At 38.8% G+C, this 63,063-nt stretch overlaps 1 protein-coding gene across 1 annotated transcript; it reads left to right on the forward strand.

The window, feature by feature from the left end:
- The first annotated feature begins 10,669 nt into the window (after positions 1-10,669).
- Positions 10,670-43,200, forward strand: TMPRSS11A (transmembrane serine protease 11A). The gene is made up of 10 exons (XM_054722206.1): positions 10,670-10,715; positions 10,781-10,933; positions 13,536-13,654; positions 23,653-23,720; positions 24,755-24,915; positions 28,705-28,743; positions 30,682-30,853; positions 36,004-36,263; positions 40,417-40,559; positions 43,039-43,200. Exons 1-10 carry the CDS (start codon positions 10,670-10,672, stop codon positions 43,198-43,200), a joined length of 1,323 nt encoding a protein of 440 aa, XP_054578181.1.
- Positions 43,201-63,063: the final 19,863 nt, after the last annotated feature.

Below are 63,063 nucleotides of genomic sequence, written 5' to 3' on the forward strand. Positions count from 1 at the left end.
GCTGAGAGCTACCAGGCCCTATAGAACACCTACTACACAACGCCACTCTATCAACTCAAGGAGGCTTAGCAGCTACCCAGTACATTGAAACAAACACAGGGAAGCAGCCAAAATGTGGAGACAAAGAAACAAGTCACAAATGAAAGAAATGGAAGAAAGCAAACTACTGGATATAGAGTTCAAACCCACAGTTGTAAGGTTACTCAAGAATCTTCTAGAAATCTGTGAGGGACTTAGGGAGACTTTCAATGATCTTAATGAGAAGAAATTAAGCATACACTGACTGAAATAAAGAATAATATACAGGTATTCAACAGTAGAGTAGAGGGTTCTGAGAATCAAATCAATGATTTGAAATATGAGGAAGAAAAAAAACATCCAACCAGAAAAACAAAAGAAATAAGAATCCAAAAATATGAAGATAGTGTAAGGAGCCTCTGGGACAACTTCAAATGTACCAACATTCACATTATGGGGATGCCAGAAGAAGAGAAAGAGCAAGATATTGAAAACCTATTTGAAGAAATAATGATAGAAAACTTCCCCTACCTGGTGAAAAAAATAGACTTACAAGTCCAGGAAGCACAGAGAGTCCCAAACAAGAGGAACCCCAAGACACATCATAATTAGAATACCAAGGGCTAAAGACAAAGAGAGAATATTAAAAGCAGCAAGAGAAAAACAGTTACCGTATTTTCCGGTGTATAAGATGACTTTTTAACCCAGGAAAATCTTCTATACACCCAGTTGTCTTATATGCCAGAAAATATGGTAGTTACCTACAAGGGAGTACCAATACGACTGTCAGCTGATTTCTCAACACAAACTATGCAGGCCAGAAGGGATTGGCAAGAAATATTCAAAGTGATAAATAGCAAGAACCTACAACCAAGATTACTCTACCCAGCAAAGCTATCATTTAGAATTGAAGGTCAGATAAAGAGCTTCACAGACAAGGCAAAGCTAAAGGAGTTCATCACCACCAAACCAGTATTATATGAAATATTGAAGGGTATTCTTTAAGAAGAGGAAGAAGAAAAAGATAAAAAATATGAACAACAAAATAGCAACAAATACATACCTATCATTGATTGAATCTAAAAATCAAAATAAATGAATAAGAAATCTAGTGAACAGAATAAACTGTAGAATAAAATAGAATCAGAGGCATGGAAATGGAACAGACTGACAGTTCTCAGAGAGAAGGGGAATGAAAGGACCGGAAGAGATTAAACAAATATCTTATATGCATATATGCATTACTTATGGACACAGACAATAGGGTGCTGAAGGCCTGGGGTGGGGCAGGAACTGGGTGGAGGGAGGCAATGGGGGGGGAGGGAGAAGGACATCCTATATAATAAAAGGGTAATATGCAAATTGACCCTAATGGTGGAATGACCACAACGCCTTCTCAACCAGTCACTATGAGGCACACTGACCACCTCTCAGTTCTTTTCCACAGCCGGCAGGCTCTAACCACCCAATGGGGAATGCGGAACTGAGGGTGGGTGGCAGGGGACCCGGGTGGCACCAGGCCTAGGCCCCCGAACCACCAGTCGCCCCACACATATAGGGCAACCAGCGGCAGGGGCGGGGCTGGTGAGCGGGCGGGAACGGCTGACCTCTTGGTCCCTTCTCTGGTCGTCAGGCTCAGATCGCCCAATGGCAAATGGGGAGCCGGGGTGGGTAGCGGTGGGCAACAGGGAAAGATGGCCCTGATCACAGGCCAGGCCTAGGGACCATACCCAAGCACAAATTTCGTGTATTGGGCCTCTAGTCTGTAATAATCTCAATAATAAAGATATTTTTAAAAAAGGAGAAGATAGATTTGTGTTTCCTAACATAGGAAGATCTTCAAAATACTAAGTGGAGGGAAAAACTCCAAAAAAAATGGGTACAATATGATGCTTTTTAATTTATTTTCATGTGTTTTTTTACAGATATAAGTGTGTGTGGGTAAATACTTAATATGTTCTCTAAAAAGAGAGGCCTTTTTAGGACAAGATCAAACAGGACTTTAGGCTCATTTCTAATGTTTCACTGTTCACAAAGAGCAGGTATTTATGTTATTTATCTAATGCTCTAATTAAAAATTATCAAAAATATTATTTGGCCAAAACCGGTTTGGCTCAGTGGATAGAGCGTCGGCCTGCGGACTGAAGGGTCCCAGGTTCGATTCCGGTCAAGGGCATGTACCTTAGTTGCGGGCACATCCCCAGTAGGGGGTGTGCAAGAGGCAGCTGATCGATGTTTCTCTCTCATCGATGTTTCTAACTCTCTATCCCTCTCTCTTCCTCTCTGTAAAAATGATCAATAAAATATATTTTAAAAAAATATATATATATTATTTGTTTCTCTTATTTCTTTTTTGTTTTCTTTATGCTGATAAATCTCTCTCCATATATAGAAAGACATATATGTGTAATATATACTAGTACAACATAAATGTAAATTATAATATATATTTATTATGTAAAATCATTTTGGGGAAAATCTGATTTGATATAAATTTATTTAAAAACTCTCAGAAGTAGATATTTTAAAAGAAAAATAATTATGTATTAATAAATTCACTATGTCCCTGTGACACATGGAGATAGCTCTTTTCAACAAAAAATTTAAGGAGTATTTCTTGAGTTATTTTATGAATATAAGTTTTAAGAATATCTGGTTGTTTTTATTGAGAGCTTTTATGTGAAGGCTTCTTTAAGATATCTGTATACCTACCAATAATCTTCTTTAAACTCTTAATCCTAGTGCATTCCTTAGGTGTTTCTCATTCAAATCCTTGCAACCAGTTTCTTCTCCTTTGATGAAATTAGTCAATACTAAAAAAAAAAAAAAAAAAAAAAGATACTGCTTTCTTGTTGGGACTATGCTGTCTCTGAGCTCTTCAAGCTGTTCTATGGGTTGAGACTTCTCTGTTCAGACTTGTCAAACTAGTTTCATTTCAACTACTTGTAATTTGTTTCCTTATTTCTTGTAGCTGTAGACCTTGAATATACTAGAGATGTCATATAGTTGATTAGGAAGTCGAGTTCAGCGGGTGCATGATTCCAAGCGCATGTTTTTCTCCTGTAGATGATGTTGCGGTAAGTTCAGCTTTGTTTTGTAAATGGCTTGTTTGCTCTGCTGTGTGTCAGTGGCTAGATTCTTGGTGTGTCAGAGGTTCCTGAGAGGTATCCTCAGTGGATTGAATCTCCATTGGATTTTGTGAGATGTCTGAAATTGTTATAACAGCTGGATTAATTAATTTCTGTATTTGAAATTAGTGTTTTTGTGTTTGAAGATCATTGTTAGCATTACTGCACATTGTCAATTTCAAATAGTTGGGATTTTAGAAGTTAATGAAAACTAAATTACATTGCATCCTGATTGATTCTGATTTTGGGGTTAGGGGAAAGGTGTTCATTTGTTTTTGAAAAGCCTGTTAGCAATCTAAAAAATTTTAGCTTCTCTGGCACTTTCCCTTTAGTTGCTTTTCCTTGTACCTTAAAGTCAGTCCCTGGGAACTAATGCAGATTGGGAGGCCAGTAACTATAGAGGCACCTGCCTTCATCATAGAACTGTCAGGACTTCTTGGGGGAAGAAAGACAACAGGAGACCCGGATTGGGGAAACATGTCTATTCTCTTAAAATTTTTCTATTAAATATTAAGAAAAAAGAAGACTATGATTTCAAGGGGTTTTTTTTGTTTGTTTGTTTTTCAAATAGGGTTTGCTACATGCAAAGGAGAGAAAAAATAAGATTTCTTGATATAACTATAAACAATTAAAATAGTGACTTTAAACATCCATGATGACAATAATACTTCACCGTTTATGCCCTTTCAAAACATTCATATTTATGTTATTTCATTTAATAGCCAGGACACTCTTGTGAGATCAGTAAAACAGGTGGTGTTAACTCTGACTTTAAAGTGAGAAATCTGAGGGAACCAGAAGTGAAGGGGCCTCCCAGGTCTACGGAGCTGTGTAATGACAGAGCCCGAGAGCTGCAATGCGCAGCTCCTCAAGTCCAATCTTCCCGGACTCCTGCAGATGCTCCAGGTGGCCAGGGTTCTACTGGGGAAATTTCAGAGATGAGAACTTGACTCTAGATTGGCCACTAAGTTAATGAACTTCCCTGGGCTTCCTTCCCCACTAATAAAATCCAGATTTGTATCAGCACTTTAGTGAGCACATTGCAATTGTCAAAGGTTCTCTGAGATCCTGAGGACAGGTCTAGAATGCTTCACACATAATCGGCACTCTGTAAATATTTGGTGAACACATGAACGAGTAAACACATGTAACTGTTTAGCATTAATGTTTTGCTTATTAAAATTTATTGATTTTGAAACTTTATATCCCATGTTCATTGAAAGCATGATGTTGTAAAGCAATAGTTCCAACCTTTCATATTCACATTCCCCAAATTATTCTTTTAAGAATATGAAGTCTCATGATTATAGATAGCCAAAATCGTGGTTTTTTTTTTTCTAATGAATATCTGTGTTTATAGGAATGTGTTCAGTTTTAGGGAAGTAAATTACAGGAATAATTTTGGAAATCAATGCTCTTGTTTAGGGCACCCATGACACTTGTTAAAGAAAGGGGACAGTAGGAATCATCAAAGGTTTATGGTTCCTTTAAGATAAATTCAAGGAACACTAATCCAGGATTTAGAGGATTTGCAGGAGGTGGCAGGTCACACTAAGAGGTGAATCTAAGGACTGAGGCAAAGCAAAAGCTTAATAATTTCTGGTATCCCCACTTTTCAAAAGTTCATGTTACACCACTTCACTTTAAAAAAAATCTACATTAGTATCTGCTTTTGTTAACTGAAAGAAACCCAAAGAGGACTTTCGCTTTTATAAAAAAACAAAAGAAAAACATGAAAAGCAAAAATAGCACTCAGTGTTTGTTTTGCAGTGAGCTGTTACAGAGGCAGCAAGCACCGTGAGTGTGGAAAGCAGCAATCTAGTTTATACCGGCCATGTATTTACCACTATTATTTCTGTTCTTACTACATGTTAATGTTACTTTAAGTTGTATTATTTGGTATGATCTGGTGAGTTATTTTTGGGGGCCTGAGAATGCATGAAAAATTTTCCATAGAAATTAATGATAAATGTTTCTTCCCTTTTTGCCATTTATGCTTACCAGAGGTTTCATAGGAATGCTCCACTTCCAGAGAGTGGGGGAAAACAGTGGCATGACACCCTATATCTCACCTACATTCAATCTACAACACGTTCTACAATCACACTCACCATTCCTACTTCTCAATGAACAAGAAATACAATGGGAACCCTTGTCAAATATATTTGACCCATATCTTCACTGTTTCTGCTCTATGGAACCTTAGGTCTCTTCTCTGTGGGTTTAGTGACCCTCTTCTCTACATCTCAGAGATATCTTTAGTGTTTGAACCTTGCTGTGAATATTCAGTTGCATTTGCCTTTAGTAATATCCAAACCCCTACTCTTCTTTAAAAAATGTATTAATTGGGAGAATTACTCACTTAAAATCTCAGTTATTTCCCTTTTATAAATAAAATACTAAATGACTTCATCTGAGATTGTTGTCCTTTTCTCATAAGTCTGCATATCCCTCTCTTCCTATAGCACATTATTTTTGGCATTGCTAACGAAATGCAAAAATTAGATTCCTCCTCTCCATTTTTATTCTTTAGAGGAAAAGATCGTCCTGGGAAAGTCTTTGCAAACATTTACATTTTACATTTTAATTTTATTCTGAATACTTATTTTAAACAATTTGTTAATTTGCCAAGCTCATTCTCTAATATATTCAAAAACCAGAATTAAAATCAAAATAGCAAAGTGAAACCTTCATGTTTCTTACTGATTACTAAGCTTTGTAAAAATTACCAATTTTACTGTTTTATAATTTTTTCAGCAATCTCATAGTGTTTAGATACTGTTAGATACTATTATTATCTCCATTTCATAGGTGAAAAAGTAACTGGCTGTACATCATACCAGGTAGTAAAGTGAAGAGTTGGGATTTGTGGAAATCTGGAATCAGAGCTTAACTATTAAGATATTCTGTTTTTCCTTTTTTTGTTTGTGTTCTTTGGTTTGTTTGTTTATAATTTTCAAGCCAAAATAACTTTTGTTTTGTTTTTTAATTTAAAATTTGAATAAAGGATCCATATTGTTAGTCACTCAAAACTCCACAAAGCTGTGGCAACAACTACATGAGATAACCCTTATGAAAACTCCTGATCCACAGAATAAATTTAATATGTGCTAAAGTCCTTCATTACTCACTTCATTGCTTCACACCTCTGGGCAGTATTTATTGTCACTGTTTTAAGGTGGGACAATTGAAATTCAGAGAAGTCATATAAATTTCTCATGATACATGTTAAAGAGTTACAAGCAGGGACTGAGGCCAAATTATTCTACTCTAAAAGATGGGGCAATATCTGCACATATCTGCAATACAGGATGCCTTCTGAACATTTGGCCAGGCAGGTGAAGACTTAAAGGAATTTTTAAAACCTTTGTCTCAGTAAAACTCTGTTCTTCTTCACTTTCACACTACTACCACACTCACAACACTTTGACACCAGCTGTGTGGGGCTTTTCCCCAAACAATTCTGGAGCACCAGCTGTCCTACAATTCAGTTCAGTTCTGACAGTAATCAGAATTAGCACAGATCCCTTGAGTGAAGGGCTCATCCCCTTCAGACTATCCTGGCCCCACTTCAGATGCCAACTCCTCTTCTGGGTTTCTATTCACTTTTTTTTTTTTTATGTTGCTTGAAATTTCACACATTATTCATTTGGGTTAACAGGAAGCCTACTCTGGGGGGGGGGGGAAAATCACTCTCAAAGGGAAGTTTGATATATTAGAGAAAGATGGGCTTCTGAGTACTAGTAGCCAAAATTAGATTATCATTCTGCGTACTCACTGTATTAATTGAGCAAACTATTTGCCTGTAAAATGAAGATAAATAACTCTACTGACAAGAGTGTTTAGAGGATGAAAGATTACAAGATATCAACAACTCCTACAAAGTCAGCCCTTAATAAATAGTAGCTCTTGTCCTTATTACTTTTAGTATTCAATGCTCATTCTAAAATAGTCATGTATTAGGTCCCCACAAAAGGATGCTTTTCTGTAACAAATGCCTGATATTAGTGGCTCAGAGGGAATGATGATTTTCACTGGTGAAAGGAGAGTTCGGCACCTTGGTTCTATGAGAATTTTTCTCCAGAGGTGGGAACCAGGCTGGAGAAAGAGGAGCAGTTTTCTGCACCAAATGGCTCCCAGGAAGTTAGTGCATTTAGCACCTTTGTTCAGTTACATCAGGAGTTAAATAGATATCTAAGTTGGCCCGGGAAACTAACAGATAATTTCTTTTAAAATCAGATAGTATATTTTACACTTCAAAAACTGTCTTTATGAAGAGTAATGAGACCATAACCTATCTATAAATTGGTGCTTATAAAACAATCACATGTCTCTACCTGCATTTGTGTAAAGATACCATGTATCTACAAGGAAGCAAAAAGCCCTAGCTGGTTTTGCTCAGTGAATAGAGCGTCGGCCTGCAGACTGAAGGGTCCTGGGTTCAATTCTGGTCAAGGGCACATGCCCAGGTTGTGGTCTCGATCCCCAGTAGAGGGCGTGAAGGAGGCAGTCAATCAATGACTCTCTCATCATTGTTGTTTCTCTCTCTCTCTCTCTCTCCTTTCCTCTCTAAAATCAATAAAAATATAAAGCAGAAAAATAATCTTGAAAAAGGAAATATTTGGAGCTTGTAGATAAAATTATAAAGGGCATGTGGTTGACTCTGGAGTGAGCCAAAGTTGCTGCCTTCAAGGAAGGCCTTTCTAGAAAATGGTAGATCCATGTGGAGTGGAGGGGCCTTTTGCTAACTCAAATATATAGAACTCACATATATAGAAGCCCTCAGGTTAGAGCATGGTTACTGAGGAAATGAATATTGCAACTCTGATCATTAACAATTCATACTGTTCTATGTATTCTTCAAGACACATGTCTTTCAATCTGAAAGATTGCAGAAAGAAAAATTACTAAATTATTCAAATTATCACATGTTTTCATTGACAACATCTTTGGAAAAATCATGCCATGAATATACTGAATAATTAAGCTTAATGAAGGTATAATGGATATGAAAAACTGGATTTCATGGAATGCAGATTGCCTCATCCCAATGCATATGAGGGATTAATTTTAGCTTTCTTTCCATTTTAATTTCCAAGGGTTCACATTGCATTCCCCAAATTATTGCTTGGAAAAATATCCCTTAATCTTCTAATTGCATGCTTAACATAGAATTCCATTGTAATGAAATAGTTCTTCACCATCCTCACAATTAGAGATTTAAATCTCACATGCTTTTTTATGAAGTCTATAGATTTCTGTCCATTTTTATCTAAGTCATAATATTTTGTGATAAATTTGTAAGATTCTTAATCCTTCATGCACATATTCCTTCTCCTATTTATTCAAATAAATATAGGTGTTGCTGTGAAGGAATTTTGCAAATATAATTAAGGTCTGAATCAGTTGATTTTAAGATGGGGAAATTATTCTTGTGGGCCTAACCTAATCAGGCAATTCCTTAAAAAAGGACAAAGCTCGCCCTGACCAGGTGGCTCAATTGTTTGGAGCATCGTCCCATACACCAAAAAGTTGTGGGTTTGATTCCTGGCAATTACCTAGTTTGTGGGTTCCATCCCCGGTCATAATACATACGGAAGGCAACTGATAGATGTTTCTCTCTCACATCCATGTTTCCCTCTCTCTCCTTCTCTCTCCCTCATTTTCTCTCTCTCTCTCAAATCAATAAAAACATATCCTCAGCTGAGGATTAAAAAAAGGACAAGGCTCTAAATGAAGAGAAACTCAGAATATGAGAGAGATTTAAAGAGAGAGAGATTCACCATCACTGGCTTTGAAAATGGAGTGGGCCAAATGGCAGAAAGATAGATTTCAAAATTCATAAAACTCCTTGAGTTCTAGACTTATTTCTTTGGTTCTTTTGTGTGTGTGTGTGTGTATTTTAATGACTTGGAGACATACTGATAAGATTCTCTGAGAAAATGAATGGTCAAATATATAAAGAATAAATGAATGAGTGACTAAATAACTATATAAATAATAAACATATTTAAAAATTAAAATGCAACCAATGGAGAAGCTGTCTGGCACTGGGGAAAAAAAAAGGGTTGAAGGAGTGTGAATTCATGAGTTTAAGATTACTGATGGTTCTATTATATTGGAGAAATTACTTTTTCTTCTCTGGGCCTCAGTTTCCTCATCTAGAAAATGCATTAAACTATACTAAGTAGTCTCTAAGTTCTCCCTCATTTTTGAATTTTTAAATTTTAAACCATTTAAGAGATTAAGTAATGTTACTCCCCATGGACCTTCTGCTCCTAGCTTCTATCACCTTAGTTCTTGTCCATCAGAGGACACACTGCCTTTCCACAGCCAGTTAAAAATAAAAGATAAAAAGTAAATGGAGTAAGATATCCTTCTTTTTTACACTGTATAAATGTACCACAGTTTTTAATCCACTCATTTACTGATGGGCACTTGGGTTGTTTCCAGATCTTAGCTATTGTAAATAACACCGCTATGAACATAGGGGTGTATATATTCTTTCTGATTGGTGTTTCTGGCTTCTTAGGATAGATTCCTAGAAGTGGGATCACTGGGTCAAATGGCAATTCCATTTTTTTTTGGGGGGGTGGAAAACTTCACACTGTTTTCCACAGTGGTTATACCCGTCTGCATTCCCACCAGCAGTGTACTAAGTAGAGTTCCTTTTTCTCCATATCCTCACCAGCACTTGTTTGTTGATTTGTTGATGGTAGCCATTCTGGCAGGTGTGAGGTGGTACCTCATCATCATTTTAATTTGCATCACTCTGATGATTAGTAATGTTGAATATTTTTTCATATGTCTCTTGGCCATTTGTATGTCTTCTTTGGAGAAGTGTCTGTTCAGGTCCTCTGCCCATTTTTTAATTAGGTTGTTTGTTGAGATGGATGAGTACTATATTACCCTTTGAGAAATCATGGAGGGACATGAGAGTATTATGCTAGGTGAAGTCAGCCAGTCAGAAAAAGACAAGTATCACATGACCTCACTTATATGTGGAATCTAATGAACAAAATAAACTGATGAACAAAAAAGATCCAGAGACATTAAAGCAAGTAACAGACTGATGTATTTCAGTGGGAAGGGGGAGAGAAATGGAAGAGATTAATCAATGAACTTACCAGTATATGCATAGCCCATGGACCCACAATATTGTGGGGAAGACCTGGGGAGGAGGTAGAAGTGGGATAGAGTGGGTCAAAGGGGGGGAGGAAAGGGAGACATCTGTAATACTTTCAACAGTAAAGATAAATTTAAAAAATGTAAAAGGGATAATAGATTTGAAATCACTTTGTAAACTCTAAAAGGGTAGACAAATAAAATAGATAATTTTTAAAGTACTGGAGAACAAAGAAATAGTCCTTTTTCAAGCATGCATGCTACTTTGGACCACACTGTTAAGGGAAATCAGATCTGGCCACCACAGAGAACCATCAATAGCCTCTAGAAATAGAAAACAGAAGCAATATTATGGATTCCCAAATTTTGATCTTTTCCACACCGCCCCTCACACCAAGATGACCTTGACCAAAATGGAAGACAAATATCTTCTTGCTGGGAAAGGTAAGCTAAAGCAACTTGCACTTATTCAAGGAGTATCAGAAAGCCTGTAACCATGACTATGTGAGAGTTACTGGTGAGTTTTCCTTTATGCAGAGCAGTAGGATTTGGCACCCGAAGCCGAGGTTGTTTGAAACCATGGATGATTGCCCTTCTCATTGTGTTATTGCTGATTGTGGTGGCAGTGACCATTGGTCTTCTGGCTCACTTCTTAGTCTCTGGTAGGTAAAATTATGGATTTCACTCCATTTGAGTTCATTTTTCTGTAAAGCTTCATTCGCATACTATGTAAATGTAGTTTTATCCAAAAGACATTTGTACTTTTACCCATAAATGCCCACATTCTAAATATTTTTATTTATTCAATTATTTCATCAACAACTAATAACTGAATGCCTATTATATGCAACTACTTTTCTGAGTATTCAAGATAGAGCATTAAGCAAAGCAGACCAATTTCCTATATCCTTGGAGCTCACAATCTAGTATTCTTTTGAGAAATACACAAAAGATCAAAGATAGTAATCATAATATATTCTAATCATCATTGTACATTCAAGGGAAAAACTATGATAAATTACTTACTAAATTAGTAACTAAAATTGGCTCTTTTACTCATCATTTTTTCTGTCCACCAACATTTCAAAGCTAAAAGCAAAGCACATGTCCAAGAAAATAATTAATTTTGAAATGACTGGTAAACTATAAATATGACACAATGTTTTTACTAATTTTTAGAAAAAAATTTGCACTCTACAAAATAATATTCAGGGATTTTTGTATTGCCTGATATATTTGTAATCACACAAACAATGCATTTTAGAATTGTCTCTTCTAACATTACATTTTTCTCCACACAGAGTAAAATCCATTTACGTTTTTTGACAAATCTCTACAATGTGACTCTGACCCAGATTATGTGATAAAACAACTAGTTCAGGCTGTTAACTTGAATAGTCTTATCTGCTGTCACTTTCCTCAGACTTGATGAGAGACTGAAGACTCTGTTATGAGCTTTAAAGGGCTTAAGAACATAGTTCTGGCTCCAATATAACAATCCAACCTGTAGTTTACACGATGGCAAAAGAGTTTTAGGTCAGTTAATTCGATTGCACAAAAACTCCTTTGCTATGATTAAAAAGATTGATAATTGTGGATTGTATAGATAAGTATCAGGGGCACTAAAAAAGCATTCCATATCCAGAGATGTCCCACTTAGGAGAGAGACTATCCCGAGACCCCTGTTTCTGTCCAAGTTCCATGGGAAACCCTCATTGTGTCCTCTATGCCAGGCTCCCCGAGGAGAAAGGTTGTTTTGTGGTTGCTCTGTTCCCAATTTCTAACTCTCTCATAGCTTTCTTGCCCACCCACCCTCCACCTGGAGGCTTTGGTCCTGAGATTACCAAATGCTTCAGTACTTTCCACAGTTCTCTGTGTTCTCTCCTTTCTTACTGATTCATCCAGTTACACACTGTTCTCACTACCAACCTATAGTGTTCCCCTGCCTTTCTTTTCATGTATTTCTTAGTGTCCCTGGTTCTCACATTACAAATTAAAATGTATAAAGATTTTTATTTAAAAAATTAATAAAAAAATAAGTGAAAACACACAAAAAAAGATTTTTATTTATGTCTACTTCCAGTTGAGTATAAGATGACATACACTTCACCTCAGCAAGGGGTAATAAGGTAATTAAACATTCCAGGACTACAGCCAGACTGTCTGGGTTTAAAACCCAGGTAGATCACTTACCACTTCCATAGCGCAGAGCAAGTTTCTTAACACCTCTGAGCCTCACTTTTCTTATTGGTGAAATGGAGGTGATTATAATCTTAGAGAGCTGGAGTGAGGAAATACTATAGGTAGAGTGCCCAGAACGGGGCTTGGCACATAATAGGCATTCAATAAATATAAGCTGCTGTTATTAATCAGCAGCATTAATCATTATTTTCACTATACTTTTTATTAAACTAAATTATAAAGGCTCTCAGCAATATATTCAAGACCATATTAGCCTCATTATAGTTGGACTAGAGGCCCAGTGCACTAAATTCGTCCACGGGGGTCCCTCAGCCCAACCTGCACCCTCTACAATCCAGGAGCTCTCAGGGGATGTCCAACTGATGGCTTAGGCCCACTCCCGTGGTTCTCTGCTCTCTGCAGGGCCTGGGGGTTTCACTGCAGCCATGGAGATGAAGCTCTCATGCCCTGCTGTCCACTCTCTGCCGGCCTCCCCATGCGCCATGTGAAGGAAGCCCCAATGCCCTGCAGTGTGCTCTGTCTGCCAGGCCTGGGGGCTTTGCCAACACTGACACACTAAGGAAGCCCCCATGCCCTGCTGTCTGGGCTCTGTCTGCCATGTCTGGGGACTTCCCCACCACTGCCATGCTAAGGAAGCCCCCAAGCCCTGCTGTCTGGGTTCTGTCTGCTGGCCTTGGGGCTTCCCTGCTGCTGCCGCACTAAGGAAGCCCCCAACCCCTGCTGTCCTGGCTCTGTCTGCCGTGTCTGGGGGTGGATCCAGCCTCGCTGCTTGGTCCTCGTGAACCCCCGAGGGGCTGACGGGCCCAGACTCTGCAGCACCAGTGGAGCAGGGAGGCTGGATTCGCCCCCTCCGGCAGTGGATCTAGCTCGCTGCTCCGGCGGACAAGCCTGGACACTCCAGCAGTGGGGCTGAGGGGACTGGGCGCCGCCATCTTGTGGCTATGAGGGCTGCCGTTTTTGTCATGGAGTGATGGTTAATTTGCATATTGCTCTTTTATTAGATAGGATTCTGAATTTTTTTGCCAAAACCACTTTATTTTCTGCTTTTTCTTTTCACCACAGGCCAGAAAACGGAGTATTATCATGGTATCTTTAAAATTTTAGATGTACGAACCAATAGTAATTCTGGAGACAATGGCGTATACCAACTTAAGGACTTAAAAGAGATCATCGAAAACTTGGTAAGTCAGATACAATTATTTCTATCATAGGATAATGCAGGTAGAAAGGGTTTTGTAGATCATTTCACTCAATATTTTTCAAAATGTAAATTTCAGACTACTTGTACCAGAATCATGTTGCAGATCCCGAGGTCCCACTCCAGACCCACTGAATCAGTGTCTGATGGGAAGGGAAGGGCATGATAGGGGAGCAAGGGCGTCAGCATGTCTAACAAATGGGTCGTTCTGATAAACCACTCTTTCTGACTCAACTACTTCATTTAAATGTGAGAGAACTGAGGCCACAATATGATCTGAATGGGAAAGCTTAACCATATCAGAAGTGGTTATTTGTAAGACCACATGCTTGTTTTTGGAGACCACATTTTAAAATTTTAAAGATTTTTAAATATATGAGGAAAGATGATAATAAATATTCATTTTCTCTTACAAACATAGTAATAAAGATAAAACACTCAGACTTATTACAATTTAGTTCAATGAAATGCTAACACATTTTTTAAACTAAAATTAAAGAATGCTCCTAAAAGGAAAAAAAAAAGTAAACTTAGCTGTACAATAATTCTGCTCAGGACACCTGTGAATGCTCACTTTGTGTTATAACTCACTTGGCTTAGTCAGGTCTGGCTGCTTCCCAAAGTACCACAGACTGAGTGGCTTATAAACAGCAGAAAGTCATCTCTCACAGTTCCAAAGGCTGGAAGCCTAAAATCATGGCACCAGCATATTCAGGTTCTGTGAGGGCCCTCTTTCAGGCCAGACCATAGACTTCTTGGGTTATCTCACAGGATGGAGAGCAGGGAGCTAAACAGCCCTTGGAGTCTCTTTTGTAAGGGCACCAATCCATTTATGACCTAACTAGAGGCCCGGTACATGAAAATTCATGCACTGGAGGGGGTTCCCTCAGCCCAACCTGCCCCCTCTCACAGTCCGGGCGCCCTCAGGGTGGGAGGCGACACAGCAATCAGGGGAAGGCAATGCTCCCATCACACCTCTGCTGCTGCCACTGCCAGCAGTGCAAGCCTCAGCCGGCCCTAGTTACCTGAGCCTCAGGCGGCCCTGGGCAGCTGGGCAGTTGCCATCCAAGGCTTGCCTGCACCTCAGGCTGGCCCTGGGTGGCTTGGGGGCTGAGGGTGGATCCAGCCACACCATGCACCTGCTAGCCCCCCCGGTGGGGCTGAAAGGACTGGGGGACTCCAGCGGGACTGAGGGGACTGGGCACCCCCATCTTGTAGCTATGGGTGCTGCCTTCTGTGTGACAGCATGATGGTCAATTTGCATATTCCCTCTTTATTAAATAGGATTACCTCCCAGTATATGCCCACTTCCTGATATCTTTACCTTGGGGGTTTTGGGTTAAACAAATATTCAGTCCACTGTATCACTTTTTGTTTCATACATTTTTACTCAGATTTGTTAAGATCTATGTTGTTAAATGTGCATCTAATTAATTGCTCTTAGCAGCTACATGATGATTCATAGTATATACCTACCATGTTTTACTTCCTCCCATTATTCCAAGAAATGCTGCACTAAACAGCCTCCTCCTTATCCCCTTATGAACCCATGCAAGTTCTTCCGAAAGCAGAATTACTGGGTCATTAGGTGTGCATACACTTAATTTAACTAATTGGTGTTAGCTTGCTCTTTAGAGTGACTGCATCAGTGTGCACTCCCATCTGCAGTGCATGAGGATCCCCATGTCCCAACATCTTTGCTAACACCTGGTATTAGTTAGCTTTTTAATTTCTGCCAACAATTAAGTTGTATCTTACCAGTCTTTGTGATTTAGTTTGCATTTTTCTAATTGCTAATGAGTTTGAGCATTGTTAAATCTACTTGTTAGCCTTTTGAGCTTTCATTTCCATAAACTGCTTGTACCTTTCCTTTGCCTATTTTTCTGTTAAGGCTGTTTTGTTTTATTAGCATTGCTTTGCTGGAGTTCCTTATGTTGTGATGTAAACAACCCATTGGCTACAGACATTGTACTTATGCATTCTGTCTGCTATTAATTTGGACCATGCTTCCTAAAAATAGAGATTTGTAATTTTGAAATAATCATATTCATCAATTTTCTTTGCCTTACTGTTGTGTTTTTAAAGGTTTTTATGAAGTCATTCCCTCTCTCTAATTCTATATTAAAACATTCTAGTATAATTTTTTCTATTAACTTTATAGGTTGGTCTTTTACATTAGGTCTTTAATGTATCTGGAGTCTGCCTTTGAGTGTGATGTTAAGTAGGGACCCAGGTATTATTCTCCATATAGTGAGCTAGTTTTCCCAATTGAACTAAACAATCTGTTTTCCCAAATTTCCCAACACATGGTATGGTTATTCAGCTCTTTACATTTTCGGCATCTGAGTCTTACAAGATGGAAACATGATCTGTTCCCTAAAGCTGCTCCCAATCTCTTTGGAGTGATGAGAGTAACACACATGAAATTGAATAGCATGACACAATATAATTAAGGATTAAATTGTATGTTGAGGAAACAAGTACAGAAGGACTTCAAAGAAGAGGAAGATCAACTAGGGTTCCCATGGTCAGGAAAGGCTTTGTATTGTTTTAGCCCTCTTTAAATAAGACAGGTGTCCCTTTCCCTCCACTCCCCACTAAGTTACCTTTAGGAGAATTACAAGAAGGGTTCATGCCTCATTCTGAGCCACTCCTATTATTTGTTGTTAAATTCCAATGAATAAAACCAGATTCTTCTCTCTGCCCCATGGGGTGCTCACTAGACAGCCAGGAAAAACAGGCTGCAATCTTGTTCTTCCTCATGATTTGGGATTTAATTGTTTGGATGTAAAAGTAAAATGAATTCATGCTCAGATACTGGATGAAATTCATGCATCCCAGGTCCCTGAGATAGTGGCACAGACATATCTCATCTTTCATACAATTCTTCAGAGAAGACACCAGTAACCAGAAACCAGTAATACTTGGCACTCCCAAGTGGATAGGTCACTTTCATCATTAGTATAAGTTTGAGTAGTGTCACTGACAGAGGGAGTACTTCATTTGGAAAAATATATTTCAGAAATATCAAGAAATATTTTTAAATTATAAGGTCATTACAAATAACACCATGACAATAACATAGCTAACATGTATTGAATGCTAAACATCACATTAAGCATGCTATGTGTCATTTTAACTAATCCTCAAAAAACAGCCTTATAAGGTAGGTACAATTACTATCACAGTTTTACAGATGAGAAAACTAAGGTACAGAAAAGTTAACTTACTCAAGATCACACAACCAGTAAGTGATATAGTTGGGACTTGAGGTTACATGTTCTTAATAAACTATCATCCATAAAATCATCTATGTGATTTTCTTTCCCACCAACCATCCCATAAAATACCAGAAATCAAGTAATTATTCCTGGTACATTCGTCTCTCTCAACTATACAATTAACATGGGCTAGTGATCATCATTTGCATTAGCAAAGGCAACAGTCAGGAATTTTCTTATTGGGGTTGTCTCCCACCAAAAAACAAAAACAACACTCTACTCCTATGCCCAGAACATTTCTAAATTTTATCTTCTTTATATCCAGGGACACCAAGAACAGGGCCTGAAATGATCCTCAAAGTATCCTTGAGCTTATGTGTCTAGAGTTGTAGTGACAAAAAAAAATAAAAAATTGGAAACAGAAAGTGATGCAAGGAGACGAATGTAATTAGGAACACTCGGTAAATGAATTAGAAGGCAAAAGTGAGATTTGGCTCAGATTAACACTGAAGCAGGAAGTTCTACTGAGAAAAAACTATCAAGGTATACCTAAACTTAACAAAGGTATTAAACTATTTAAAGTTTGGGGTTGAATAGGGTAAGAAAGGTAAAAGATACCTCATGCTTGGAGAAGGGCTACAGCCCTATGCCTAGAGAGAACAGATTGTATTGGAAGTTTTCAGAAAAAAATAAGCAGATGTTACCAAGAACCTTGTGTTCAGAGGTTAGAAAAATTGGATGTAGAGAATGGCTGAGTCCTTACTTGAGAGCTAAGACTTACTTTGTTTTGTAATTAAAGATTAGGCATGATGAAAAGAGGAAGATGTGTAACACTACGTCTGCTTTCTATGTCTTTAATTTGAATCCTGAAAGAAAAGGCTAGTTGTTGTATATTTCATGTCAAATCTTCAATATAACACCGCCAAGGAGGCATTATTATCCACACTTTACAGATAAGAGAATTAAGCCTCTGAAGTTAAGGTGTACAACTAGGAAATGATAGAGGGGAGATCTGAAGAAATCTAGGTTACTCAAACATAAGCTCATTTCTCTAAATTGCTCTACTAGTCAAGAAAAAACTCAGCTAAGATAGGAAACTCGGTTCTATATAAATTTTTTTCTCATAATATTTAAGCCCATCCTATCTAATAATAGAGTAACATGTAAATTACCATCACTCCGCTACACCCACGATTGGGCGGCGGGAGGCTGGGGGGCGGGACTCGGGGTGTCCTATCCGGCCATTGAGAGGCACGGATCCGCTGCCACTGAGGGGGGGCTACCCTGCGCCTCTCAACGGCCAGATCCGCGGCCGCTGAGGGGGCCTGCCGCGGACACCCAGCTGCGCCTCTCAACGGCAGGGTAGCCAGGTGTCCGCGGCAGCCCCCCTCAGCGGCCGTTGAGAGGACTCCTGCCCCTTGCGCCTGTTTAAATATCTTCAGTACAACTTTAAACAGTGACTAATTATATATTTTCCTCTTTTAAAAAATATAATTCAGAGATCTAGGCTTTTGTAGTATACTTAAATGTACTATACTTAATAATGTCTTTATCACCCATAATTGCAAAAAAATTAATTTGACTTTATTTTGCCTGTCAATCTCAGGAATATAAACAAATTTGAGATAAGTTTATCCAATGCATTGCTACTTGTGATATATGGTTAGTTAGTCACAGATGTCTGTTTCCTTCTGGCATTTTACAAAGAAACACTGAGGAAGTAGTAGTACAATAAAAGAAACAACTTTGGTAACATCACATAACAATACAACCCATTGGGTGCTATCATTACTTCCTGGTTTAGAGTAATCAGAATGTCACACTTCCATGGAAATTGCTCGCACACCCACAGATCCCATATGACAATGGATACAGCTTCCTTCTCCAAAAAACACCGCACTGGGTGCAAAGCTGTGGGAGTTATAAAGAGGACTTTTGTGAAAATGAAGTGACTTGATTCCCAGAAGGTCAACAAGCCCCCAAATCCTGGGAGCCCCACCAATGCTCAGGTTAGCCATGCTCTATACAGGCTTAGAATAATGATTCACATCTCACTTATTGACTCTTGGGTTTCACCAAAAATCTGGATACAATAACTTTAAAGGATTGTAATAGAACTATTGAGATTATGACCTTTATTTTGGGGAGCAAAGAAAACAGGCTGCCTTCGGAGAGGAGTATAACAGTTTCTGGTCCCCCTAACATGCTGCTTGCTACATGTAAATGGGTAGGAACCCTTAGTGAGAGCCCACCTGTTTGCTCACACTGAGGTCAGCTGGCTCACTGCTGTGTCACCTTGGGCAATTCACTTACTTACCTATATGACAGTATTTACATCAGAGGTTGGTGTGAAAAGCAAATGAGCTCAGATACAATGGAGTCTATGCCTGGTGCACAGGTAGAAGGCAGCAGTCATACTAGTCTTCTATCATAACTAGTGTAGTCTCATTATGGAGGAGTTTTCCATAAGGAATCAAATTACCTGAAAATGTCAACAAGGAGGAAAATGTTTCAAATAATTCATGGGCAATTTTTTTCTCTAGGAGCATTAATCACAATTTGACATAAAGCTCATTAAAAACTCTTATAAATGTCCTGATAAATGCAAGACTTTCTGATAAATAAATTTCTCTTTTATTAATTCACTCAACAAAAACATGCTGCATTCCTATATATTGTAGAGCATGAAAAGATGAATCACAGTTCCTATTGAGAAAGGGTTTGCCATTTAGTAGAGGAAATAACATATTTGCGTAAGTAACTATATTAAGGAGTGGAAGGCTTAAGAGGGATAAGAAAAATTAGACAAGAGGAAAAATGATTACTCTGAGGTTCAAGGAATAACCCCAATGAAGGTATTATCTGACATAGACCTTGAAGGAGAGCTGTGCTTCAGAAACACAGAGGTAGCAGAATGGGGGAGGGGGCTTCTGACCCAAAGAATAGCTTGAGAAGGGCAAGAGCATAGCCAAGCCTGAAAGGTAGTGGTGGTGCTGAAGGGGGTCGGGGGCATTGGCACATGGTGAGGCCCTTGAATGTCTGACTTTATGACTGGAGGCTCAGATTCAATTGTGTTCTGTTCTCTGTTTCTACCTTGAGTTCAACCCTTGCAGCAAGCAACATTCATTAAGCCGTACTAAGGCTTAGTGGCGTATTTTTAAAAAGCATCCTTTATACGTCCTTTATGTGGTATTCTTGTTATAATTATGAGAAATCAACAGACTCTGAAGTTTTCTTCATGGCATATTTTGGTTCATTGGGGCGCATCTGGTGTGATGGTGGAAGGAACTGCTTTTATATCTCACTGGGCAATCGTCAATGGCTTAACTATCTGAAGTTTGCATTCTCAGCCCTGAAACTCCCCCTATGTGAATACAAAGACTGCTGAGAGAGGATTCATTTGGGAGCATCTGACAGTGAAAAGAGTTAGTTTGGGAATGATCATTGAATGGTTGGGTGAGGTCTGTTTGTTTGAGTTGACAGCCTCTCCCTAACTCTTTCATTAAACACCCAACTAACCTCCAATTGCCCTCTTAGAACTTAATCTCAGTGCAATTACTAGCATTTCAAAATCATCCAACACAAAGAGGTACTACCCTGAAAGGGGGTCTTTATTCAATGTTAGGAGAGTAACTCCAACTACAAAATTCGACAAGTGCCCCAGATGAGAAGTAGGATAGATTTAGAAACCACTTACTCTATTAGGTGGTATAAATAATAAATTTATAACAAGCTGGCACACAACTTAAGTGTCCTCCAACATTTCTGGGAATTTAGAATGCCAAAGAGTGTTGGTGGAGTGTTTCTGATAAGGTAGGCCTCCACCTACCAGGGAAACATGATTTCGGGTCTCTAGAAAGCTAATTCATACATACTAGTAAATGCCAGTCAGCAATAAAGTTTAGGTTCGTGTTTGCTCTAATTTTTCCCATCATAAATTTAGTTAGTGCAACACTCCTAGCCAGTCTGTGCCCTAGCATTTCTCAAAGTGTTTTCCTCAGGCTACCTGATCACCTGGAAATCCGGGCCTCACCCCAGACCTAATCAATGAGGCAAGGTCCTGGGATTTGAGTTATAAGGAAGAAAGTCCTTTATTTCTATAATTACTGAAGTTACTTCTACCCAGTTTCTTCTTATGTTATTATTTCAGCTCCTATCTTCCCAGACAGTTGAGTCATTCAAAGGTGAAGCTGATGCTGGGTGTAGATAGTCTTCTCAGCAGGCATGTTGCCATATGGATGATGTCATCCAGAGTCAAAAACTTACTCCGATACCTTCACTAACAAGTTACAAAGGGCCAGGGAATCAACTGTGGTTGGGATTTCAGAGAATCGTTACAAACCAAATTTTGAAAGATATCCAACTGCTATTAAGTTTTCTTCTTTTTAATATTTTTCACTTTTATATCTGTTGTTTTTTTGTTTGTCTTTGCTTTTCTTTTGGATTTCCCCCAGAAAACTGAGTAATAGAACTGGTTGTGGATTATAAGAAAGAAGTGATTATAATAATATCACTCTTGCAAAAACATATCTTCCAAAAACAGTTTTGTTACTAGTAAATAAACCCCTTTCCTCCTCAGTCCCTTTAAGCTTTTATTTAAACACAAATAAAATCATACTTTGGACCCTAGCAATTGCTCTGTTTTCCAAGTGCCGCTTTTGATCTTAAATGAACAGCTATTACCAAATGCATATCTTTACATCTTTTATACTTTGTCTTTTAAAGTCAACCAACTAGTTATTTTATAATTTACTATTATGTGTTCTATAAAAAAATTGAAGTAAGGTGTATATCACATTTAACAGGGAGGTTGTGTGTTTGATGAGAAGAGACCTACAGACAGAAGACCTAGATTTAAGTCCAAGTTTATTATTCACGTGATTCCAGAGAAATTCATATGATGTCTCTGAGTCTTAGTTTCATATTTAAATACTAGAGGCCCAATGCACAAAATTTGTGCAAGAGTAGGTCTTCCTTCCCCCCAGCTGACGGCACCGGCTTCCCTCTGGCACCCAGGACCCGGGCTTCCCTCATAGCCCTGGCTTTCTCTGGAAGGACGTATGGAAGGATATCTGGTCTAATTAGCATATTATGATTTTATTATTATAGAAAATAAGAATCGATATAATTCTTAGTTCACATAGTTATTGTAGGGATGCCTAATGATGTTAAGGAAGTCATAACGTATTCCTTGATCCCTAAAACAGCCTTCCATTCATTTCTATCTTTTGTGTTTTCAAAATGATAGTTGGTCTTCTTGCTCCTTCCATAAGGATGTAGGACATGGTTTTTTGCACCTGTGGCTGATCTACCAAATGTGAAATGCAGTGCCAGCATTCTGATGACACTGTTGCCACCAAGTGGTCATTATGGGTACTGCAAGCCAAATCTAGGCGTGATAAACCACAACGTAATAGTGCTATGACAAGCAATTCAAACTGTGCATATTGACTAAAACAGTAGCTTTTCTTCTCCTTCTTTAGTGACATAAACTGAGTAACACAATTTTTATCTGACCTGAAACACCATCTTACTCTTTCTTCCTCCTTGATTTACCCTAGAGCCCACAATCCACAACAACAATTTAAAAATCATTGTCTCTCTCTTAAATTCCTAATCCCTCTTTCTTAGAAGTATACATACAGCCAAAGACCTGCAAAGAAATCTGAGATGTGAAATGCCCAGAGGGAGACTAGGGAGCCACCTAGTAGTTGACTACCATAATATATCCAGCATCTTACATGTGTTTAATCTTGAAACCCTAGGAGCAGCATACAATATCTTTGTCTTACAGGTTAAGAAAGTAAGGCTCAAATGGAATCAGTTCGTGAGCAGCAGGATAAGCTTCAAACCCAGGAAAGAGCCAAGTTCTCTCCAGCACCTCTCAAGGCCTCCCTTCAAGCCCGGTGGCTGCTCTGTCATTTTCTGCTTTACCTTCTATGGCGTTTAGGCATCCTCTACCCAAGATACCTACACCAGCACATTCAGAATCACCTGGTCAAAGTCTTACAATATGAATGTCTAGGTCCCTTCCAGACTAATTTTAACTAAAACTCTGGAAGATAAACCCCAGCATCTGTAATTTTTTAAAATTCTGCAAATTACTCTGTTGTACTGTGAGGGTAGAGAACCACTGGTTTAAATAACGATATTACTCATGTTAAATTGTTTTTCTACTGCTTTAGTATTTAATCAGGGGTATATTCTTATTATGAAACTGGAGGCCCGTTGCACGAAATTCATGCACGGGGGAGGGGAAGGAGGGGTGTCTCTCAGCCCAGCCTACACCCTCTCCAATCTGGGACCCCTCGAGGGATGTCCGACTGCCCGTTTAGGCCAGATCCTAGGATCTGGCCTAAACGGGCAGTGGACATCCCTCTCACAATCCAGGATTGCTGGCTCCCAACTGCTCACCTGCCTGCCTTCCTGATTGCCCCTAACCGCTTCTGCCTGCCAGCCTGATCACCCCCTAACCACTCCCCTGCCAGCCTGATTGCCCCCAACTTCCCTCCTCTGCCAGACTGGTCACCCCTAACTGCCCTCCCCTGAAGGCTTGGTCACCCCCAACTGCCCTCCCTTGCAGGCCTGGTCCCTCCCAGTTGGCCATCTTATGGCAGCCATCTTGTGTCCACATGGGGGCAGCCATCTTTGACCACATGGGGGCAGCCATCTTGTGTGTTGGAGTGATGGTTAATTTGCATATTACTCTTTTATTAGATAGGATACTTTATTAACACAAATTTCTCTCTTGTGATAACAGGTGGATGAGATATTTATCGATTCAGCCTTGAATAACCATTATATCAAGAACCGAGTAGTCAGACTGACGTATGTATATTTGGGCAAAGGTGGAGTCACAGCTTAATGGGACAAAGGACAAAGGGAACAGGGACCCTCATATATTCTGCATCTCCAGGAGCCAAGCTTTGGCTATGGTTTCTCATAAACATAATCTCTACAACAGTCTCAAGACATAGCACTGATCACCATTTTGTAAAGGAGAAAATAAAAACTTAGGGCGGAAGTAGGTTAAGTGATATGTTCAAAGTTCCCCAAGTGACAGTTTCCCAAGTGAAACAGAACCAGGATTCAATATCTGGAACTACCAGAATCTGTGTCAGGGGAAAACCCAGCAGCATGCCACTGCAGGCACCACGTTGTATTTTTTTACAAATATGTCATTTCAAAAATATTAAGAAGGAAAAGTTGACTACAGTTTGGGACAATTAGTTTTACCTGTAATAAAGCCCCAGTGTCAGCAGGCACACCTAAACAAAAAGAGGTTTCTGTTTTAATAAATGTTCTGTTTGTTGTAGTGGAGGGGGAAGACTCATATCAGTTGCAGGAATTGCTCACAGGTTTCTATTGTGTTATTTGGAAAGCACATAGCTGAACATATACATAATAGGTGCAAATGTATGGGCCTGTATGACTCATCTTCTTAAAAAAATGAATATATTTAGACAGATTTATTTGAAGGAAATAATCATTTTTCTCACCCATAAACTAATGCCTAGTAACAGAGTTACTCCAAGTTCCTTACAACTTTTCTGACTAACAAGTGACCACCAGAAGAATTTTATAAAATGGGTAAATTCTATAATACTTAGGAGATAAAAGGAACATATTTGCTGAAACTTTCTGGACTTCATGCCTTCTATTTTGAAATTCTGATTTGCCATAATATTCAAGCAACATTATCATAATCTTACAAACTCCTTTAAAATTTGTAGCCATTGTCAATGAATCTTTGTGTGAATCCAACAATTGAGGCATAATTCCAGGGAAGAAAATACAGGAAAGAGTGTAAGTTGATACCAGATTATTATTTCGAATAATCACCTTTCTCTTATGTCTCAAAGTCCAGAGGACAGTGGTATGAAAGCAGATATCATTATGGTGTTCCAGTTCCCCTTTGCTGAGCAAAGGGCAGTAAGGAAGAAGAAAATCCATAGCATCTTAAACCGGAAGATAAGGAACACAAGAGCCTTGTCAATAAATGCCTCATCAGTGCAAGTGAATGGTAAGTAGGCACCTTTCCGTGTGATGTGAAATTCTCTATTAGGTTCATTTTGTGTCTCATCTTAAACTTATATGCCATATTTCTATTCCAAATAATAGCTAGAATCAAGATTAATTTTTTTCAGTTAAAAAGGTAAAATTTCAAGGTTTTATTATTCACTGATGAAAGCATGTCTGCAGTTAGTTGTCAAGTGGTTTTTCCTGTAGTAAGTGACTGGTGCTCATCCCAAAATAAAGGCCAACCTTTACCATTAATAGAAAATTAATCTGACCTACTACTTCCTCCATGATTAAGTAAGTGAAAATACTAAGCATTTAGCAACAACTGCTTTTCTGGGTGGGACCTTTCTAAACATAAACTCATGTGTTGCCTCTCAAAAATATGGATGATTTCTGTATATAGTGAAATTATTACATTTTTAAAAAAATATATTTTATTGATTTCAGAGAGGAAGGGAGAGGGATAGAGAAATAGAAACATCAATGATGAGGGAGAATCATTGATTGGCTGCCTCATGCATGCCCCCTACTAGGGATCAAGCCCGCAACCCAGGCATGTGCTCTTGACCAGAATCGAACCCAGGACCCTTCAGTCCACAGGCCAACATTGTATCAACTGAGCCAATCTGGCTAGGGCAATTATGAAATTTTTGTTAACTTTTTTCCTATGGGCATTTGGAAAATTGGAAAAACCAAATTTGGAGCCACTAAAGCAATCTTATAATTAATAAGTAAAAATCACTAACCTAGAAAAAAATTTATTGAAACAATTGTACCATTATCATTTCTCTGAAATAGAGAATCAACCTTTACCAAGGCCCTGCCTATGCCCTTTATATGCTGCATCTAATTTCTAGATCCCTATGAAGTAGGCAAATGTTATAGATGTGAACGAAGGCCTCAAAAGATTAAGGACTCTAATTGTTAAAAGGAGGTAAAGTTCAAATCTAGATCTCTAATTTCTTGAGAGGCTCTATTTAAAATGGCTCTGTGGTCAAACACATTCTAGAAATTCTGTTTTTTAATATTCATCTCTTAGAAATCCATTCCTTATTAGCATACCCTGATGAGTCCAGCTAGACAAAAACCTGTCTACCCTTGTATATTAAGCTGCATCTACTTCCGGCAGACAAATGCAGACTTCCCTACAAATTCCAATGGACACCATCCTTAGCGTCACAGAGAGAATCAGAGTGATTAATATCAGATGGGAAACAGGATGCCCTGCCCTTGTAAGGGTCTGACTGACTCTTCAAGAGGAAACCTGACCAGGAAGCAAAAATCTGAGAGAATGGGATGGGCAAGAGTTTGCTGATGTGGCAAAGAGTCAGCTACTCAAGGAATAAATCTGTGGACCTCTCCCAACCCAAGGGGGAAGAAACTGTCAAGCGCTTAATCCACCTTCTTTGTCAGGTGGGAAAGCAAATGAATTGAGGTTATGAAATAGTGGCAATCCTGATAAGTTACATGATATGTTTATTTAATTCCCAATAACCAGTTAACTTAGCAAGAATTTAAAAGCCTGACCTATCTGAAACTTGAAATGAGGTGTGAAATGGTCATGGATTGCTTGATCTTTTTGTTTCTTACAGACTCAGATTGTACACTGCAGTTTATTTTAATGACTGGAGTAGATTAAGGGTAGGATGTGCTGATGGAGAACCTGATTTAAGTGTTACCTGACTAATTCTAACCCCATTGAGTCACTGCAGGACCAACCAAGTAATTGGCCCAGGACTTTGCTTCATTTTCTCATCTATAAAATTGTAATGATAATGTTTGTTCTTCCTGAAATCATAGAAATACCATGAGGATATAGGGGAAAACACACACTCACACACACACACACACACATAATATGGAACATATAGACTATTACCACGTAGAAAACTAGTAAATTGTGCATATACTTTGGAAACTGAAAGCATTAATGTGAGTGACTGGTAATAGAAAAAGCTAGAAACTTGAAGGTTTCCAAATTTAGAAATGTAAAAAGAGCAGTGTTTGTTAGCACTTAGGAAAGGCCCATTTAATGGAAAGCTCATTAAGAAACCTCAAGGCTGTTCTTACAGGCAAAAACATTGCTCTAAACACTTAATTTGGGGGACTCCCAAGGAATAAAAAACTGCAGCCCAAGATTTATCCATAAATTTGTCAAAATACGTGTTTTGTTTTGACAAATAACTGTAGGGTATGGGTCCTTCATGTGATGCAGTGTGTGAAAGCAAAGCCAAAGTCGACATCTTTGCATCGCAAATGCCGTGGCTGTGGCAGAGCAGCTCACTGCCTACCTGCAGTGGGAGTGCTCCCACTCCCATCATGTTACTTGTAGGCTGTAGAGCCCTGAATACTAACTACATTACTCCCGACTCAGGGTTACTTTCAAGACTAGAGTGTTCATGTTTCTTTGTGCTCCTAGATGTGGAAAGTCAAAATATTGATACAAATTAGAAACCTTCCACAGCTAGTGACTTGTATATAGGAAGTTTATTTCTAGGTGTAATCACACCCCCTAAAAAGTCAACCCTTAAAAATCCAATTACACTTACAACCATTACACTTAACCTGGTATCATTCCTGGAAAAGAGATATTTTCATCGTGCTCAAACTAAGCTGAATAAGTTTTAACGGAAGAATTCTAACATTATACTATTTTCCATTTTAGTGCATTACTACTGTGCGGCATTTTAAATTGTTTTTTTAAGTGAAATAAGAAATTTACTAAAAACAATATTTGACAGAAAATTGAGTTCCTTCCATAGAGTAAGCAATGAGAATGTGTGCTGAGAAATTGATTCTTCACCATATAATAATTTGGGCATGCCTTCAAGGGTATCTTTGAATTCAATATTTTCAAAACCCCAATTTACAGAGTTCATCATCACTAGTTTTCCAAGTGGGACTTATAGAAGGTGGAGAAAAATTCTTATTTTGCACAATGAGAAGTTAAATGCAGAAAACATGAGTCTATACATACTACTGGTGGAAATTTGTAAAAGTTTATCTTCATTCTACTCAGCAAGCAATTTTATCTTGAAAATCATCATTATTCAGGCAACCTTACACCAACTTAACTTTAAGTATTCATGCTTTCTGTATCAGATCCCTAACTTTGTTGGAAATAAGCAGACTTTAATCTTAGTTTATGTTCAATAATTAATGTTGGCTAATAATACACAATAGTTTATACTCTTCAGAAAAAATCATTTTGATAATTTAGGAACTATATTTTAGAAGTATTTTAAGTACAGTTCGCATGGGTGTTTTCAATGTGTTGTTGTTGTTGTTGTTGTTGTTATTATTATTATTATTATTACTATTATTATTATTCCTAAACCCTTTTACCAAAGAAAGGCTTCTGTGAACTCTTAAACAGAAGAGATAAAAGCAGACTTGCTCTGGTTGAGGCTGAGTTTGAGCCTCAAAACCCCACCTACTTGCTCTCTAGTTCCCCACTTTTTCTATCTTCTAAGATGAAATCCAAAGAGGGTATTTTCTGCACCATTGGAAAACCACTGTTCTGTAGTAATATAAACTATTTGTGAATTTTAATCTTCACTATTTGTGCCCTAATCACCCACTGCTTGAGGTATTATGCACCTAATTGGAGGTTGCCTATAAGTCTCTACAAAAATTGTGCACATATCCTGTTACATCTGGTAGCCATTCTCCTGACTGATGAGTACTGTCTAGAATCCATATATGGTCAGCACTTCCTGATAATTTCAGGTCATGGAGGCCAATCAGGAGAATGTCAAATTATTATTCTTTGTTCTATTTTGTTTTTCAGCAATGAGCTCATCAACAGGGAAGTTAACTGTCCAAGCATGTAAGTCTAGTTAGCTTATAAAAACAAGTTCTATTTCCACATCAGAAAGAACAATATCTTCAAATATTAGCTAATAATTTCCCATCCATGTCCCACTTTTCTTGGGAGAGAATAGCAATTGGGCAATGTGGAAATACTTTTATTTCTAACTCTGAGATTGATCTTTTCTCATGTTTAAGAAAACATTTTACATGATTGAAATTTTGAGCATTTTGAAGAAGTTATATATAGACATACATGTATATATATATATTTCTGGTTTGGAATAAATGGACTTGCTTTTCTAATTTTTAAATACTATCAAATGTGCTTTCTGCTGAGAAATAAAATGAAAGTGAGATGGAGAGGAGATAGATTTCATTATCTGCGAATGACATATACAATTTGCTTAATATATCTTACCTTTATGGTTGACAGCAGCTCCACTTGCTTATTTTATATCAGTGTAACCAAATTTTTGAAAGATTTTATAAAAGTGGTGATGAATTTGAGCAAAGCTGTTCAAGCATTCATCTATGTGTCTTACAAACATGCCACACTACACATTTTAATTCATTCATTCATTCACTCAACAAATACCATTTTAATATCTACTAAGTGCCAGGAAGTGAATATCATTGTGAATAAGACACAATACTGCTTCTAAAATTAAGAGTTTGAAGTTAGGGGAAGACATAAATAAATCAGGAAATGTTAAAACGGTATGATAAATGCTATGACAGAGAAAGTGCACACTGCTATGAGAGTCAATCAGAGAGTTAGCTAACCTCGTCTTGTGGAGTCAGAACGTGATCTGAGACAGCAAAGAGGAGAGGCCATGAACCAAATGACGAGTAGGATGGGTGTCCTGGCAGGGGAAGTAGTATGTAAAAATGTCTTCTAGAAAGAAAGGACATGGTCACGTCTTGTAATTGCAAAATGTCAGTGTGGCTGGAACACAGAATGGAGATTGAAGGTATCAGAAAGAGGCATGGTTAATAGTGATCAAAGACCAGAATCCTGCTGACACATTTTGACTTTATTTGGAGGGCAGTGAAAAATCACTAAAGGGTTTTACTCAGATCAGAAAGATCACTCAGTTTCAATGTGGAGAACAGATTGGAGGGACAAGACTAGAGGCAGGGAGATAAACTGGGATGCTGTAGAAGTCTTCCAGACGAGAAAAATGGTAAACTAGAACAATGGCAGAGTGATGGAGATTTTTTTAAATGACTGGCCACAGTTGGAGTGTAATCAATGCCAGTAAAATCAGTTTTCTTTTTTGGTACCTAATTAGTTAGAACAAGAATTGAAGCTAGTTTATTTTCCTTATTAGCAAGGTGCTAATAAAGGAGGCTGATTCTTAGCAGGAACCCTAAGCAGCAGACTAACCTCTGATCTGATGCACATAACAGAGCACATACTTATTCCCACCAATAATAAATGTGATGTGTATGGGGAAAACATGGAACCTCCATCCTGCAGGGTGAGACACTGGTCACGATACATTACCTCATGCACACTTTAAGAACTGGCTACTCAGAAAAATTTAAAGAAGAAGGAGCTCCAACACATAGGCAATTACATGTCTGGTCAGTTCTCTTGTGAGAGTTCATGTCAAAGTGACACTGTTGAATCACCTAAAATTGAGAAACAGTGATCTCAGTATGAACTCCCAGGACATGTAGATAATTGATACCACAAGTCCTTAGGATACACACTTTGCAGTGTGCCAACCCTTTGCAGCTGTACATAGTTTCAGTAGGCAATATATTCCACATATATAAAGGGAGGGAAAGAATAAAACATCAACATATTGGTAAATACAGAGGACAGATATTAATATTGTACATGTTTATATAATGATAGATGCAAATATTGCATTGTAGTACTCTATTAGAGGTTCTTTGCATCAAAACTTACACATTTCTTAAAACTTAATAGTCTCATCTCTTTCAGGTTGTGGTAAACGGGTTGTTCCATTAATAGTCAACAGAATAATGTCCGGAGACATTGCGGCCAAGGCTGCCTGGCCTTGGCAAGCTTCCCTTCAGCGTGATAACGTACATCAGTGTGGGGCCACCTTGATTAGCAATACGTGGCTCGTCACTGCAGCACACTGCTTTAAGAAGTAAGTTATAGACCTTAAGTTGACCCACTGCTGCTAAAAAAATAGTCTCTGGGATTTATTATGTTCTGAGTAATAATACCCCCAAATATTACTGAGGTAAAATGAGAAAACTCAGGTTCTTTTCTAAAACACTGTTACTTATTTGAAAGTTGCGGAGGCGGGGAGTGAAGTAGTCATTGATTAGGTCCTCAGACTTCTTTCTAACTAGCTTCACTTTATGACCTTTTACCAGTACCAAATATCCTGGTAAGAAAAACAGAAATTTCAAAAGGACTTTATCCATACTAATAAAGTCCATACTTATCCATTTACTAATAAAAGGGTAATATGCTAATTAGACTGGATGTCTTCCAGACATCCAGACAAAGCCCGGCCCGGGACAAGCCACCTGCTCTGTGGTCCTGGGTGCCAGCACCTGCGGCTGCAGCCAGGGAGAGGGCAAAGTAGCCCATCCCCTGTCGCCTGCGGCTGTGGCAGGCTCAGGGAAGCTGGCCTGGGTCCCGAGTGCTTGCAGCCAGCCAGAGAGAGGGAAGCCTGGATCCTGGGTGCTTTCGGCTGGCCAGAGGAGGGAATCCTGTGTCCCCGGTGTGGGGCCGAGGCAGAGGTGGTTAAGGGCAATCAGGTAGGCAGGCAGAGGGGGTAGGGCCGATCAAGCAGGCTGGCAGGTGAGCAGTTAGGAGCCAGCAGTCCTGGATTTTGAGAGGCATGTCCCCAAGGGGGTCTCAGATTGGAGACGGTGCAGGTCGGACTGAGGGACTCCCTCCCCCGTGCATGAATTTCATGCACTGGGCCTCTAGTGTTAGAGTAATAGCAAGAACTAAATGATGTGCTTTAACATGTGAAAATTGCTTAGAAATTTCTGTTGGAAGATAACCTACTATGAGTTAATTCACAAAACTACAATTGTGATTTAGATTACATTAAAAGAAATTCAGAACCCAGAATAAATGAGATATCAGACTCTTTGTTGGTCAGATCCTGCCTAAAATAGTGAATTCTGTCCTGGACAATACACTTAAAGAGAACTTGACAAAACAAAATGCTCTTAGAGTAGTACCGAGTCCTTGGTGATAAAGAAAGGTGCTGGTATATCCATACAATCTTGCCACTCAAAGCATAGTTCATAGATCAGCAGCATTGACATAACTACAGAATTTGTTAAAAATGAAAGAATCTCAAGCCCTATCTCCACCCTACAGAATCAAGAACTGCATTTTAATTGGCTCCCAGGTTATTTGTACATCTGGTAGAGATGATAAATAGTTATATTCACACTAGAGGCCCAGTGCAAGATATTCGTGCATGGGGGGCAGGGCGGGGGAGGGCGGCCTCAGCCAAGCCTGCACTCTTCCAATCTGGGACTCCTTGGAGGATGTCCAACTGCCGGACATCCCTCTCACAATTCAGGACGGCTGGCTCCTAACTGCTCACCTGCCTACCTGCCTGATCACCCCTAACCGCCTCTGCCTGCCAGCCTGATTGCCCCTAAGTGCCCCCCCTGCCGGCCTGGTCACCCACAACTGCCCCCTGCCAGCCTGGTCACCCCTAATTGCTCCCTGGCCGGCCTGGTCACCCCTCACTGCTCCCTCTGCCAGCCTGATCACCCCTCAACTGCCCTTCCTGCCAGTCTGGTCACCACACACAGCCTGCTGTTCAGTCGTTTTGTCGTCCCTCACTAACCCCCCTGCCAGCCTTGTTGCCCCACACAGCCTGCTGTTCCATCGTTACTGTGAGGGCTTCCTGACCAATGTGCATATTATCCTTTTATTAGTATAGATATCTGAGATACTTTCCTGTGGAGGAGAACTAGGTAATCAAGTAAGAATTTCTCAATAGTCAGAGATGCTCAAAGATGAAAAGGATTTTGAGGTAAAGAAAGAAATATAAAAGCAATGATGTCCCCATCTGCAGCAGTGTTCAAGTGTAGACAATCTCCACTTGAGAGTGTTCTTGTAACAACTATCATCATTCATTAAGCCCCAATATGCTGCAAACATCTGGTTAGGTGCTTAAGATTTGTTTTATATGATTCTTATCTATATCCTCCTTTGCTTGCTAAACCCTGCTTAGGAAGCCCATTTTCAGTGAAATAAAAAAAGTTAAGTAACTTGCCCAAGGTCACAATGTTAGGAGATGGTAGACTTGAACACAAGAATATGACTTTCTCACGGCAAGTCCCATTTCCCAAGCACTGGGTCAGTGAAAGGACTACATAACTTTGTATGGCCTTTACTACTCAGATTATTTTATATTAGTGGAGTCTAATATTGAGTTATCACTTTAAGAAACCTCAATACATTATTTTTTTAAAACTAATAGTCAACAGAATTCCTAGACCCTATTTATAAGGATGATTTTCAGACCAGATGTCATCATTTTGAATTTTTACAATTTATTTGGGGATCTAAATTACTGTTTTATACTTATCACCAGAAAATTGCATCTTATTGATTTGGGGCCAGGTATTTCTGGTTTGTAATCTGCATATGTAATAAACACAAACTGTATTAATTGGTATCAAGCCATTGTTGGAAAGTGTTAGAATGATCACTCCCATTTGAGTAAATACAATTCTGTTCTTTGCATTTCCAAGTTCAAAATATCTAACTTATGTGAAGTTCCTCTAGGCGTTTTAAGTTGCAAGTGTCGATTTGTACCAATAAATCTCACAAAAGACTGATTTATAAATTTAAAATGTGAATATATTTATGCTATATGAACAACTGTGTTTATAAACCAATCATTTTTAGTTTTTCTCATTAGAATATTTTTGCACATAAAAATTGTATATAAAAAATAAAATTTTAAATTTCCTCAAAAATGAAAATAATAATCCCAGCATAATTAACAGCTATCAAATAAGACTTAATCCCTATTGATATGTTTATAATAAGTGCTTCTTTCTATGAAGCTACCTATTAAGAAATAGTTAGGTTGAGAAACAAGTATCCATGTAGACAGTATTTGTCTCTTTGGTTATCCCTTATGGATGATGTTAAATTAATTAGTTAAGGAACATTTATCTTGCTATTAATAAATAAATTTTGGTTGAAGACCATGTCCTATTAAAAAAAGAGCATAGAGAGGCAAGCAGACATGTGATACTAGGCAAATAGTGTAGCCCATCTAGGCCTTATTTTCCTTAAGTATAAAACACAGGCTTTACTAGATATTCTGTTATCACTAAATGACCTTTCCAATCCCTACGTGCACCATTATCCACCAATTGCTCCAGCCCACAAGCTAGAAGTCATACACAATTGGCCATCTCTCACACAACCTCTGACAGCTTTTAACTCATCGACTCTTACCGTCCAACAATCTATTTTTTCAGAATCAACATGTTTTTGTTTTTGTTTTAAATATAAATGAGAGTCAAGTACTGTCATCTTAAAATCATCCATATCACTTGAATAAAATCCAGGCACTTTATTCATGACCTGTAAGGCACTCTAAAATCTGGTTCTTACCTACCTGTCCAACCTCACCGCCACCATTCTTCCTTTGGGTCCTGAACTATAGCCCCTCTGGTCTAAAGAGTTGGGAAGTTTGTCTGGAAACTTGTCTTCCCATCTTCTCACAGCTGACTCCTTGTCAACCATGTATTAGTCCCATTGTCATGTCCCAAAAGAGCCTTCCCTAACTACCCACTAGTACTCTATTCCATTGATCTATTTTATTTTATTCTTAGCCCTTGTCACTGTTTGGTTATTTACCTACTAGAGGCCTGGTGCACAAAAATTCGTACACTCAGGTGTGTGTGTGTGGGGGGGGTCCCTCAGTCTGGCTTGCACCCTCTCACAATCCAGGACCCCTTGGGTAGGGTCCCTACGCCTGGCCTGAGATTGGGGCCTATCAGGACTTTCCTTCGCCTGGCCGCAGGCAGATGGCCCCACCCCCGCCGCTGCCACTGCTTGCCATCTTTGCAGCACTGCTCCCCGCTACCCTGCCACTGATGGCTTCCTTCTGCAGGCAACAGGCGTGGGGTGCGATAGCTTGGCTGGCCTGGGCCTCCCTCTGTGGGCAAGCACTGGCTGTCTGCACACCTGCCACAGGGTTGCCACAGGTGGCCTGGGCCTCCCTCTTTCTTTGCTGGGGGATGGGGCCAGCTCTGTGAGGGGCTATCTGCCTACCTGATCACCGCTAACCGTTTGCTTGGGGGCAGGACCAGCCTAGCGAGGGGTTATCTGCCTACCTGATGCCCCTAACTGCTGGCCTGCCTACCTGATCACCCCTAACTGCTTGCTGGGGGGCGAGACCAGGCCTGCGAGGGGCCATCTGCCTATCTCAGTGGTCGGCAAACCATGGCTTGTGAGCCACATGTGGCTCTTTGGCCCCTTGAGTGTGGCTCTTCCACAAAATACCATGGCCTGGGTGAGTCTATTTTGAAGAAGTGGCATTAGAAGAAGTTTAAGTTTAAAAATTTGGCTCTCAAAATAAATTTAAATCATTGTACTGTTGATATTTGGCTCTGTTGACTAATGAGTTTGCTGACCACTGGCCTATCTGATGCCCCTAACTGCTTGCTTGGGGGCAGGACCAGCCCAGAGAGGGGCCATCTGCCTACCTGATCACCCCTAACCGCTCTGCCTGCCTACCTGATCACCCCTAACCACTGGCCTGCCTACCTGATCACCCCTAACCACTCTGCCTGCCTGCCTGATCCACCCTAACTGCTTGCTTGGGGGCGGGGCCAGCCCAGTGACAGGCCATGGTGGTTCTGGTCTCTGGTCATTCTGGTTGTTATGCTTATGGTGGCTGGCCTTTTATTATATAGGATTTGTTAATCTGTTTCATTCTTTTTCCTTCACTAGAATCTAAACTTTTCTGTCTTGTTCACCACTTTATCCTCAGCACTTTGAATAAGACTCAGCATGTAGATGTTCAATAAATATTGGCTGAAGAGATGAATGATATTTTATGTGCCTTTGCAGTTCTAAAATCTAATAATTCTGTATTAGATTCAGGTCTAAGATGCTTTTTGTATATGTCTTATCCTTCAAAATAGTAGCAGTAGACTCCATTTAAATAGTCAAAGAAAGTTATTGGTGCAATCAGGTATTTTCAGGATGCTATTTTCTCTTTTATTAGCCTAGTGCAATTATTGTAGTGCAGTTTATATATTCTGTTCATTTGCTAATCTTTTCTAGGAATGCAAATCCACGTGACTGGACTGTTAGCTTTGGAACAACAATCAACCCTCCACTAATGAAAAGAAATATCAAAAGAATTATTCTCCATGAGAAGTATCACTCCCCAGCAAGAGTGTACGATATTGCTGTTGTGCAGTTTTCTCCCAGAGTCACCTTTACTGATGACATCCGCCGGGTGTGTTTGCCAGAAGCTTCTGCATCCTTCCGACCAAATTCAACTGTCTATATCACAGGATTTGGAGCACTTTACTACGGTGGTGGGTATCTCAAAAATGATCACAGGGTGTGATTTAATTTCCATCAATATTGCCAGCCATTATCACAACTTGGTTGGATTAGTTAGGGCTCCTGTTTTGCAAGTGACAAAAACTCAACTCAGATTAGCTAAAGCAAAGAATAATGATGAAATGGCAAATTTTGCCATTGTAATTTGGAAATCAAGAAGTTAGTTTGGCTGGCCTAGCTGGTTTGGCTCAGTGGATAGAGTGTTGGCCTGCAGTCTGAAGGGTCCTGGGTTCGATTCCAGTCAAGGGCCTGGGTTGCAGGCTCGATCCCCAGTAGGGAGCGTGCAGGAGGCAGCCAATCAATGATTCTCTCTCATCATTGATATTTCTATCTCTCTCTCCCTCTCCCTTCCTCTCTGAAATCAATAAAAATATATTTTTAAAAAAGAAATGAGTCTGGCTTCAGACACAGCTAGATTCAGGACTTCTAATGATGTCACTAAATTTCTGAATTTCTTAATCATTCCATGTCCTCACTCTGTTTCCCCCTTCATATGGAGGGATTCCAGCTCCAAAGTGGCCAACAGCAGCTCAGGATTTACCTCCTCTTTACCTATAGATGCCAAGGGAAGAACACATCTCTCTCTTTGCCAGAATCTATGTTAATCCCTGAAAATATCTCTTTTGGCCCAGCTTGTGTCCAGGGGTACTCAGATTGATTGGCTAACTCAAATACTCAGACCTATGCCTACACCAAGAAAGACAGGTGTGTGATTGGTAGCCTGGTTAGCATCACATGGAATGAGGGAGAGGCAGTTTCGCTTTAAGGAAGACTTCAAAGGTGTTCCTTCAGCAACAATAAAATATATTTCTTTGTGCCGTTCTCTATGCAATACCAGGTATTGCCCTCTCTAAGAATATTTAACTTAATAATACTAACTTAATCTCCTAACAAGTAAAAATGATTTTATTTTTGAATATTTTGGTGGCATACGTAGACACACTCTGGATCCTAAAACCTGGTCCAGGTACACACATATACAACAGCGAGAGGGTTTCTTTAACTCTGGGCTTGAGAAGATGAGAAAGGGCTTTCTGAGAATGACAAAATTCATTCACAGAGCTCTATACAATTTAAATACAATAAACTCTAAAGAATAAACCTTTAATTCTCAGTCTCTACTAAGAAACTAGGAATACCTTTCACTAATGTGGCTCAGAATAGATGTCCCATGTGGTTTCATTCCCTATTATACGAGCTGAGAAGTGTGTTGCTTTCTTTAAGGCGATATAACTCGTCACAGAAGTGATTATCCATGGGTTTTTTTTAATTCCAGGGGTGGCTGAGTAGAGCTGTAGGCCTGACACCTCTATGTCTGCATTCTATCTGAGGGGTTTCATCCTAAGTCAGAGTTTGCATTCTCTGCTTCAGGATGACAGGAGGGACATCTCGGATTCCCTTTGGCATGGTGAGAAGAAACATTCCTGGCTTGGAGTCTGAGGCTGGCTCAGAACCATACCTAGCATAATACTTTTTTTGCGTAGCAACAGGATTTGACTGTCATGTATAGAACACCATACCAAACAACAACGACAACAACAACAACAACAACAAATACTCTTTCAAGCACCCATGGACATTCACCAAGATAGGCCATATCTACGTCCATAAATTAAACAACTCCCTTGTAAATAATCCATCGGTCCAAGAGGAAGTCTTGAAGAAAATTTTAAGTATACACAGAATTGAATGAAAATGAAAAACAAAATATCAGTATATACAAAATGCAGCTAAAATAGTGCAGAGAAGGACATTTACAGCAAATGTGCAAATTAGAAAAGCAGAAAGGTCTCAAATCAATGATCTAAGTTCCCACTTCCGGTAACTAGAAAGGAGCAGCAAAATAAACCTACAATAAGCAGAAGGAAGGAAATAATAAAGATTAGGAAATGGATAAAAACAAAAGCAAGGAAACAACAGAGAAAACTAATGGGGGAAAAAGCGAATTCTTTGAAAAAAAAGTCAATATTCAGCATTCTCACAAGAGTTGAGAAACAGTTCAGGGAGTTCCAGGATTTATTTAAAACAGCAAGCAAAATCTTGATTGGGATTGTGGTCTCATTTGCAGCTCTGGGTTCTCTTCCAAGCTCATTGATTGGTGGTGGAATTCAGTTGCTTGCAGCTATAGAACTTCTGACAACTGCTTGTTCAATGCCATTAGGAAAGTCTTCACACCCAGGGAAGGCCTCAGCCCTTTTAAAAGGGCTCATCTGATTAGGTCAGACCCACCTTGGAAAGTCTCCCTTTTGATGAACTCAGTGTCAAATGGAATTCATCTTAGTTTACACCTAAAAAATTTCCTCACCTGTGCCTTATACCATACCCTAATCATATGCATGATACACATTATATTCAGAGATTCCACCCATACTTGGGGGTAAGGAGATCACAAAGGAATCGTGGGGATCATCACTGAATTCTGTCTGTTACAGTGTCAGTTTCCCAACGATCATAAGGTTTAATGTAAAGAATCTGTGAATGCTTGTGATATTCTTTGTTTGTACCCTAGTTATCTTCCTGCCATAATATTGATTTCTATAATTCAGAATCTAGTTTATAATCTGGAGCCCCAAACTTATAATACATAAAAAATGAAATCATTGCCTTTAAATGTCATTTTATGTGTGAAAGTTCTTCATAAAAATGCAAAGAATAAAATAAATATACATAGTGTTACAGTTATTTTATCAAGCCAAGGGAGAAAACCAGACCTACAAAGTTCTGGGAATAAAGTCCACAAATATAAATATTATTTTTAAAAATTAATGTCTTCCAGCCCTAACTGGTTTGGCTCAGTGGATAGAGCGTCGGCCTGCGGACTCAAGAGTCCCAGGTTCGATTCTGGTCAAGGGCATGTACTGTGGTTGCGGGCACATACCCGGTGGGGAGTGTGCAGGAGGCAGCTGATCGATGTTTCTCTCTCATCAATGTTTCTAGCTCTCTATCCCTCTCCCTTCCTATCTGTGGAAAATCAATAAAATATTTTTAAAAAATTAATGTCTTCCTAAATATATAAACTGATCATTTTTAAGGGAAAGATACAAAGATTTTTTCAGGAAAAGAAACAAAATGGTATTTCTTGCTAGTATAGCTATTTATAAAAATACGATAAGGCCCCCCACCTAGCCAGTTTGGCTCAGTGAATAGAGAGTTGACCTGTGGACCAAAGGATCCCAGGTTCGATTCCGGTCAATGGCACATACTGGGTTGCAGGCTCCTCCTGGCCCAGGCCCTGGTCAGGGTGCATGCAGGATGCAACCAATTGATGTATTTCTCCCACATCAATGTTTCTCTCTGTCTTTCCCTCTCTCTTCCACTCTCCCTAAAAATCAATGAAAAAATATCCTTGGGTGAGGATTAACAAAATGTGATAAGGCCCTAGCTCATGTGGTTCAGTTGGTTGGAGCATCATACCATGCACCGAAATGTCTCGGGTTTGATTTCTGGTCAGGATGCATGTCCAGGTTGCGAGTTCAATCTCTGGTCAGGGCACTTGTAGGAGGCAACCAATCGATGTTTCACTCTCTCATTGATATTTCTCTCTCTCTCTCTCTCTCTCTCTCTCTCTTTCTCTCCCTTCCTCTTTCTCTACAAATCAATAAAAGCATGTTCTCAGGCCCCGCCAGCATGGATCAGTGGTTGAGCATCGACCTATGAACCAGGCATTAATGGTTCAATTCCCGATCAGGGCACATGCCTGGGTTGCTCAATCCCCAGTGTAGGGTGTGCAGGAGGCAGCCTATCAATGATTCTCTTTCATCATTGATGTTTCTATTTCTCCCTTCCTCTCTGAAATGAAAAAAAAAAAAAAAAATATATATATATATATATATATATATATATATATATGTGTGTGTATATATATATATATATATATATATATATATATATATATATATATAAAACATGTCCTCAGGCAAGGATTAAAAAAATGTGATATGGATAAAAATAATTTAAATGTGCCAGGTTTTAAACAGAATTTTATTTTCCTCTGGAAACTGCTTACATTAAACTCATGCCATGTTGACAATTTTAGTATGAAAAAGATTAGAATAATGTCTGCTCACTTCATTCTAACTAAGAATGCTGACTGTGAACACTAAAATTATTTTGTTTTTTCTTAAGGGGAATCTCAAAATGACCTTCGAGAAGCCAGACTCAAGATGATAAGTGATGATGTGTGCAAGCAACCAGATGTATATGGCAGTGATATAAAATTTGGGATGTTTTGTGCTGGATATCTGGAAGGCATTTATGATGCCTGCAGGGTAGGCGGAGAGACATTATTTTTATATCATTAACTCAAATATTTTTTATCTGAATTAAGAAACATTCTATGTTCTTTATACTAGTACAAAATACAGGTATCTTATCAGTTCAAAAATTTCTAAATGCAAATTTCACAACATACATATTTTTAGATGTTTTGTTACACAAAATAAGCAGAGTTCCTTTGATATTGTCAAACAAACTAACCAACACAATTAAATGTCCTTGCCCTAGCTGGTTTTGCTCAGTGATAGAGTGTTGGCCTGTGGACCAAAGGGTCCCAGGTTCAATTCCAGTCAAGGGCACATACCTTGGTTATAGGCTCCTCCCCGGCCCAAGGGCTGGTGCAAGAGGCAACCAATCGATGTGCTTCTCTCACATTGATGTTCCTGTCTTTCCCTCTCTCTTCTACTCTCCCTAAAAATCAGTGGAAAAATATACTCGGGTGAGGATTAAAAATAAAAATAAATAATAAAATTAAATGTCCTTAATACTAGAAGTCCAAAGATTCATAAAACTCTCTTTTATTAAAGAGCTCAAATATAGGAAGGAAACATTCAGGAACAATGAATGATGATGTGATGTTATAAATGATATTAATGAAGAGCAAATATTTTTACAGAAAGTATCAGAAAGATCACATTTAAATGAGGCCTGAAGGATAAATAGCACTTGCCCAATTATAGAATAAGAAAATAATATTATAGAAAAGAGGAAGAGCATAGCCACAATTATAAAGGTGTGAAGCTACAATTCATATTTGAGGGGACCCCAGGCAACCTGTTGAGTCTCACATAGGAGGATGAGACGTGAGAAGTAGCAAATGCTCAGAAGGTGTATTAGACCATGTCGTGACTACCAGTGCCCTTACCATGTCCTCCTCTGTCATCCAATATCTATCCTGCATGTATGTGTTCTGACAAAGTACAAAAGTGTGTTTCTTCCTGGAGGCACTTGCTCTATAATGTGAGGTCCTTGAAAATCCCAAGGAGGTGATTCTACCTGATGAAATGATGGGGTTATTAATATCAGGTGGCAGCAAGCCCTTCCCAGAGTCCCACAGATTACAAAACATGGGAAGCCTCTGTCAGAAAAAGGTATGCTACATACATGTACATGTAGCATATAGGCTGGGAAAGAACAGAGTCTGACACACACCTGGCCTCAGTCGTTAAGAATGTGGAGGAAGGCAGCTAGAATTCATGGAATCCAAAGAGAGGCCCATGCCATGACAGATAAGTGGAAGGTGGCAACAGGAGTCTAGGAGCAGACATGATATGGGAATCTAAGCAAACGTTGTGATTAATGATAAGCCTCAGGAAGGATTGGTGCTCATGAAGAGCCTTCCCTGGTTTGGGAAGCAGGCATAAGATTCCTAACCCATGACTGTGCAAGTGAGTAATAAGCCAGAGTTATACAAAAAGTGAGAAAGTTATCAAGGAGGGGACTCAGGCACAGGGTCCAAGACAAAAATACAGAAATTGTACTGGGGTATATGGTGTGGGGCTTAGTCTGTCTGAGAAAACAGAAGTCCAAGCACCCTACTTAGAGTCAAAAGAAAAGCAACATCAGCTTGACTTTCTTTGTTATGTATTTAAAATTTGTTAAGAGTAGACCTTATGCATTCTTACCTGCCCCCTCCACACAAACACACACACACACACACACACACACACACACACACACACACACACACACACAGTAACTATGTGAGGGATGGATGTGTTAATTAACCTGATGGATATGTTAGTTAACCTGATAGTCATTTCACAAAGTATGTTATGTCAAATCATCATGTTGTTTGCTTTAAATATATACAATTTTATCTGTCAATTGTCCTAAAAAATAAAAACCTAATATGCTAAGTATCCAGTCATCGGGTCATCCGTTCAACCAATCAAAGAGTAATATGCTAATGATATGCTAAGGCCACTCAACCACTCACTATGACGTGCACTGACCACCAGGGTGCAGACGCTCTGACCCATAGGTTAGCTTGCTGCTTGGGTCCGGTTAATCAGGACTGAGCAAGACTGGCTGAACATACCCTGGAGCTCTCCCATGGTTCCTTCCTGGCTGGCCAACCTCCCACATCCCTCCCCGGCCCTGATCATGCACCAGTGGGGTCCCTCAGCCTGGCCTGTGCCCTCTTGCAATCTGGGACCCCTCGGAGGAGGTCGGAGAGCTGGTTTTGGCCCAATCCCTCAGGCCAGGCTAAGGGACCCCACTGGTGCACGAATTCGTGCCCCGGGCCTCTAGTATATCTATAAAGCAGAAAAAATTAAAATGTCAACATTGAAATTTTATAGACTTTTTAAAGGGTTTTATAACTTTTAAAATATATGTTTCAATTAATTATCCTATAATTGGTAACCTATACATATGCCTAATAATAAAATATGTGCTTCATCAGAATATCTTAAGTAATAAGCTTTATATTTAAGTAATATTTTCTTTCTCTCTTTTTTTTACCTTCAGGGTGATTCTGGGGGACCATTAGTCATAAAGGATCTTAAAGATACCTGGTATCTCATTGGAATTGTGAGCTGGGGAGATAACTGTGGTCAAAGGAACAAACCTGGAGTCTACACAATGGTGACTTATTACCGAAACTGGATTGCTTCAAAAACAGGCCTCTAAATTACTGTAAAAGTTCAACATCGAGAGCTGTATGCAGGCCACACATGTATGAGAACCCAAATATTCAGTGAGGTTAAATGACTGGACCTAGCAACACAGAACATATGTCACTATTTATTTTAGAATCACTCTAATCAACCAATAACCCATAGCCAATTCATAAAGAATTTAAATTTGTAAAGTTGTGGGTCAATTCAGCCTGGCTTGAAAAATACATCAGAGCTACTTAGCTCTTAAAATCACACAAGGTGGAGCATAAAAGAGGAGCAATGCAATCTATTGAGGATAATCCATGAGATTTGTCAGGGGTGTCACCTTAAGTGAGTACATTTTTAAACATTCAAAGAGTTCAGGAAACCTTTATATAATCTCCAGAACTCACAAATACTTTTTTTTTTCTTTTTTTCTCATTCTTCCAGGTTTTCCAAAGAGATTTTCCGCCATAAGAAACTATTTTTTTACTTATAAACTCATTGGAGGGATCTTCATAAAAGAAAGCTATATCTGGGAAACAAAGTTCTGTGATAAATCAAGCCAGAGATCTTACCTTTTTATGTTGGTTCTAACCTCCTTAATTTGTGGTGATTTTTCACACACACACACACACACACACACACACACACACACCTATCCCTACCCTACAGATAAACTCAGAGAAAGCTTGATTAATGAATAAGTATATATATATATAAATTAAGAATATATATATATGTAAATTCATAAGTATATATATATAAATTAACTAATCAAAAATATATTTTTGTTATAAGAAATTTGGGGGAATATGATAACTTTATGAACAGTACCAAAACAGTGGCACAACATTTTGACATTTTATAGATGCATTTACATGTTTGGACCAACAAGAGGTGACTTTGTGGATTATCACTGTAACGTTAAATGCCTAGAAAAAAATTTAAAACTTGCCAATACATTAAAGAATCAAAGAGCATCACCTTTCTAGATAGAAATCAAGTGTCTTTGTATTGCTGCAGCCGATTATCCCCTAACGCTTGTGGCAGCCTGACCACTGCAACCATGAAACCCTAGTTTAAAAAAAAAGTTTTAAAATAAATATAAATTTTGAAGACCTCCCACACAGAACACATGAACAATGTCATCTGAAAGAACAAACATGCCCTCTAAATGAAGTGCCTTGTGAAGACATTGGGAAAGTCAGGCTCATGTATTCGATGACACAATTGAATGAAGGCTTTGTGGGAACTTTGTGACACCACCAGCTAACCCTCAGCTCTGCAGTATGGTGTCATTTATTCATGTAGTCCAAATATAAGCCAACGCATTGGGAAATTGAATTACCTTACAATAATTTCCCCTCATGTGCTATTGAGAAGGCATGAAAATAACCCTGAAGTAATGGAAAGGAAATTTACAGTTTACTCACCAAAAAAATAAAAATAAAAATAAATTGATCCATAACTTAGACTCACAAAAGTTTAAAAATTAGAAAAGACTGTACAAGTCATGCAGGCCAGCACACATGGTTCAGAGACCAGAAGCCAGGAAGCATGAATGACTTGGTGAGGCCTAGACAGCCTGTATCCAGCGAGGGCCATGAACCCAGGTACCAATTTCACATGCTCTTTACCTTGCAAAGCATCTATTTTTTTTTAACATCAGATCTATAAAAGTTTCAACAAGAGCTATTATTGAATCTGTCTTAAATTAGGAAACTCTTAAGAAGTTAATTTTAAATGATGAAATTCACTCAGGCAGCTGGCTGCCAATTCTCTGAACTCACTTCAAGATAAAGTTGCTTGTTTATAGGTAAAAAATATACACAGACATATAAATTATTCTATATTTCGGTGGTATATAATTCTGACTTTCGGTGTTAAGATTCAAAATAATCTTAGAGTTATGAACTTTGTATTTCTAAACTGTTTGGTGCAGCATTTCATTCTGGGATATGTGCAAGCAAATATTGATATGTCATTTTAAATCAATAATAAAGTTGGTGGTCAGAGCATTCTATAAATACCATTTAATCTGTGGTAGGCCAATAGTATGAATCTTTCTTTCAACTGCTCTTAAGAATTGCCTTTCTTTCTTTCTCTCTCTTCCTTCCTTCCTTCCTTCCTTCCTTCCTTCCTTCCTTCCTTCTTCCTTCTTCTTCCTTCCTTTCTTCTTCTTCTTCTTCTTCTTCTTCTTCTTCTTCTTCTTCTTCTTCTTCTTCTTCTCTCTCTCTTCTCTCTTTTCTCTCTCTCTCTCTCTCTCTCTCTCTCTCTCTCTCTCCTCTCTCTCCCTCTTTCTTTCTCCTCACCAGAGGATATTTTTCCCATTGCTTTTTCAAAGAGAGTAAGGGAGGGAGGGAAGAAGAAAGGGAGGAAAGGAAAAGAGAGAGAGAAACATCGATAAGAAAGACACATTGGTTGGTTGCCTCCCGCAGGCACCTGGCAGAGGCCAGGGAAGGAACCTGCAACCCAGGTACCTGCCCTTGACAAGAAATCAAACCTGAGACCCTTCAGTGTGGGCCAATGCTCTAAACACTTCCCAACACTGGCCAGGGCTGCATTTCTTTTAGATAACTAGTGTGGGTCACGCTGAAGCAGGGTTTCTCAACCTTGGCAGTTTTGACATTTTGGCCTAGATAACTTGTGAGGGGCTATCCTATGCAGTGTAGAATATTTAGCAGCACCCTGAACTATGCTGCTAGCAGAAAATATAAAATATGATATTTCCTCATTACCAAGGTGAATCTTTTTTTTATCAATATGTTTAGGCAGAGAACAGGAACTAAAAGCTAAATATTATGCAGCTTAAAATTCTGTGGGAACTGATGGTGATAACAGGCAAGTACAGGCAAGGACTAATAACTTCAGGAGGGTATTGGAGACCTCCAGGATAGTATTATGCTAACGCTAGTAGCCTTGAAATACGTGTTCTGGGTTTGGGCATGCTAGACGTTATGCAGTATGCAGGGTCACCGAGGATCCCTGTAAAACCTGCTGACTATTTTGCATGGGCTGTAGTGATCAACTAGAGTTAGCCTCATAGTACAGAGAAAGCACTAGGATGAGTACCTCCCTGACTGAGAGATGTGGTCACTGCCCTCATAGAACAGACTGCTCTCTGGGCCTCCCAGAACCATCTCAGGAGGCTCTGGCATTCGGCTGGGCACTACTGTCCAGGAGTCCTCCTGCTACCCTTTCCGGGACCTTAGTAGGAACCTGGAGGCTAGAGGACATCCACATTCTCAAGTTTGTTACATTTTCCGAGGAAACGTTTCTTTGACCTTTCCCTGGTAACCTGGCTTCCGGGTTTGGAGGAGTTGTCTGGCAGTTTTGAAACTCTACTCCAGTGAACACAACACAGCTAAAGTAGCAGTGGCTGTTACCATGGTAGTACAGGCCACAGATATCTGGTCACATCATTCCATGATGCTGGCTCCCCCCAAAGGAATATTTCTAAATCTTAAAAGCATGCTTGGTCTTGAAGAAAAAAGGCATTTTATCCTTGTGAGAATGCTTTCCTGGAGAATTTGATATGAGTGGAGAAGAGATACTGTTTTAATGATGGAAGGTAGGGTTAATTTAGGGAAGGAGATTGGGTTAATCCTGTCACTATGTACAGCAACTACAGTTACCTCTGGGGTTCCAGACAAACCTCCTTCCCACATAAAGGTTTGTCTTCTGGGGTATGTGTGTGTTTAGAGAAGTATGAAATGAATCAATGAGAACCTTAAAAATTTTTTATCAACCTTGAAGACTCCCAATGATGAAACTGTTATAAATTATCTTGCTGGAATTGTGTAGTAGATGGAGAGAGCACTCAGTGTTCCTATCAGTTGCTCTTCCTGAAATTGTTCTAAAAGGGGTAATGTAATCTGGCTCCATCATACACAACACCATGGTGGTCCAGCACAAGGCTTTTCCTGTGCCTCCAACACCCAGAGCTCCTCAGCTTTCCCGGATTCTGTTGGACAATTAGGGAATAGGACGGAGCATGGAGAAGCCCCTTCTAGGTCAGAAGTCTTGCTCACAGCTAACCACAGCTCTGTTTCTTCTCTTCACTTTGTCTGAGGCGAGAAATCCAATTCCTGGTACAAAGCACAAACATTATCCCTGGCTGCTCATGACAAACACGCTAAAAAACAGCAGAGCCCTCACATGCCTTTCATTGGGCCATTTAAGGACCTAACAACATACTCTGATTACACAAGCTCCTATTTTATCCATATTCCTTATACCCTTCTCATTTAGATGCCCCTGAAAAATGAGATCAACAGATTATAGCACAGGACAAATAATAAAAACAAAAGAAAGCCACAGACAGGATTTCAAGGTGACCTTGATAGCTTCTCCCTGATCCATGACTACAGTCTATCCCTAATCCCGGAAAACCACAGTGTTAAGTGTTCCCGTCCAAAAGCCCTGGAAACAAATAAGGATGAATCAGTGGAAAGGTCCCTGTATTACTAAAAAAAGAAAACAATGCAAGTACATGCTCTTCTAACTGTGAGAACTATTACCTTGTATCAGTAGGGTGTTATATACATCTTCATGGTTCCAAATGACCTCAAACCCAGTTCAAGTACCTGGCTACAGTCACATATTTCAGAGTTTGGTAAAAGAGTAAAACACTAATACGAAACCTGTTCATTGATGACTAGTTAGACCAATTGGATTATTGAATATAGCTTCAAATAACCTTTTAAAATATTTGTAAAACATTATACTACCAAATCACACATTTGCTAGATGATGGATAATATGACATAGGAGTAAACAATATGAAGTTAAACAGAATTTATTTGAATCCCAGCTCCACAACCTACCACTGAATGACAATGAGTCTGTTATTTGAACTTCACGATGGTTAGTTTTGCGTGTCATCTTGACTGAGCCACTGGGCCCAGATAAGTGGTTAAATATTATTTCTAGATGTTTCTGTGAACGTGTTTTAGATATTATTAACATTTTCCAGCTTTATTGTGATATAATTGACAAAGAAAATTATATATATTTAAAGTGGACAGCATGATGATATGATAATACATACATTGTGAAATGATTGCCAAATTAACTAATTAACATACCCACCACCTCACATAGTCGCTTTTACAATACAGCATTAACTATAGTCACAATGCTGTCCATTAGGTTGCCAGGGTTTGGGAGGTGGGGGAAATGAGACGATGTTGGCTAAAGGGTACAAACTTATAGTTATAAGTACCAGGATCTAATGTACAGCATGCTGACTATAGTTAATGGCACTGTACTGTATACTTGAAGGTTGATAGAGAGTAGAGCTTTAATGATCTCATAACAATAACCACAATAAAATTGTAATTATGTGAGGTGAAAAATGTCTTTACTAACCTTATTGTGGTAAACATTTTACAATTTTGTGTAGCAAATCATCACATTATACACATTAAACTCACACAATGTTACTTGTCAAGTATATGTCATTAAAGCTGGGGGAAAATAATTTAAATTTTAATTTAGCAGTAAACACTCAGAAAAATAAGTGGGGAAAGTAACCTGTTCAAAATAACAACAACAACAAATCCAACAAAACAAAATCAAGAAATTTACTTTAACAATTCTCATCACCAAAGTGGGAAAAACCCAAGTTCGATGAAAGGTCTCTATAACTAAAGAGCTAGTAGGACATGTTTTGTATATTATAAGTAAAGCAAAACCAAGAACAGCATTTTCACATGCAAACCCAAAATTGAAGATCATGAGGGCAAACACTCTATCACAAGGGTTTGATTTGTAGTCTACATAAGCAACCCTATGTAGCTTATTCTAGAAAAAATAGACTATTGGGTTTACTTATTCAAATATAGTTAATAATTTCTCATAGCTAGATTGGTATATTTCTTAGTGTTTTACCAAAATTTGTATTAACCAAGATCACATCAGCATTATAAAATTCACTGAAAAAATTTTAGCATGTTCTATACTTGGGAACAGTTAAGATAGCATAGGCAATAACTGTTTTGGAAATGCTATGAGTCCAGATGTTTATAGAAAAAAATTTTAGTATATTTTTTCATTTCTCCTGTGCTTATTTTTTGTTGTTGAAGTTTCCTAGCTCTTAAATCAATTTCAATAATTTGTTTTTTATCCCAGACATTTATTTTCTTGAGACTAAATATTTTAGAATAGTTTCACATATAATTACTTATTTTTTCTACATTTGTTGTTACATTATTGTTCTCATTTTCAAAATTGTATATTTGTATACTTTTGACCAATACAAATTTCACTCTTTATCCTAGTTAATGTTGTTGCTTTGGATTTCTGTATATTTTCCTGCTGTCTTTGTTCTCTTTCTCTTTAACATTCTTTTTGTTTTAGTTGTGTATCTGAAAATGTATAGGTTTCTTATAACTGGATTTTCTTTTTAAAACCATCAAAGGAGTCTTTGCCTTCTACTATATCTGTTGAAACCATTTACATATATTGGCATAATTTTTATGTTTGGTATAACTTGTGTCAACTTTTTTTGTACCATTTGTTTCTTCTATTTTCTTGCTAAATTCTTTATATGGGGGTGGCAAAAGTAGGTTTACAATTCTGAGTATGCAAAACACATAGTTTATTCTTGCATTACTGTTTATTAATTATTTTATTACTTTCCATAGGAACAACTATAAACCAACTATTGCCAAACCCTGTATTTTATTCCCAAACACACACCCATCCCCAGAACAATAGAAACCTTAGTAAATAGGTTCTCTCCCTTGGTGGGAAGCTTTCTGCATCTTATTCATAACTAGAGGCCCGGTGCATGAAATTCATGCACGGGGGGGTGGGGTGTCCCTCAGCCTAGCCTGCACCCTCTCCAATCTGGGATCCCTCTCACAATCCAGGACTGCTAGCTGCCAACCGCTCATCTGACAGCCTGCCTGATTGCCCCTAACCACTTCTGCCTTCCAGCCTGATCACCCCCTAAACACTCCCCTGCCAGCCTGATCGATGCCTAACTGCTCCCCTGCTGGCCCGATTGCCCCTAACTGTCCTCCCCTGCAGGCCTGGTTGCCCCCAAACTGCCCTCCCCTGCTGGCCCAGTCACCCCTAACTACCCTCCCTTGTCAGCCTGGTTGCCCCTAACTTCTCTCCCCTGCCGGCCTGGTCACCCCCAACTGCCCTCCCTTACAGGCCTGGTCACCCCTAACTGCCCTCCCCTGCAGGCCTGGTTCCCCCCAACTGCCCTCTCCTGCTGGCCTGATCGCCCACAACTGCCCCCCCTGCCGGCCATCTTGTGGCAGCCATCTTGTGTCCACATGGGGGCAGCCTTCTTGTGTTGGAGTGATGGTCAATTTGCATGTTACCTCTTTATTATATAGGATGGTCTAATCACTCTGTTTTAAACATACATAAGTTGTTTCTTTTAAAGCACCTAAAAGCAGAAGTGAAAAAGAAGTTTGTATGCTAATATTTAATTTAATTTTACTTCCCATGATACTTTCACTTGTTCCTCCTCTCAGTGAAATTCCTCTTTGTCAGAGGCCTGGCTTGTGCTCTTAGAGAAAGCCATGATGCTTCCCCATATTAAAAAGAACACTTGCCATGGGAACCCATATAATAATTTAATACACATAATTTAATGAGTCCTAAAGCTCTTTAAATATAGCATTGCACGGGTTGAGATATATTATTATTGATTTTAGAGAGGAAGGGGGAGGGAGAGAGATATAGAAGCATCAATGATGAGAGAGAATCATTGATTGGCTGCCTCCTAGACACTCCACACTGGGGATTAAGCTGCAACCCGGGCATGTGCCCTGACCAGGAATCTAATCATGACCAATGCTCAACCACTGAGCCACACTGCTCAACCACTGAGCCACACTGGTGGGGTGAGATATATATTTTTTAATTACTACTTTAACAATATTACCATATATTGAAGTCAATATATGATACGGCATTGTCTCTAACTTTAAGATTATAATTAAATTGGTTTTATTTTATCATCCTTTTTGCTATCTTTCATGACATGAATTGATGTTAGAAAGAATCTTCTAAATAATACTTTCTTAATCCTAAGCAAGAACCATGTCCAAGTGCTTGTGAGATTTTTATACTGTCTTTGATACATTTTAAATACAAATGCATGGTCTTATTACTTCTCAAGAATACTATTAAAATGAAAAGATAGGTACAAAAGATATGACACTGTAAAAAAAAACAACCCACATCACACTCCAATTACACTTAGTCATAACCAGAAAAGAACATAATTTATAGGAAAAGGGAACATAAAAAACAACAACTGTGACATCTCTGAATTTTTTCTATATATATGAAAAAAGTTAAAATAAATGGCATATGGTATTGCCGGATATTCTTATTCTACTTCCAAATGAGCAAGACAATATAAAGTACTTTTAATGACTTGTAATAATCACAATGAAAGCAGTTATTAAAGGAGTTTCTCCAGAAAATAAGTCCTACTCTTAATTATAAGGAATCTACCCACTTAGAATTCACAACAACCCAACTAGTACTGCTGGCTAAGGTCCTCTGGGTAGGCAAGACAAACTCACACCCAAAATAGATGTCTACTCTATTTTGGGTGTGAGGAAAAAATGGCTGGTCTTTCCAGGATGGAAGAGGCTCAGTGTAGCTGGCTTGCCACCAGCTTGAGAAGCTGTGAGTTCAGCCTTTGATAATAGGTTGAACATTCAGAGGAGGGGTTAGTTAGATTGGTGTTGGTAAGTGAGAATTCATGCTGTTGGCCTCCATCTCTCCCGCTGTGGCCATAACAGTTATGTGTCCACCATGCCAACATTTAATAGTTCTAGTTTAGAGTGACCAACTGTGCAGTCTGCCTAGGATTGAGGAGGCTCCCAGAACACTGGACTTTCCATTTTAAAGCCTAGAAAATCTTGGGCAAAGTGGAACAAGTTCATCCCCTACCAGTGCCCCTCTCACCAGCACATTCCTGATGGCCTCAGTGAATGATGTATTATCTAGACCCTCTTATGAACATAATATTCTGATGGGTCTCCTGGATTCACATAATATATCCATCCCCTTGTGCTCATTTCTTGAGCTTTTTGATCCTTTGACCTCTACTGTCTCCTACAAAAATTCTGGCATTTTAATTTTGCTTAGCATGGATCATCCTTTTTTCCCAGGTCTCTAGGAGCCACTCTAGCAGTAAGTTTACACCATTTCCTGGACATCTTGTCAGGTGTGATGCCTTGTATACAGAGAGACTGCTCCGAAGTAAATAAACCCTTCCTTATCCAGCCTTATGTTCCAGCCTCTTTTGATATCATTGTAACAATCTGGTCATTATTAACAGGAATGGAGTAAAGGGAAGATTAAATAATATAGACATGCCATTTATACAGGTTTGCTAATTTAATACTCTCCAAGTATGTTCCTCGCTGATCAGTGGTGGAAGGAACTGGACAAAGGCAGCTTGGACACATGCCCAGTAAGGTCTAAGTGACAAGGGAAGGTGCTTACCTGTCAGCCACACCTGGAAGTGAGTCAGTGACCAGAATAGGCATGGCTACAGCAAGGGTGTAAATCCTGAATATTTTAAATCCTAGACAAATGAGTGTGCTCTCTTGTCTCTTCTGCTTATCTGTGCTCCTATGACTCCTGTTGCAGGGGGCATGCTCCTCTGCATTCCCCATATTCTCACAGCCATGTAGGACCCATACAATGGACCAACGTTCTCTAATTAGCCTGAATGCTGAACTGGATCCGGCTGCAACATGGAATGGAAGCTCTGGACACTGGACCTTATTTGGGCTCTACTGAAACCCCAGCTGCTCCTCTTTCAGGACTGGGTTAAGGGACATGGAATTTTACAACCTGAGGAATGAAACTCCGCACCAAAAAAAAACAAAAAACAAAAACAAAAAAAACATTCATTCTCCCGTGCTAATCTTAGAATTTCTATTTCTGAAGATATTACAAGAGCCACCCCACACCCACTAGTGTTGGGGATATTGGACCCTCTAATTTCTCTGGTAATACTTTAATCAAGCACCCTTGGAATCTACTCACACAGAAAGGACTGTCACAGTCCCTGCTGGTACATGCTGGCTTATTTTTGCAGCTCTTTTGGTATACAGAGTCTTTCCTTTCTCTTTAGGCCTGGCATGGTCCCAAATGATCATGTTGTGACTTAACTTTGGTCATAGACCCAGCAGCCAGGAGAAGCAATGGATGCAGCTCTTAGAGAGAATAGCTATTGCCTTGTTGAAAAGAGGCCTTGGTAGTGTCTCTATAGAGGAAAGAGAGGACTCAGTCTTACAGACTCAAAGCCTCAAAAGAAGCTTTCAGAGTCAAAATCTTCAGGGACATCTGGGATATCCACATCTCATGTGTCAGGTCCCAGGTTTTCCCATCTCGGGCTCTGATTTTGGAATAACAGACCTCTTTCTGTTGAGCATTCAACCACCACTGGAATTCAGCCACTCAATCCAATCCTGTACTTGGTATTCCTTCTCATCCACTGCATAAGATGAAGGCTTCTTAATCTGCCAAAGAGAATTTATGAATCTCATACTCAGCATTAAACTATGTCAATTGCCTTCAACTTTTTATCCACTTCTTGGTTATACATGTAACCTAGTAGCAACTATGCAATTCTACTGTCCTTATGTGTATCATCACTCTCCCCTATACCTTTCAAATACCTATATCATTCACTGGCCTGTGCATTCACCTCTATTAGCATGCTGGCCCAGCTCACTACTTATGAGAGTTTTAATAATCAGATCACCGCCGTGTACTAGAGGCTGTTGGCATGCCATGCACCACCAAGTCCTCATTACCAGCTGGGTGGTGAGTAATCAGTCCCCAATCTCATCTGAATATCTGTTTTCCTGGAGCTTCCTCAGTCCTCGCTAATACAAGTTGGGTTTTCTGGATAGCAGACAAAGTAAAAGTACAAAGGTTTGTTGAAAAGTACCACCTGTTAAAGGAAAAGGAAGGAAGCAGAAATGGGTAAAGGGAGCTATCAAATGGGAGTGTCTATCTGATAAATTTCTGCCAGACTGACTGGGAACTCAGAAACAAACCTAACATGTTAGAGACAGAGGTGGAGAACTTAGGAGAGGGGTTGTGTGTGATGAGCTTTGGATTTCTTAAATGATGTTTGAACAAATGGTTTAGGAAAAAAATTGGCTTAGAGAAGCCAAATCACATGTATGAATCTAGGGAGGTGAATATTTTAGAAACATCCAGGGTCATTTTCAAACTACATGCTCTCCACCTCTCAGCATTGTGACTCCTACATCTATACACACCAAACTACTTTGAGAATTGGCACTGAGGAGTGGCTACGTTACATATTGTTGAACATGCCAGGTGCTTTAAATTCATTAGTTCATTTTATTTTATTTGATTGAATTTAATTTTAACAATTCTATGAGAATGTTATTTTAACTTCATTTGTACACATAAGAATAATGAGGCTTTCAGAGATAAGCAACTTTTCTAAAGCCTGCTGAGTAGTAAATAGAAGAGCCAAGATTTGGTTCTAGGTATTTTTAACTCCAAAAGAATTAAAAATTATTATTTTCACTACAACATGTCTTCTGAATGGTGAAAAACCTTTGGAACATGGTAGGATATACTTATTCCCTTTCTTCCAACTACCTACATGAATAATCCACAAAATTAAACTTGGATACACTTAAAAAATTCAATTATCATTCAAATTTTAAATGTATATTTATGAAGATGACCGTGTAGGTAAACACTTGTACTTGCCATCTCCCACAACCACATCAAAATTACAACTAAAATACAGAACAACCATCATCCAGAACCACAGGAAAACTACCTGAATGGAAATCCTACAACTAGAAAAGTAAAGAAGAAAGCACACTGTGACTGGTAGGAGATGTGGAGGTGCAGAACGGGCTGGTCTGGCACCCCCATGTGCTGTTTTTTTAATCAGGAGAGAGAGCATCTCTGTGGAGGCTGCCCGGGAGAAGCAAGAGGTCCCAGCCCCACACCAGAAGCCCAGCCCAGGGTCCCAGAGCTGGGAAAAGAAGTCCCCATAATTACAGGCTGTAAAATCAAGTGCAGATTGGGGCTCAGTGACACAGAGGCTGCTAGCAACTCAGATATTCCTCTTAAATGGCCAGCACCATGAACTGAACTTACAAGGTCACACTTGCTCTGAGCTCCAGTACCAGGGAGAGGCTTTAGGGGACACAGACACATACAAGGAGGAACTGGATTGTCTGGCATCAGAGCACAAATTTGGGGCAGTTTTCTCCCAGACAAAGGTGCTCCCAGGGATCACTGTTTCTGTGCTAGGACCTCCCCAGTTGGAGGGCTGACTGGCAGCCATTTCTGATTGCTCCACCCTGATGATTCCTTAAGACCCCACCTCATCCAATTTACAACCCCACCCAAACTGCCTGCAGCAGCTTTTGCATATGAATGGCCTGTCCTTGCTCAGACTAAAATCTCTCAAACAAGCTATAGCTGGGTCAAGGAGTCACAAACCTAACAATAAAAGGACCAAGACCCAGAACCAGCACCAGCCTGCCTTGCTTTACAGCTGGGCCTTGTCTGGGCACTTCCAAACCCAATACAAAGAGGATGAATCTGCAGATCTCTCTGTAGCTCCTGCTGGGTGGCCCCAGGATGTGGCTGACTTTGCACCTCCCTGGAGACCTAAAGTCAGTGTACCCAGTAGTCAATGTCAGACCATACCAGATTACAACTCTACACATCCATAAGAGACACACTCAAGGGGCAGACTCAGTGAGCACCAAAGCTCCACTGAAGCAAGTCCTGCTTCATAGGGGTCTCTCCTGCATAGCAGCTCTCCCACTGTAGTCATAGATGGTCCTCATAGCCAATTGGCCTGGAGGTCAATTCATCCCAGTGACACCAATAGCAATCAAGTATCAATTACAAGACTGTTCTCATAGCCCACAAAAGGATGTACCTAGAGTCCCCAGCTCAGATGACTGGGGAGGCTAAGCCACTGGGCCCTATAGGACACCTACCACACAAGGCCACTCTACCAACTCAAGGAGACATAGCAGCTCTATCCAATTCATAGAAACAAACAGGGAAGAAGTCAAAATGTGGAGATAAAGAAACATGTCACAAATGAAAGAAATGGAAGAAAGCAAACTACTGGATATAGATTTCAAAACCACAGTTGTAAGCTTACTCAAGAATCTTCTAGAAACCTCTAAGGGACTTAGTGAGACTTTCAACGATCTTAGTGAGAATGCCAAAACAAATGGAAAAGGTCCAGTAAGAAATTAAGCATACACTTATTGAATTAGAGAATAATATACAGGGATTCAACAATAGACTAGAGGATTCCGAGAATCAAATCAACAATTTAAAATATGAGGAAGCAAAAAACATCCAACCAGAAGAGCAAAAAGAAATAAGAATCCAAAAACATGAAGATAGTGTAAGGAGCCCCTGGGCCAACTTCAAGAATACCAACATTCACATTATGGGGGTGCCAGAAAAAGAGAGAGAGCAAGATATTGAAAACCTATTTGAAGAAATAATGTCAGAAAACTTCCCCTACCTGGTAAAATAAATAGACTTACAAATCCAGGAAGCACAGAGAGTCCCAAACAAGAGGAACCCAAAATAACCACACCAAGACACATCATAATTAAAATTCCAAGGGCTAAAGACAAAGAGAGAATCTTAAAAGCAGCAAGAGAAAAATTGTTAGTTACCTACAAAGGAATGCCCATATGACTGTCAGCTGATTTCTCAACATAAACTATGCAGGCCAGAAGGGAGTGGCAAGAAATATTCAAAATGATGAATAGCAAGGACCTACCACCAAGATTAAGCTATCATTTAGAATTGAAGGTCAGATAAAGAGCTTCACAGACAAGAAAAAGCTAAAGGAGTTCATCACCACCAAACCAGTACTATATGAAATGTTGAAGGGTATTCTTTAAGAAGAGGAAGAAAAAAAAAAAAGATAAAAAATATGAACGATAAAATGGCAACAAATACATACCTATCAAACAATTGAATCTAAAAACCAAAATAATTGAATAAGAAATCTAATAAACAGAATAAACTGGTGAATAAAATAGAATAAGAAGTATGGAAATGGAACAGACGCAATTCTCAGAGGGAATGGGGGTGGGGAAGGCATGAAGAGATTAAACAACGATCTTATATGCATGTATGCATTACCTATGGACACAGACAATAGGGTGGCAAAGGCCTAGCATGGGTTAGAAACCAGGTGGAAGGGGACAATGGTGGGGGAGGGGGAAAGAGGGACATCTGTAAAAATGCAACAATAAAGTTTTTTTAAATGTATATTTATAATAAATGTAAAACTTGTATACAAATAAAAATATTTTAATATATTTTTATTGATTTCAGAAAGGAAGGGAGAGGGAGAAAGAGATAGAAACAACGAGATGAGAGATAATCATTGATCAGTTGCCTCCTGCATGCCCCCTACTGGGGATCGTGTCCACAACCTGGGCATGTGCCCTTGATTGGAATCGAACCTGGGATCTTCAGTCCACAGGCTTACACTCTATCCATTGAGCCAAACTGGCTAGAGCTACAAATAAAATTTTATATTAAACTAGAGGCCCGGTGCACAAAATTCATGCATGGGTGCAATCCCTGGGCCTGGCTGGCGATCGAAGCGTGAGCGTCTAGCATGGAAGGGCAGGTCCCAGCTGACCTTTGTGCCCTGGGAAGCACCTGGGCCCCTGGGCACCCATGCTCTTCCCTCCGCCTGAGTCATGGCACCCAGGTCCCCACGTAGACATGCAGTGAGTGTGGCCAGACGCCATGGGCTGGGAGCAGAGTGCGCCTCTGGGCCGCCCAGTGGCAGTGCACTCTCTGCCAGCCAGCCTCACAGACTGGCTCCTGCACAAACCCACGGGAAGCCTGACCAGTCAAACTTCTGGTCAAACTCCTGGTTGAGGGGACAATTTGCATATTAGCTTCTTATATAGGATGGTGAGCATGTCTATTATCTTTGTTTTTCTATCTTTATAATAACTGTGAGAGAAGTAATGACAAATTCATTGCCAACCAAAGCCATATGACTGGACTGCTCTGAATTGAGTAATCAAACTCCAAATTCAAAGAAATCACTACTGGCCCACACCCTCTTAGATCATCTGCGTTTTGGTTGTTGTTTTTATGCTTGTATTGTTATGACGGACTCCATTGAGCAATTCATATTTCTATCAAAGTTAAGTCTATGAACTGATTGTTTGCATGTTCAAAGATATTCTCTTTACTATATATGGTCTCTCCCCCTCAGCCTAGGCAGGCAAAAGAATCAATTTCAATAGCTCATATACTGCCAGTTTATCCTTCATCGAAATAAATTTTATCTTTTATTTGAAAAAACAACAACTGTTAATCCTCCTAAGTCGGGCTGCCTTGGTTTTGTGAATGTACAACTGGAGGAATAAAATCAAGCTTATGACAGAGAAGAGGATTATGATATTTTTATATGTCATTCTATGCTCCTTATTCTTGCAATGCTGCCTCTCACAAACAGAAAAGGTCAAGGCCTAACCTGCCACTTTCTGAGGATCTTAAGATTAAGAGTCAATATCTTTTTACATTGTCGAGGATGTGTAGAAAAATGGAACTCTCATGCACTGTTGGTGGGATTGTAAATTGGTGCAGCTACTGTGGAAAACAGTATGGAGGTTTCTCCAGAAATTAAAAATAGAACTACCATATGACCCAGAAATTCCATTTCTGGGTATATATCTGAAGAAAACCAAAACATTAGTTCAAAAGATATACATACCCCTATGTTCATTGCAGCATTATTTACAATAGCCAAGATATGGAAGCAATCTAAGAGTCCACAGATAGACGAATGTATAATGAATTATTAATCATAAAAAAAGAATGAAATCTTGCCATTTTCAACAACCTGGATGAAGAGGGTATTATACTATGTGAAATAAGTCAGAGAGAGAAAGGCAAATACATGTGATTTCACTTACATGGAATCTAGAAAACAAAATAAATGAACAAAACAACAAAGAAACAAACCCATAGATACAGTGAACAAGTTGATGGTTGTCAGATGGGTGGGGGTCGGGGAAGGGTAGCGAAGGTAAAGGAATTAAGAAGTAAAATTGGCAGTCATAGAAGTAGTCACAGGGATGTAAAGTACAGCATAGGAAATATAGTCAGTAATGTTGTAATAACTACATATGATGTCAGATGGGTACTAGACTTCTCAGGGTAATCACTTCATAAGTTACATAAATATCTAATCACTATGCTATACACCTGAAACTAATATAATATTGTATGCCAACTATAATTGAGAAATTTAAAAATAAAAGTTTTTAAGGAGTCGACATCTTTTGCACTCCCTGTTAAGAGCAAATCCTTTGCCTCACAAACCATAATTTCATGCCCCAGCTCTCTTTGTATGGAGCTCATTCCAGGCAAGCAGGAAGTCACTTTCAGACTGAGCACAGTTTTCCCCATGCCACTCCCTTGACTCATCCCAAGTTCTGTTGTGAATAGTGATGAGGCGCCGGATCTGCATGAATACATTCAGTTACTGGACATCCAAACAAATGTTTTGACTAAACACATACTCCTTAAAAAGGCCTTTGCTGAGTACTCCAGGAAACACAAAGATAGAGGAAAAAGAGCACGCATACTCGGGGGAAAGTGCTGTCAACAAAAACCAGAGGACAATACTTCACATCCTTGAAAAAATTATTAAAAGTAAAGTTTTAAAAGCCATTAAAATATTCAAATAATTGGCTGAATAAATTATTTTCCCTTTTATTTATTTCAAAGAAAAATTGAGCATTAGGGTGGAAAAAAAACTTGTTTGTGAAGGTGGTCATTGAAAGAATGAATCATCAACATTAAAAAAGATATAAACACTTCATATCAGGAGATAGTTTCAGTATTTTATGATGAATCTAGTCAGTGTAATATGACTCATCCTTTAAAATGCAGCCATTAAAATAGTTAATACTTGATGAATCTATATTTGAAAGTTTTCTGTAAGTTTGAAATTATATCAAAACAAAAAGTTATAATATACTTTTTATATAACTATTGGATATATATATCCTATATAATAAAGATGTAATATGCAAATGGTTGTTACACTATGAAGCGTAACTACTGATCGAATAACAACCAGATCATGGATCAGCAGGAGGATGGGGCGGCAGAGAGCTATGAGGGAGGAGCAGGAAGAGAGGGCCAGGGGGAGTTACAGGAGGGCGGGGCAGCAGGTGGAGAGCTACTGGAGAGCGGCAACGAGCTACTGGCGCACACATTCGTGTGCAGGGCTACTAGTATACATATATGTATGTGTGTGTGTGTGTGTGTGTGTGTGTGTGTGTGTGTGTATATATATATATATATATATATATATATATATACTAGTAATTACATAGATACTAGAAATAAAAAAATACAGGGATATGCTTATGAAATAACATTAAATATAAAAAACATAATACAAAGTTATATATTTTTATATAACTGTGTGAAAAATACCTGAACATGTGAAATAAATATGATTTGTTTAGTTAACTTTGTTCAAAAGTTTTAAAAATAATCTTTCATTGTTTTACTTTAAAAAAATCAGAATATCGAGCATGAAAATATATAAGAGAAAGCAAGGCAGTCTGGAGTGAATTTGTTGGTTAGCAGTTATCAGTGACTTACAAGGTAAAATCATAGGACTTTAGACTTGGAAATGTCCTCTAACGCAACCTGATTCAGCTTCTCATTTCTCATTAGAAAAATGAGACTCAGAGAAATAAGTGACTTTTTCCCCTTAGTCTCCCATTAGTTGGTGAAAAAGCCGAGACTAGAATTCAATCAATATTTATCACCCAATCTAATTCTATTATACATTCCAATTCTTTAGCATTCATTGTTTCTCACAAAGTAATCTGAGCATAACCTTCCAAATTTATCTCCTACTCATTTTCAACACACTAAACAGGAATGTTTTTTCTCACTTCCACATTATTCTAGCCTCTATGTTTTCTTGGTCATAGTCCCTGCCTGCAAACATCTCCCAACACTCTATCCCCCCACACACTCATACTATGCTCCATTGCCCATTCATCTACTAGAAGTAATTAGCTAGAATACTTTTTCAAAAGACATATTTAAAAAAAGACAAAGTGAATTTTAGTTTAAGCTATTCTACTTGATTATTATACAACTTTGTACACCTACTCAATTACTTCTCTGAATCTCTGTTTCATATGTGAATGAGAAAACAGTATTTTCTCTCAGAAAGGAGAATGCATTGACATATGGAAAGTGTTTTCTGATAGTCCTTGGCATACTGTGGCAAAGAATAAGCTCTATGACAATATAACACAGGCAAGAGTGTCACATCTTCTTTAAATGAAAAGCAAATACTCTACAGTATGTGGAGTAGTTGTAGGCTTCCACAAAATACCTGTCACCTCTATGGTGTTGAATCACAATATAACCAGGAGAAACGAAATTCTTCCTGGTTTGTAAAATTCCCTGTCTATTTCTGATTCTGTTCCACAGTCCTACTATTGGTTCAAGTTGATTCCTTCAGACTTGTCTAACAAGTTGGGTATTAATCACATGGGATTTCCTCCTTTGACCTCAGCGCCTTCATAGATCACACATAATACATGACAGTCATTCATTTGAGCGAAAACCTCAGAGCAGCAGGAAAAAAGACCTCTTCATTATTCAACATTAAAATGTATAGGTAAGTCCTGTCTCTGACTCTGTAGTTTTAGAAGTTTTACTATATCTTAGAGCGTGTGAAAAATATACAGAAGCTTAAAATTTTGGGTTGTGTCTAGCAAGCTTCTCGTTACTTTTTTGGAAACTTCTTTAATACTCTTAGATATTTTAAGATAATATGCTTGATATTGTTTAAATAAGGTTCTTGGCTGCTTGACTACATTCTTTTATGAAATGAAAAAAACTAAAGAGATGGCTTGGCATTATGACAGCATATCTTTAAATAAGGAAGTGTTTTTGTTTTCTCATGTTCCATTTTTCAAAAAGTGATGTGTGAACATTAAGTGAAATCAGTAAAAAAAATTCTGTTGTTTTAATTTTTTTTAGGATTCTGTATTTTTACTCCTGTTACAGTGTCATTACTAGCTATTAAATATGCAATAAATCTTGAAGTTTTCTTTAAGAAAGTAAAGACATTATTTGTCTACTTTTTATATACTTATGGTATCATTATTTTCAGGTAAGTTCTTGTTGAAACTTAAGAAGAAAATAGTATTTATCTAGCTTTGTTTTCAGTTAATAAATATTTCCTTTTACACACTTTCACATAAAAAACAAGTTGTAGCCTAATCTAGTCAAACAGTACAGTCTCAAAATCATTATATAATTTGATGATTTTGGTGAGTGCATCTATGAGTTTACAATTTGTTCCTTTTGTTTTTTCATGACAAAGAAAAATATGATACTGATGTGTTTTTAAAAGGGGGAATATATCAAAGCATGAATAGTGTGTTGGCTATGTTAAGTAGAGTTGAGTTTATTTTAAATGTCCCAAACTTTAGAAAACTCAATCAAAATAAAAAATATTTTAATAATTAAATACATGTGCAGGGGATTATGAAGTATACTAGTAAACTACCAGTCATAGAAGTAGTCATGGGGACATAAAGAACAGCATAGGGAATATAAGTCAATAATATTGTAATAACTATATATGGTGGTAAGTGGGTACTAAACTTATAGTGATGATCACTTCATAAGGTATGGCAATGTCTAGTCATTTTATTGTATACCTGAAACTAATATATTGTATGTCAACTATAATTGAAAATAAATTTTAAAATAAATTAAAAATATATGTACAATAGTGTGCATTTAAATATATATATAAAAGAGTGAAAATTGA

The sequence above is a fragment of the Eptesicus fuscus genome, chromosome 2, assembly GCF_027574615.1.
Source record: "Eptesicus fuscus isolate TK198812 chromosome 2, DD_ASM_mEF_20220401, whole genome shotgun sequence".
Lineage (NCBI taxonomy): Eukaryota > Metazoa > Chordata > Mammalia > Chiroptera > Vespertilionidae > Eptesicus > Eptesicus fuscus.

What these genes read in the sequence shown, in the direction of transcription:
- TMPRSS11A (XM_054722206.1), top strand. Translation starts at nt 10,670, where the DNA reads ATGACCTTGACCAAAATGGAAGACAAATATCTTCTTGCTGGGAAAG. An exon ending in AACCGAGTAGTCAGACTGAC is followed by an intron (nt 23,721 to 24,754) that starts GTATGTATATTT and finishes TATGTCTCAAAG; the next exon opens with TCCAGAGGACAGTGGTATGA. An exon ending in GAAGTTAACTGTCCAAGCAT is followed by an intron (nt 28,744 to 30,681) that starts GTAAGTCTAGTT and finishes CATCTCTTTCAG; the next exon opens with GTTGTGGTAAACGGGTTGTT.